The sequence below is a fragment of the Balaenoptera borealis genome (genome assembly GCF_965194805.1).
Source record: "Balaenoptera borealis genome assembly, chromosome: 18".
NCBI classification, from domain to species: Eukaryota; Metazoa; Chordata; class Mammalia; order Artiodactyla; family Balaenopteridae; genus Balaenoptera; species Balaenoptera borealis.
Genome location: NC_138877.1, coordinates 21811237 through 21876760, shown reverse-complemented (window position 1 = coordinate 21876760; position 65524 = coordinate 21811237). Strand labels below are relative to the sequence as shown.

Genomic DNA, 65524 nt, shown 5'->3' with positions numbered 1-65524 from the left:
CATAGATACGTGGTATCTCAGAGGTCTGAGCTTTGCTGAGAGTTTATGGTGGGCTTTGAATTGCTGCGTGTTGCCTTCCCTCATTACAGGTTTGGGGTCCAGCTCTGTCGTGTGTGCTTGGGCACTTTCCACAGTCCACCTATTCAATGGTCTCCAACATTCTGCAGGCGTTGCTCGTCCACGGTTGCCTCATTTGACACTGGTCTCTCCTGAGAGACTGGGAATCCCATGAGGCCAAGGGCTGTGTTTGTTTTGTTAACTTCTAAATACTATACCTGGCATTTTGAAAAGACTTGTTGAATAAATAAATGAAGAGGACTAAGCTGAGACTTGAAGGATGAGATGGAATGGAAAGGCAGAAATGTACTCTGACCACAAGGGACTGGCATGTGCAGAAGATCGTAGGTGACAGAAAGCAAGGAACATCTAGAACCTGATACAGCTGAGCACTCCTGCAGTCAAGAGGGCAAGGCAGCTGGGGGTAGGGGTGGGGTGGGGGAGGATGCAAAGAAAGAGGAAAGGCTGGAGAATGCAGCAGAGACCAGATGGTGGTGGGTCTTCTATCTGTGTTAAGCACTTTGGGCTTTACCCAGCAAGCAATGGGGAGCTCTTTTAGGGTCTGTATTAGTGCTCTAGGGCTGCTGTAACAAAGTGCCAGAGATTGGGTAGTTTAAAATAACAGAAACGTATGGTCTCATGGTTCTGGAGGCTAGAAGTCCGAAATCAAGATGGCAGCAGGGTTGGTTCCTTCTGAGGGCTGTGAGGGACAATCTGTTCCATGCCCTTCTCCCAGCTTCTGGTGGTTGCTGGCAAAATGAAAAAATGGGATTCTTTGTTCAAAAATGATTAAGAATTTTCAGACCCTGACAGCAGAACATTAAGCCAAGTGCAGAGCCCTTCTGAGCACAGGGCCCCGCGTGGCAAATGCCACACGCCCATGGAGGAGCCCCCAGTCAAGAATCCTTCCTTGACCATCAATCTAGTCTTTCTTCTCCTAAAACCTACAGTGTTTGTTTATAAGCTCTTCTTTACATTGACTGCATGCTACCTTTCTTTGTCAATTCATCTCTATGACTAGCTATCTATGTGTTTGCGGCATCTTTGTTCATTCATCAAGCTCTTATTAGGAACATACTATGTTCCAAGCCCTCAGAAAACAAACCCAAAAGATTCAGTCTCATAAACTCGAGGAGTTCACAATCTGGGAGGTTACCAAACACACTAACAATTATCATACCCTGTGACAAACACTGTGATAGATAGATGCCCAGGGTACCAATGACAGGGGAGTGGGGAAGCAGGCAGGAAGGTGTCTTAGAAGATGTGTAGCTGAATCTCCAAAATGCTTAGAAGCTGGTCAGGCAAAGGATGGGAGAGAGAGTGATAAAGGGCATTTCAGATAGAGGGACCAGCATATGCACAGTGTGGGCATCTCCCAACTAAAATGTCAGCTTCTGGAGGACAGGAATTGCACCCTCTCCTAGCACCTAACACAATTCATTGCTCACAGGACAAATTCAATAAATATTTGGTTAGTTGAGAAGGCAAATTGATTCTATGAACAATATGGCATTTAAAGGTTAAATCAAAGAGCAAAAGTAATTAGATGTTTTAAATGTACCTCTAAAATGCACTCTCTAAGCATGATAGTTCTCCCAGAGAATTTATATATGCAGCTGCCATATAAAGACCGACTTTCACACATGTTTAATGCTAATTTTACTTTCCCTTTCTGATAATGGTGCAATGAAAGCTAATTATAGCTATTATTGCCAGGTAGATTATAAAAGGAAGAGGGCTGTTCATAGCTGCAAATTTTATTTTCACAAAATGTCAAGTACATAAAAATGTTATCTCTGCAATATTTCTAAGTATTAAAAAGTTGAATCCAGCACCGTATGTGGTCTATGACCATTTCGGAAGTAGAGCATCTGCACATCTTTGGTTTATAACAACTCCCTAGATATTCACTGACATTTAATAACCCATTTGCACTAACAGAGTCATTAAAACAGATGCAGGCTGAAATGTACGCTACTTACATTCAACTTCACATGTACGCTACTTACATTCAACTTACACTGGAAATACAATATTTTCTCAACTTTTGTAAATAGATATGCTGCTGCTGCAGCTGAGACCATGTCTGAGACACTCCCGACCACCAAGAATACAAATACAAGGCCAAGGATTTTTAAATAAGCATATAAAAAACAATAAAAGAAAAAGAGTGTGAATCAAGTATTAAAATGGAAAGTCATGAGCCTTTTAACAATGCAAACCTAAAAATAATAAAAATTTAAAAACTAATAAGAAAACTCTTTGAGGATGGTACACAGGAAAAGCAAAAGACCTGAAATTAAAAATTTTAGAGACAAATCCTGATTCCAGCATACGCTAACAGATCTTGAGTGAGGCATTTTCCCTTTCCTTAGCTGAACTTACATGTACATTAGAGAAAATACCACCTATATCATAGGGTTACTTTGAAAATTAAACGAGATGATATATGCTAACACACCCAACACCGTGGTCCTAGTTAGTGCCAAATTTTAGTTGAATCTGAATTTGTAAATTGTGATTTATATAAAATACCTAAATATTTCATTATATTGATTCAAATTCATTCCATCAATCAATCTTGTTTTTTAGTAAGATTCAATTGGAATTGATTTTACATCTACTACTGCCCTGAGCTGGGGGCCGTAATGCATCACACTGAATACCTCCAACAAACCCATGATATAAGTGGCATTTACTCTATTCTAAAGTAAAGAAACGAAGGCCCAGATGAAAAGTTTTTGTCTTTTCTGTTTATCTACAGCTGCAATATGAAAATATTTCTGGTCAAGTTCTCCATTCTTTAAATAGAGATATGAATCACCCGTTAATTCTCTGCGTATTAGGCCAAAGGATAGTCAGCAGAGTTTCAGTGAATTCATATGACACAGTTTCCAGATTTCAATCACTCACTTATTAAGCAAGTATTTACTGTGTACAATGAAGTGCCAAGGAAGACACAAAACAGACCCAGGTAAAGAGCATCTTAGGAAACATACACAATAGAAAGTAAAACAATGAAATAGATGATTTTAGATTAGTCTGGTGGCAGAGAAATGGGACGGATGGGAAATGATTGGAAACAGAGAGAAGGGTTAGGAAGCCATGGCTACTGACAAGGTATGAGGCAATAACTGTCAGGTCTAGATGGTGGCAGTGGGCATCGGGGCAAGAGACAAACCTAAGAGATGTTTCTGAGGCTAACTGTCTATAGAAAATAAATGAGAAGATGAGTCAAGGATGACTTTGAGGTCAGTCAGCTGAGGGAAGAGTGATCTCCTGGATGGACATGTGGCATTTAGGGAGGACAAGGATGAACTCTACCTGACCACAATGAGATTAGGGCCACACGGAAAAGGCTCAGGAGAGCTCACCTGTGCAAAATGCAAGCTGTGTAACTGGAGTGTGAGGCTAGATCAAGGCAGAAGATACAGATTTGAGCCTCATCACCATGGAGATAACTAAAGCCATGGGATGGAGTCAACTCTCTAGGAGGGGGAAGCACTTAGAAGCATGTGAGCAGAAGTTCAAGGACTGACATCTAACATTAAGAGAGGGAGAAAGAAGAAGAGCCAATTTGATCAATTTTTGGCATGTACTGGAATATATTTAGATAATATTATTTTAGCATTCATATTATTTTAAATTAGATGAGCTAATAAAGGACTATATTTTACTCCTGTTTTTCTGTGCCCAGTAAAGGTTAAGTATCAACAAAAGAGAAGGCACATACACTTTCAATTCTGTCCATTTTGAGAAGAATCATATTCAGGGAAAGGAAATCATGGCTGAAAATGAAGTCCCTTCAACCAAATAGGAATATTTAGAATCTATTTCCATTTACACCAATGTGTAAGATCTGTTTCCATCAGCAAGACCATGAAAGTGCCCAGCTTCTGCCTTCAGTGATCCCAACATCCAAATTCATTCACTATTTTCCTCATTCATCCTACTTTCTGCAAGGTGCTCAGCCAGACGCTGAGAGGACAGTGGTGGATAAGACGGACACACTCTCTGTTCTTGTGTAGTTCATAGTCTAGCCCACAACAATTCATATCCTGCCTCTTTGCTTCTAATCCAAAGCAATCAGGATTGAACTTCAGTGACTTTTCCCATTGTCCTTTGGCCACATACTTCTTCATTTTTAAAAATTTATTTATTTTACTTATTTATTTTTGGCTGCATTGGGTCTTCGTTGCTGCATGCAGGCTTTCTCCAGTTGGGGTGAGCAGGGGCTACTCTTTGTTGTGGTGCGCGGGCTTCTCATTGCAGTGGCTTCTCTTGTTGCGGAGCACAGGCTCTAGGCCCGTGGGCTTCAGTAGTTGTGGCACGCGGGCCCAGTAGTTGTGGCACACGGGCTCAGTTGCTCCACAGCATGTGGGATCTGCCCGGACCAGGGATCGAACCTGTGTCCCCTGCACTGGCAGGTGGATTCTTAACCACTGCGCCACCAGAGAAGTCCCTGACCACGTACTTTTTACAGATGAAGGCTGAGTGTTTGTTAACCAGCAAGTAGAAGTCTTCTTTTAAATGAATTATAGAGTAGCCAGAAAATGTGACAAATATATGCCCCAGTGGTTACACATTTTAACCTGAGTAGTTTAACAGGAACTTGTGGTTCCTGTTACCACTCCAGAGGGCTGTGTCAGTTGTCAACACAGTGAGGTGTGGGCCTTACAGAGGCCTCCTAGTCCTTTATGACTCCAGTCAGAGGAATGAGAACATGGGAGAGAGAAGAATCCTTTGCCATCTCATCTCCTTTCTCATCTCATTGCTCCTTCCCGTGTAAATCAAAAGAAATGAAGGGTAAATGAAAGATAAACAAAAATATATATATTTTAAAATTAAGAATAAAAAAAGAAACAAGTACCAGAATGCATGAACTTCTCCAAAACTACTTCCAGTGGTAGATTCACTGAAGCTACTGAATTTATAAATTTTCATTTTGTAAGTGTTCAGAGAGAGGAAGCAAAGGTTCAGAGTAAGTATACAACTCTGCCTACTGTAGCAGATGGCAACAGTGAGCACACAGGGTTTTAATCTCTAAGCCATTTCCCTGCCTATGGTTTGATTCCACCTCAAATACCTCCAGGGACCAGGCAGGTAACTAAACTGAGCTAAATGGGCCAAGTGTAGGTGGCAGGAACTGACACACACTGGAAAATGTATGTCTTGTCTAAAGATAGTAGCAGAAGGAAGGCAAATTTGATTGTTCAAGAGAAACCAAAAATCTGATGTTTTTTGGAAATCATCTGATTTTTAAAAATATTGGCAATGAATTTAAAAATATTAAATGTCATATTGGTTACTCTGTAAGTGATTCATCCAGAGGTCATTAATTTACAACCTCTGGTCTATGGCAAGTTTTCTGTGTTTGCACAGAAACATGGAACTCATCACAGGTTTAAAAACATGATTAACCTTAGCACATGCAATCAGTGCAAAAGACTTAAGAATGTTGAAATAACCTAAAGGAAGAAGCATGCAATTATAATTGAAATGAAAGAAGAGAAAAATTTTAAACTTAAGAATAATGAGAAAATAATGACGATTACTAGTGCATATTGGATGAAGATTTGACAGTAAAGATGATACTGAAAGGTTGATAAAGAATCGATGCAAAATGTTGAAACAGGCTTTACCTATGTAATCCTTATCATCATCATCATCATCATTAACATCATCATCTGCAAGAAACTAGGGAAAAATCTTTGGTGTGATAAATGTTGGATGTCTAATGTTAATTTAGAGGAAGAAAGCCAAGAATTTGAGTAATAACATACTGTGGCAAATTACTGCTCAAAGTTGTTGCAAGGCGTGGATAAGTCTATTGGTTCAAAGCCTGTTTCACTAAGGCTTGTGTTGAGGTTCCAGTACAGAGTCATGCATCCATCCATTCATTCAACAAATATTTATTGAGCACTTACTATGTGCCAGGTACCATCAGAGGCACTGGAGATACAATAGTGCATGAATCAGACAAAAGTTCCTGACCTTTTGGAGTTGACATTCCAGTTAAGAGAGACAGACAATATACAATATAAATAAGTATATTCTATATTACATACTGATAAGTCTTAGGGGGAAAAATTAAATCAGGAAAGGGGAATAGAAGTTTGTTTTTGTGTAGTATGTGCGCATCCTTTTGCAGGGAGAAGGGTGAAGAGGATTTGAAATTCTAAATAAGGGGACCAGGAAAGGCCTTACTAAGAAAGAAACATTTGCATAGACACATGAGGGAGGTGAGGGCTGACAGTGAGGGAGTGGAAGTGGAGCAAGCCGTGAGATATCTGGGGTAAGAAAAGTCCAGGCAGAAGGAACAAGTGCAAAGGTCCCGAGGGAAAGGTGCATGTGTCACTTTCAAGAGCAACATGATAAATCCAAGAACTAGGGGCAGAGCAGTAGCAGATGAGGTCAGGGTGGCCTGATCACACAGAGGGCTGGCTTTTACCATCAGTGGTACAGAAAATCATTGCAGGGAAGGTGGTCTAATCAAAGGAGTTACAGGATTTGACTTATGTTTTAAAAGGATCCTCTGACTGCTGTCATGATTGAACCAAAAGAGAGCAAAGCCAGGGTCAGTGAGACCAGTTGGGAGTCAGTTTCAATAATCTAGGTGAGAGACAATGATGGCTTGGACTAAGGTCTTGGCAGTGGAGACAGCAAGAAGGCATCAGATTCTGTGTATATTTTTATTGTAGCGCTGGAAGGATTTGCTGACATTCTTTGCGGCATATGAGAAAATGAAGAGGCAAGGACGACTCCAAGGCCTTTGGCCTGAGCCACCGGCAGGATGAAGCTGGCATTAATTGACGTGGAGAAGACTAGATGAAAGCAGGCTTGGGGGTGGAGAACAGCAAGAGTTCAGTTTTAGACCCATTAAGCCTACTGGGGATCCAATCAGGAGATGCAGAGTAGGCAGTTGGATATAGTGTCTGGAGGTCCACACTGTAGGTTTAAATTTGAAGTCATCAGCATATATTTTGTATTTAAAACTGTGAGATTGGATGAGATCACCTAGAGGGTGAATACAGATAAAGAAGAGAAACGGACCAAGCTCTGAGCTTTGGGGGCACTCCAACATAAAAGGTTAGGAAAATGAAGAGGGACCAGCAAAGCATACTAAGAAGGAACTCTCAGTGAGGTAGGAGATAAGTCAGGTGATGGTAATGACCTGGAGGCCTAGGGAAGATAGATCTCAAGTTGGGGAGAAGGCTCAACCTCTGAAAAGCCGCTGGTGGTCATTTAAGGATGGACAGCTACTGACCACTGGATACAGAAACATGGAGGCCATTAGCAGTCATGTAAGAGCAGTCTGGTGGAGGAGTGGGGCAAAAGTCCCATTGGAAGGCTTCCCTAAAAGAATGGGAGGGAAGAAATTGGAGATAGTAACTATAAACAAATTTCAAAAGATTTATGATAAAGGGAAGAAGAGAAATGTTGTGGAAGCTTGTTCAAGGGGGAAGTGGGCTCAAGAGATTTTTTTTTTTAAGACAGGAGAAATAACAGTATGTTTCTATGATTCCAGGAATTATCCGGCAGAGAGAAAGATAAAAGTAATGCAAGAGACAGGGGGAAGATTAGCTGGGACAATTTTCTCGTATGGATAAGAGAAGATCAGCTCTAGTGAACAGTAGAGGGCTCAGCCTTGGCTAGGAGCAGGGACGGTTCATCCACAAAGACAGGACAGAGAGCTGAGTAAATGGTCACAGGTGCTGGGAGGTGGGGCTGTGGAAATTCTCCTGATTGCCTCTATATTCACAGTGAAGGATTTGGGGGAAGATATGGAAGGGCTAAAGAGAAAGGAGAGTGTATGAAATAACTGTTGAGGAGGTTGGAAGAGTGAATGCTTTAGGGGCAGAGGGTATGATGGTTGAGCAACATCCAAGGCTAGTGATTACAGTTTAAAAATATTTTTCTTTTCATTTCTTAACTTTTCATCTTGAAATCATTTCAGAACTACAAAAAGACGCAAAAATAGTTCAAAGAATTCCCATGTGCACTTCACTCAACTTCCCCAAATGTTAACATCTTATATAATCACAGTATAACTGTCCCTATCAGAAAGTTATCACTGATCCACCACTCTTCACTAAACTAGATCTTTTTCAAATTTAGCCAACTGTCCTATGAATGTTCTTTTTCTGGAGTAGGATCCAATCCATGATCCCATATTCTATTTAGTTGTGTTGTCTTCTTAGTCTCCTGTAATCTGGGACAGTTCTTCAGTCTGTCTTTCATTACCTTGACACCTTAGAAAAGGCTAGTCATAGAATGTCCCTCAGTTTGGGCTTGTCTGTTTCCTCACAATTTAAATCAGGTACATATTTTTGGCAAGAATATCACAAACGTGTTGTTTTTAGTGCATCACATCATGGGGCACATGATCTCTGCCAGGGTCCTCCTCTGTAAAGGTACTATTTCCTTTATAATTAATAATACAGTGATCATGGATTTTAAAATACAAGCATTCCATATGGTTTTTCCCCCACCCCATTCATCTCCACTGGTGCAGGTACTGAGTAAGTGGAGGGTTGATTTAATATTGTGGTTTATCAAGTGAGGACCTCAACCAAGGTATAACTAAAACAGTTGTAGATATCAAAGAGAAGGGTTAACTGCCTCAAAAGATTTTCAAAGTAGACCAAGACAATCAGTTATAGAAAAGATATTTGATAGATTATCAAAGGAGATAAATAGACCTGATTTTAAAGTTTTCCAGGACTGGTTGATTTACACCCAGCTTTACTGGAAATACTTCTGGGGACTTTTGGGAAATACTTCTTCAATCCAGTTTTGTCATTATAGACTTATATACAAGTGTACTTGAAAACAGCCTTCTGAAATCTAACCTGTTCATAAGTAGAAAAGAGGTTCTAGATTTTCATTCATCCATCCAACAAATACTTATTAGACCAATATCTGGTCCAAAACCTGAATACTTGGTTTGTGCTACAGGTGATAGAGAAAACAAAAGATGTGTCAAATATCTGATTAAAACATTCCAGAGGCTCCATGAAAAGTCAAAGATTTTCCCAAATGAAATTAAAAATATGATTAAATATTCTAAACTTCTGACACAGTAGCTATGCCTAATTAAACATTTTTCTTGCAATAGGATCTTGAACTACTTTGTGGCTTCAGCTATATACTGTCAAAGAAATGGAGGCCTGGGGTGAGGTGGAAAATATACCAGACCACAAGTCAAGAGATCCTGGATCGAAATTTGGCTGTTTCAACTTGTGTGGCCAGATGAAGCCGGTATAGCTAGGTGATTAAGAGCACATGCTCTGGAGTTACAAAGGTTTGGGATCCTAACTTGGTTCCTAGGTTTATTGTCTTTGTGCCTTTGGACAAGCTTCTGAATCCCTGTAAGCCTGTTTTTTCATCACAACGGGAAAAGTAAACAGCACTCACAGCCTAGCATAGTTACAAGGTACACAGGAAGTTATGCATGGAGAGCACTTAGCATAATGACCAATATACAAGATATGAACCAAAAGTAAGTCATATTTAATAATTTTTATTATAGTTACTATTATTATTAGTCACCATTCTGTGCTTTGTTTTACATAACTGTGAAATGAGGGGCATCAGCTAGACCAGAATTTCTCGAACATGAATAAATATCTGGAAAAATTATCCCAAACGTCCAAAGTTGTCTTTATGTCTATTACATGAGCAAACATAAAAATTGGCATAAACTGCTAATGCCATCAGAGCCTAAGTATAAATCCAAAATCAGGTTAAATTCAAAACAACAATAACAACAAAACCAAATTAAGTTATTTTAATGAGGATACTGGTGATTTTCTGGAATTAAATCACCTCGTGAACATGGCGCTGATCCCCCGTCGTGCGAGTCCTTCTGTGTCCACTGCCCATGTTGTCTACTGTGTTCTGCTCAGTTCTCCCACTTCACTTTCTTTGAACAACTGCAGGCTTCGGTGACATCATTTGGCCTTCACTTTGCATGAACTCATGAATTACTTGGAGCTGGTTCTTTTTCATTAGCTCTTGAAAATTAAGGGAGGAAGTTGGCCTCAATTCTAGATACATCTCTTAATGCAGATCCCCGAGGATTTCCAGCTCCAAATCTTTCAGTAGCTCTCTGCCTGTCAAAATCCTGACGTTTAAGTCTCTGCCAGACTTACATTTGCAGCCTTACCTACCCATCTTCTCTCTAGTCGAACTAAGATACCTTTTGCCATAGACTGTCTGTGTCCCTTCAAAACTCATATGTTAAAACCTAATCCCCAGGGTGATGGTATCTGGAGGTGAGGCCTTTGGGTGGAGCTCTCATGAATGGGATTAGTGCCCTTTTAAAAGAGATCCCAGAGAGCTCCCTTCCCCCTTCCATCATGTAAGGACACAGCAGAAGACAGCCATCTATGGAACAGGAAACGGGCCTCACCAGACATCGAATCTGCTGGTGCCTTGAACTTAGACTTCTCAGCTCCCAGAACTGTGAGAAATAAATGTTTATTAGGCACCAGTCTATGGTAATTTTGTTATAGCAGCCAGAACAGACAAAGACACTTGCAAAATATTCTTTTAGAATTTGCTGAGATTTTCTTTATGGCCAAGTAAGCATCAATCTTGGTCAATATTTCTTGTGTACTGAAGAGAATGTGTGTTCTCTGGTTATTGGATACAGTTATCTATATACGTCTATCAGATCAAACTTATCAATTGGGTTATTCAACTTTTCTATATCCTTAGTAATATTTTGTTTGCTTGATCTCTTAGTTACTGAGAGACGTGTTTTTAAAAAATCCCCATTTTAGAAATGAATGTATCAATAACATCTCCTTGTAATTTTGTCCATTTTTGTTTCATGTATTCAGAAGTTACGTTGTTAGGTGCAGACAGTCTCATGTTGGCATGTCATCTTGATGAATCATTTCCTTGCATCCTTAAAAAATAAGGCCATGAGAGCCTACTTTGTCCAATATTTGTATATTTCTTGCCCAGCCTTATGGTCAACTTCCTTGACACTTCATTGGCTAAGGTGTAGATTTTCTAGCTCCAGAGGATGGGTCTCAGTTTTGAGGCTCTCAACTTTATTCAGGGTGTTCTGATTCAATTCTCTGCCCACTGCAGACTAGAGAGCTCATCTTTACTTCCTGTGTCAGCGGTACAATCCCAGTGCCTGGCCCCTAAAACTCCACATCGGATACCCCCGTGGAGTACCATGGCTTCACCTCGACCTTACTTCACTGCCATTAAATTTTTTTGTATCAACACCTGGGATCTCCCTTTCTGTTCATCTCATACATATTTTATCTTACATTTCTATGTATTTGAGGTGGGTAGAAGGCTGTCCACATCAGCACTAATAGCCACATAGACTGAAAGTCCTAGCACCGATTTCTAACCAACTAAACAAACTACACATGCTCAAGCATAAAATAACTTTATGAATATATATATATATATATATATATATATATATATATATATATAATTTTTCGGAAGGGCACAAGTTCCATTTCAGTTTAATTTAGCAACAAAGAAAGTCACTGTTACATGTAATTATAATAATAATGGTCAGGAGTGTAGCCTTTTCTTTATACTATTAGATTCTGGAATTATCATTGGGAAAAAATGATAGTTGACATTTATTGAGCATTTTCAATACTCCAAGCACTGTCTTAAAGCACTTTGAGGACATTCTCATTTAATTTTCACAACAATTCTATGTAGCATAAGCACCATTACTGTCCCAATTTTACAGATGTGGACATTAATAGTTAGAGGGTTGAGAAACTTGACCAAAGTCTTACAACTAGTAAATGGTGGAGACAGTACTCAAACCATGCCTGTTTGGTTTTAGGGTCCAAATATGTAACCACTTTATGTCTCATCTTAAATAGCTGAGGTAGACAAACTGGGTACATTAGGTATCTATACTATACAAAGATTCCCTTCAAAATCACCAGGGGGAATAATAAATACTAAAATGTAAAAATAGGCAAGAGACTAGAATAAGTCATTTATAATAGAAAACATTCAGTAATAAACAGAGGAAAAGATGTTTAAGCTCATTAATAATCAAATGCTAATTAAAATAAGATGTTATTTTCCACCTATTAGATTTATAGCAAAGCTTAAAAAATTGACTAATTCCCAGGATCAGTTAGAATGAAGGGAAATAAACACTCTTACACACAGCTGATAGGTGTTTAAATCAGAATTTCTAGAAGAAAAATAGGGGGACTTCCCTGGTGGCACAGTGGTTAAGAATCCACCTGCCAATGCAGGGGACACGGATTCGAGCCCTGGTCCGGGAAGATCCCACATGCCGCGCAGCAACTAAGCCCGTGAGCCACAACTACTGAGCCTGCGCTCTAGAGCCCGCAAGCCACAACTACTGAGCCCATGTGCCACAACTACTGAAGCCCACGTGCCTAGAGCCCGTGCTTCACAACAAGAGAAGCCACCACAATAAGAAGCCCGCGCACCGCAACGAAGAGTAGACCCCACTTGCTGCAACTAGAGAAAGCCCACACGCAGCAACGAAGACCCAATGCAGCCAAAAATAAATAAATAAATAAAAACCTTGAGGATATTTTAAAAAACAAACAAAAAAACCCACTCTGGATCAAGTCTAGTCCTCAGGTGTGGGTCTAAAAATCACAGCTGCTCTAATTCATTACAGCTCGTCTTACACTACAAGATTAGCAAAACCGGCCGTTCTGGTTCCTAACTAAATAATTCCTACTAAGCAAATGGTGACAAGCCGGATTTGTTATACTTGTGGTTCCACTTTCAGTCACTGTGGTCTAACAGTTTAGCTGCTCACTGACCCTGTAAGTCCCTTTTCCATTCACTGGGGACATCAAGTGCCTCACAACCATGTACTGAGAAGGAGCAGAGAGTGAGTGTGAGGGTGAGATGCTTTTTCTCCTCCCAAAAGGGATCACCTGGGCAAAGTGATACGAGAAGGTACAAATCCTCTGGATGCAAATCCTTTTCAATGCCAGGAGTCTGGGTTTGGGAAGTGGGTGTTGGGGAAGAAGGGGATGGTCTGGTTTCCTTAGCTCCTACTGAAAGAAGGGGTGACTAGAGGTATCTCCTTATGGGTCTGATTCGGGTGGGTGGGTAGTGTGGGGTTCGTGGGTGCAAGGAAGGTACCCCACCAGCAATGGCATGCAAAGTCTCCATGATTCAGGACGACGTACCATCTGATGAAAAGCAGGAGCACAGACTTACTCTCATGCTATTTGGTGGTTTGCATGCAAATCTCTTGTAGTTACCAAACCTCTTCTTTAAAGCAAGTCTTAAGCAGAGCCATATTAATATGTCAAACAGATAAAAGGGTAGTTGCTCTGCTTGGAATTGCGGTGGAGGGAAGAGCAAAGCCCCATAGTCTGTCTTCCCCATGGCTCCTGAACAGAGCTGGACACCATTATCTCTTCCATTGGAGGGTACTACTTCACCTGGAATAACTGGCAGAGGAAATGAAGGAACAGGGTGAGAAAAGAAACAGTGTCCTGGGATTGACTAAGTTCAATCCTGATATAATCTCCAACAACAAAACATAAGGGTGGGGGGATTGAGATTGTTGTAACTCTTGAAGAACTGTCAAAAGCATACTAAACTCACTGTGTGACACTGAAACAAAAGTGATGGTTCTGTTAGTCCGGTTGTGGTGTAAGCAATGTGAGTTCTTCACCAACACGGAGAATATAAAGCACCATGACGTGGGTGGGCAACCTGTGCTCTTCCCCACCTGCCATCCTGAGGCACCATTTCGGCCTCATTACACTTAGGACTGTAAGCATAAAGCAGAATAAGTTTGAAAAGCAAATCCACCATATTTACTGTTTAAGATCATAAATTGCTATTTGCCTTAGAATGAAGAGCAAGTCATTACAGAGCATTTCTGCTCACCTATGGTTCTAAATGCTAGAGGTCGTTTTTGAGGACTGAACAGAGGGCATGCAGCCCCTACACCTCATGGGTATGGCACATGCTCCTTGTAAGTTTAGGACTAAATCCTAGCCGGTCCCAAGGACTCACTAGATTATTCTCCCAAAGTCCAGTGAGCACTTTAGAAAAAACCTGAGAAAAATGACATGCTTTCAGAACATCTTTCCCTCTAGCAATTCCGAGGAGGATCACACTGCAGCCTTTCGGCCTTTTCCACTTTTGTTTGGCTCACCAGCTGGCCTGGAGGACACCGAGAACAAGGCAGCTTTCATCCTTGGGACACACGTTGACATTCATCATGGATTCGGTCCAGCTCCATCAACGCTCACAGCAGCTCACGGACTCAACTCACGTGAATGACACAGGTCAAGGTCTCTTTACTCACATCACTGCACTTGGACATTTTCAGGCATGAACTGTCCCATGGCTCCCCTGCGGCCCAGAGGGGTATAAGGACCAGTGACAGAATGTAGGGACCTGCCCTGGAGCACGCGCGACATCTGTTCACAATCTGAGAGGTGCAGACCTCTTTCGCCAACGTACCAGAGACGTTAGCAAACCAAGTGTGATACTTTATGGATAAATGCCCAGGATTCACCCTTCAACTCTCCAAATACCTTGGTTAACATCAACTGTAATCACATAAAGCAGGGACAACGCAGATAGGAAATCGGAGCTATTTGTTTTTAACAGCTAGCATCTAATGAGGACTCATCTGTACCCAGCATGAACCTAAGTCCTTGACCTAGATTCTCTCTCTAAATCCTCACAACATCCTGAGTCAGGTACCATTTTACCCCAGTTTTACAGGTGAAGAAACCACAGGGGCTTTAATAGGTTGAGTAGCTGGTCCAAGGGCACAGAGCTATCAAGTAGCGGCCAGGGATTTGAACCCAGCCAAGCTGAGCTATGCTGCCTTTGATTGACATATGATGCAGGTAATAGAATTTTCAGTTAACATGAGAACTGTGGAGTAAGATAAAACATAAAATCAACACTTAGACCAGTGCCTTCCACATGGTAAGTAACCACCATTGACATTGCATCACTCACAGCATGAAAGGCAATGTTGCTTAGTCAACCTAACATTAAGGAAACAAGTATTATTTACCCTTTTTTGGTGAAGGACACAATCATACAATATACACAGATATCTAGTATCAGCTGGGCGCAGACAGTCTAAAACAATCACTGAAACTAAGGAAATACAGAACTGTTCCTAAGTATTCGGGGTAGTGTGAATAAATAACAGTATTCTACCCGAGCAACATAATAAAATGTTAAAAAATTTAAAAACCTCAAGTAGCCATAATTATAGATAAATAAAGACTTTGAAAAGATTTAAAATTTCATTTTAATGTCTAAAATTATAAAGCCTCAAATGAATCATTACATGTTGTTTTAATAAAGTTTAAAGTTTAGCACCTACCAAAGAGTCTTACACACAGGTTCCAATAAATCATTCTGGAACGAATGGCTGAATTCATGAATATGCTTTTATAACAGATAGACATTGTTCTTTCACTATGTTTGGGAATTTTTCTTAATTCTATGATGCAGGTTGCATGACCTTTCCTTATTAACAATGATTTTTCTGAAAAAAATCCCAGGACTATCATCCTGAAAGACAAAAAGAAAAAACTAAATAACCGGCCCCAAAATAATTAAGAACAGAAACGAAGTTTTTGTCTTTGCAATGAGATAGGAGAGGTAAAAAGAAAAGCAGCTTCTTCAAAATATCTTTATTAACATTTAAGGAAATATAAAATTGTTCTCTATGCAGCAGCATGAAAACACATGAAATAAAAGTATACATTTAAGCTGCTGTGACTGGTGAAGAGTAAAGACATTTCTCAGTATATATATAAGAAAACAGGTAAACTCAAATCAAGAAAATACCTCTTTCTCAAAAGCTTTTTGTGCCTTGGTTTACCCTGGGGACTCAACAGTTTATTCAATGTGCTCTCAAAAATAACTATTTTTTTAAAAGAACTCCTAAAAACTAATATGAGCACAAAAATACAGATCACTGCAGTTATTTCCATAAAGTAAAATGTTAAATTAAATCTACACTGACCAAACTATTTTGTAAACCTCCATCCTGTTTAAAAGGAAAACAAACAGAGCGGTATATAGAAAATAGTGACGATTTCCAGCAACAGTTTCTACACCATTCCAACAGAGCTGTGTCCTTTCACCAATAGCAAATCTGAGATTCCCCAAGTACTCCCCACTCGTTAGGAAAATCAATAGCATTACCTGCAGGGTGGGTAGGGTTGCTTGTGCATAATGCTTTTATCTCATTTTAGCAACATTAAAAAAAAAACAAAAAAAACCGCAGAATGTACACAACCTTGGCGCTCACCATTACTGTGGCATCCTTAATACAGTCTGCTAAAAGTGCTGTGGTTCACTTTGACAAGCTTCATCACACAGCTAATGCGACAAACAAAAAGGCTGACTGTACTGCATATCAGGTGGAGACCCTTAAAATCAGAGGGAGTTGTATTATTTAAAGAGACATGATTATTTTTAAAAAAGAAAAGGAGATTGAGGTAGCAATATCTCCCCCCAAAATTTAAAAATTAATAAATTAAATAAAAATAATAAAAGAATCCAAATTGAATGTGATGTGTACTTTCTAAATCCGGCCTGCACTTGTACATCATTTCCATAGATGAAACACGTAATCTGTGTTAGAAAAACTGATATATGCATATAAAACACACCAAGCCATGAATTTAATTTTCATAATCACGATCTCATTTACCTAAATGTTTGGTGCTAAGTAACAGAAGTAGTAAGTAGTGGAAGACAAAATATTCACACCTAAGGAGGTTACATATTAAACAGCCCTAGTTTCTGCCTGCTATTTGCTAGAAGAAATCTGCAGGGAATGAAGCCTGATGCCTGATTCCATGTGTGACAAAGCATTTAAAAAAAAACTACTGATAAGTGCATCGCTTTGATTTTGACTATGCAATACTAAGCATAAATTTTAAAGGCCAAGCATTGGTCAGTAAAACTGAATCCCAGCAGTTCTCACGGTTCAAACAACTTTTAAGAGGATAGGAACCTGACTCAATTTCTCTATTGGAACATAAATATTTTTATGGTTAAAAATATAAACATTTTTCACACTTACAAAATATGCACAACAAATATTACTTGAGACAAAACCTAGCAAACAGATCTGCCTACTGTCGACTTTCTTAGCTTTCTGAGAAGCTAATTAATCTATGCGGTGGATTGAAAGTGGAATAAATTCATGGTGTTGGGCAGCAGCTTAATTGGGACATAGTTATCTTACAAGGAAAAGAAACCACATACAAAGGAAAACAAGGTGCAGAATATTTCCCAGAGTCTGATGAAATACTTTTTTACTTTTCCACTTTTTTCACTGACTGTTTAAAAATATATGCTTGTTCCTAAGGAGAAAAAGGAAGATTTGGTTAGGGAGTAAATCTTGAAAGATTCCCAAAGTTACAAAGATTTACAAACAAGTCTCATCTTCCAACAACTGTACTAAAGGTCCTACACTTGTACTTACAAAATAAAGCAAAACAAAACAAAACACAAGACTGGAAGATAGCTCCATCTACTTCACTTTCTGAGCTGGGATTTACACACCTACCTAATGAGTTTTCTCTCGCGCACTTTCTCCGTCAAATCTCCAGAGAAACACATGCGCATACATGCAAACACACACGATGTATCGATCACTGTACGTACAGGTTCATCAACAACATGACACAGGACACAAGTCACAACACGATAGTCAGAACAAATAACTAGGACAGTGAGAAATGGGTTTCTTTTAAAGCTCTCTTGGATCCTTAATGCCCCTATGCCTACACATTTCCTATTCATCCAGGAACTTTAAAGGATCAGAAAGACAAAACAGGTTGCATTAAAGGAAGAGAAACAAAACAATGTTCGCTATTCGTGGGCCCTGTAAAATCAGCCCCGGGACCCGGCTGCGCAGAAGTGCAGCATGAAAGAATGCCAGCCCGGACCCTAGACACCCGAGTTAAGCACCTTGCAAGCGAGGAAAGTAAATACATAATAGTGGTCATTGTCATTAAGAATAAAAACAGTAATAACGATTGTCACCACGGGGTTCCGTACAGCAGGTGCACGTGGAGCGGGCTTCTCCTGCAGCCCGGCACAGCGGCTGGGCAAGGCGAGTGGGCTCGGCGCACGCCGCCCGGTGGGGCGGAACCGGCTGCGCAGTGCTCCGCGGGCGGGTGCGCTCCCCGCCCGGCCCCGCCCTCCCCCCTGCGCCTGCGCATCCGGCGGCCGGGACGGGTTTATGGGCTTCCGGTTGCTAGGGCCTGTCTGCTTGGCCTCGGGTCGCACCTGGCGGGTGGGTGAGGGTGGCCTGGGTGTTTTCTTTCCGGACAGCATATACCGCGGGAAGACCTGCGACCTCACTTGACCTTAACCTGCCTAAATTCCCAGGAAGAGGAGATAAAAAAAGGAAAAGCTGATTGTTTTAAGAAGCAGCTGATTGCCCTAAAGGAAAGCGTACGAGTCCAACGTTTCCAAGCATCTCTTCCAATAATAACGGAAAATTACAGGCATCAAGTGGGACGTACTACCAGGAAGCGTACCTTGAGTGCTTCTGTGCAAGTCATCCTGGGGGGATAAAGCGGCCCATTTGTGCAGCTCCAGAGCGTACCCGTCTAGACTGTCAACGGAATAGTGATGTCCCAGGCACTTTGATATTGTCCCGACTAAGCACATATATTTGGTTCTATCTTCTGGCATCATTTCTAAAACAGTACTAATTGGGACCGCGATCCTAGAAAATCTCATTATATTGAAGACCATTTTATTTTTGGGTTAAATAGTTATGGCCCAAGTGTAGTGGTTGAAATTTAAAATAAGTCATTATTACAGAAAGGAAACAACTTATTTGTGAAGAGTTAGGTATTGTGGGTCTTCAGAGGCCATGGAAGGACTTCCTCACCTTTTTGACCAAAAACTCTTTCCAAATTTATAAACTGATAATATTTTGGAGGTAGAAAAAAAATGAGTGTCATTTCTACTGTTCTGGAAAATCAGTATTTACTAGCTGAAATAACACTGACTGAACTTTTTGCTAACATGTGAAATTTTAGAATGATCCTGATTGGTAATGGTATATGTATTTTTAAATTCTGTATTAATTATAAGCCTAAATTTTATTTAGATTCTTTCTAGAAGTTTTAAGAAATTATTTTCTTACCCTCTTTTCCTTTTATAGGAATTCTGCTTGGACCCAGTATAGTATTAGTGCAGAACAAGTTTCATTAGGATGTAATCTGGATTCGAATGAATTATTTTTCAGCAACAATTCAAACATATTCAAAAACTTTTCAATTCTCAATCAACAGCTGTGAAAAACAGTGCTTATTAGTAAAATGCAAAACCACCCACAACTTCTTAGAAGACCCTTACCTCCAAATCTCCCTAAGCTGTCTTTATGTCAGAAGAAAGCCCGTGCAGGTATGTGCATTACTCAGATGTTTATTTTTTACAGAAGTTTCTCAACCTGCACAGCTCAGAATCACAATAGTTAAAGACACTCACCAATAACCAGCAACTTACAAATGTTTGTGGTAAGATGGTAACATCTAATTCATTTCTACAAGTACAGTTGATCATCATTTGTGGATTCTGTAGGAGTGAATTTACCTAACTGCTAGAATCTATTTATAACCCCCCAATCAGTACACTGTACTATATTTTGTCTTTTTAGCCCCAAAATATATCATGAAGAACACTTTGGAGCAGTATATAGAGCTCTTTCTCACTCCTTTTATAATAGTGAAACTGTGCAGGAGGGGGGTATATATGATCATTCTCGGACACATGCAGGGCATTGAAAACACACATATTCCCAGCTGAGGTCAAAGAAAGATACGGCTGTGCCTTCCTGTTTTAGCTCTCGTATTATAAATAACTGCCCTTTTCCTGGTCTAGTTAGTGCCATGTTTTCTGAATTCTGTACCTTTTGTTGGTGATTTAACAGTCTAAAATAGCCCCTAGGTATAGTACAAGAAGGCTGTTATGTGCCTTATGGAGAAAATATATGCCTTAGAGAAGCTTCCTTCAGGCCTGAGTTACAGTGTTGTTGGCTGAGAGTTCAATGTTAATGAATGAACAATCTATATTAAATAAAGTGTCTTTAAATAGAAGCATATATAAAACAAGGTTATGTATTGATTGGCTGCTGATAATGTTGAGACCAGAGGCTTGCAGGAACCTAACCCCGTATTTTCCCAAGAAGTAATGGTTCAGTGTTGGATAACTCAGTGCTCACTGAGACTATAGAACAGAACTGCCACAAATCATGAGAATTGAGTGTATTTATAAGTACAATGCTAAGAACTGGAGATATAATAGTGAGCAAAACCAACTCTGCCAATCCTCTTTTTTAGTTACTCTCTGGTGGGATCCAATAATCATACAACTAAATGTAAAAATACCCTGTGTTAAGTGCTATGAAGTAAAGATGAGCCACTTTTATGATTATAACTTTATATAATACCCTTAATCCTCTATTTCTGTATATGGTATTTATTGACTCCTTACTTATAAGCAATGGTAAAATTAGCATATTTCCTCTTCTTTCCCCTTTTCAGTCTCCTCTACTCCCTGATTTTAGTTGATTATATTAATTATTTTAGTGTCGACGTTTATACTGTTAAAATGTGCCTAGTCTGTAACTGATTTACAATGCTAAATCATTACCTTTTGATCCATGCCTATTAAAGATGTGTGAATCAACATACCTATGTTACATCCAATTTCCTCTCTCACTTTCCCTACCAACTTTTGTTATATCATTTCTACATTTCTATAATGTTCTACATTTCTGAATTTACAATCTTTTCTGTAATAATAATACCCACAGTTATGTAGATATACTGCTCACTACCAGTTCCTTGGTTGTAATTTTTCCGTTTATCTTTTAGTTGAAGTTTATCCTCTAGTAAAAAGTTTTTCACTCTTGCTATTTTGGGCTGGATAATTCTTTTTTGTGGGGGGCTTTCCTGCTTTTGGCAACTTGGAGATTCAATGACCTTAACTATTAGTAATCCTGTGTCTCCAAAGGTTCTTGGCAGAGTGCTTTGCATATAGTAGATGTTCAAAATACTCGTTGAATAAATGAATGAATACTTAAAATGACCAAAATACAATTTATAAAAATGAATATTCAAACACTGAAATAAAAACCTGAAATAAATACCTGCAGTTTGCATACAATGCTAAATGCTGTAGGGAATGAATGACACGATTGATCTGGTCCCTGCCTTTCAGGACCTTTCAAGAACTTTAGTTAAACTCTAAAGATGAGATACACATACAGTAAGAACCTTAAATAACAATACAAAGAGCATAGAATTTATGCCCAATTAATGGTACAGACAGTAGTACTTCATAAATGTGAGTAACCCTGGGGCAGGAATGGGGTGTGAACTAAGACTTGAGGAATTAGTGAAAGTGAAATGAAATATGTTTAATTATAGAGGAGACCCGTGTAGTTTTTGATGGCAGAGGAGTCTATTGGAAAGGTGGAATTTTAACATACTAGAAGAAAAAGAAAAAAAATCATGGGGATGGGGAAATATATCAGAAAATAGGGAAGTCTAAATTGAGAAGACAGATATCATCTTCATTGGGCAGATTTCCCTAAGCACCTCTTCTCTCTACACCCAGTCAGAGTGCTTCCCTTTATGGTCCCAGAGTATCCCCTATCTACCCCCTTACTGAGCTCTTATTCTCTAGTGTAACTGTTTACCTGCCTAGTTTCTATATTAAATCATGAGATCTTTGATGGTAGTAAGGTTTGTGCTGTGTGATTGTACCCTCAGCACTATGTGTACAGCTAGCACATGGGAGGTGTTAAATGTTTGTTGAATTAAGTAATGAGAACAGTAAGTATGGGTTGTGTTAATCAAGAAGGATGGATTGTATAAGGTTTAAGGTAGACTTTGGAAAAGGAAAATGATTTAAATTGGTTAGTAAGAGAAAGTATTCCACACCGTGTGAGAAACAAAAGAAACTCAGGTCTACCTAAAAAAAGAAGAGTGTCAGAGAAGGATAAGTGATCTCACTTGATCTAATAGGTAAGTCTCTGTTCTAAGCAAGAATAGCAACGATGTACTGGGTGATTATAGCACAAGGATAAATGGAATGAATGATGGCGGTGTTATAAGGAATGGAGAGAAGAATTGGGACTACTCTGTTAAAAGATACTTGCCATACCCATTAGGCGGTGTAGTGTTTATTGAAAGTAGTCTTAGATTCGCTGTAAATGTATATTGCAAACTCTAGGGCAACCACTTTAAAAAAATTTTTATAAGTATAATTGATATGCTAAGAAAGGAATGAAACTGAAGGAGAGAAACTGACTCATAAAATTCTCACCTAAAACCAGAAAAGACAGAAAGAGAACAGAAGATTTCAAAAAGACAAAGAAGTAAAACAACTGCAATGAATAGAAAACTTTACAAATGTGGTAGATGTTAAGCCAACAATGTCAGTAATTCGTTAAAACGTGAATGGTCTAAGTGTGCCAGTTAAATGATAGAAACTGTCAGAGTAGATAAAAGACAAGAGCTAATTATGTATTGTCTGCAAGAAACTTCCTTTAAATATAAAAACACAGATAGATTAAATGTAAAGGGATAGAGAAAGATACATCATACTAACACTAATCAAAAGAAAGCTGGAAGTGTATATATGTCGATGCTACTCTCTCACTTCGTCCCAGCTTCCCATCCGCCGCCCTCCATCCCCGCCACCGCGTCCTCAAGTCCATTCTCTACATCTGCGTCTTTATTCCTGTCCTGCCCTTAGGTTCATCAGAACTATTTTTGTTTTTAGATTCCATATACATGTGTTAACATACAGTAATATCTCTTTCTGACTTCTTCACTCTATATGACAGACTCTAGGTCCATCCACCTCACTACAAATAACTCAATTTCGTTTCTTTTTATGGCTGAGTAATATTCCATTGTATATATGTGCCACATCTTCTTTATCCATTCATCTGTCAATGGACACTTAGGTTGCTTCCATGTCCTGGCTATTGTAAATATTGCTGCAATGAACATTGTGGTACATGACTCTTTTTGAATTATGGTTTTCTCAGGGTATATGCCCAGTAGTGGGATTGCTGGGTCACATGGTAGTTCTATTTTAGTTTTTTAAGGAACCTCCATACTGTTCTCCATAGTGGCTGTATCAATTTACATTCCCACCAACAGTGCAAGAGGGCTCCTTTTTCTCCACACCCTCTCCAGCATTTATTGTCTGTAGATTTTTTGATGATGGCCATTCTGACTGGTGTGAGGTGATACCTCATTGTGGTTTTGATTTGCATTTCTCTAATGATTACTGATGTTGAGCATCCTCTCATGTGTTTTGTTGGCAATCTGTAAAATAGCTAGCTAGTGGGAAGCAGCTGCATAGCACAGGGAGATCAGCTCGGTGCTTTGTGACCTAGATGGGTGGGATAGGGAGGGTGGGAGGGAGACGCAAGAGGGAGGGGATATGGCGATATATGTATACGTATAGCTGATTTACTTTGTTATACAGCAGAAACTAACACAACATTGTAAAGCAAGTATACTCCAATAAAGATGTAAAAAAAAAAAAAGCTGGAGTAGCTATGTTCATTGGCTTGTTTTCTTATTGTTGAGTTGAAGAGCTCTTTATTTTGGATGCAAGTCCTTTATCAGATGTGTGTTTTGCAAATATTTTCTCTCAGTGCATGGCTTGTCTTTTTATTCTTTTAAGAACGTCTTTCACAGAGTAGAAGTTTTTAATTTTAATGAAGTCCAACTTAACCATTTATTCTTTCATGGATTGTTGTTTTGGTGTCATATCTAAAAAGTCATTCTGAATAGCACAGGGAACTCTATTCAATACTCTGTAATGACCTATATGGGAAAATAATCTAAAAAAAAAAGAGTGGATAGATGTGTATGTATAACTGACTCACTTTGCTGTACAGCAGAAACTAACACACCATTGTAAATCAACTATACTCCAATAAAAAAATTAAGAAAAAAAGTCATTGCCACACCTAACATCACCTAGATTTTGCTCATGTTATCATGTTTTGTTTTAATATGAGAGAGAGAGAAAGGAAAGTTGAAGATGGTGCTGTAACCATTTTATGGAATGAGCTAGCTTTGATAAGTTCCATATAAGCAGGAAGCAAACATTATCCTTCTCCTACTACTGCCCTTTAAACTCACATGGCACACATCTCTCTACCAAGGCTTTTCTAGTCACTTTCATCTATTAGCCTTGTCTCATTTTTAGATATTAAACAAGTCCAATCTAAATCAACACTTTCATCTAGCATGCAATTAAACCTTGCCCTTTCTCCCAACTCAGCCTAGGTCTGCTAATTTTTAGACAAGCCAAGGGAAACAGGGGCATGATAGATTCTTCCACCTTGTTCTTTTACTTCTCTTCCCCAACTCATAGTTTCTGGTATCTTCATAGGTGTGGCTAGGAGTGGGAAAGAGTTAAGGAGTTAAGAGTGAAGGTGAGAATCAGTCATCAGTCTCTGTACCCCCCTGAAATGCCAGAAGGTAGAGGAAATGTAAAAAAGAAAAGAAATGTAAAATCTTTGCTCAAAGAAGTTTCAAATGAGGAAGCGATAATGATAAATGATAAATAGCCAAACTTCACTGAGTCATTTTTACCTCTCCATATTGCCAGAGTTTTTAGTGGCAACTGCTCAAAAATCTCCCTTTATGTCCTACTCTTCTTCATCCATTCTGTTCTTCCAGGAGTAGCTCCCTACTCTTTCTAAATCTAATACAATTTAGCCTTCCTGATTCTCCAATTGTTCATGCAAACTTTATCCCAGTAAGGTAAGCAAAAGTCCTGATAGCTGAGTGAGTGTATACAGAAACGTTTTTATAAGGTGAGAGAGGGTGAGTGGATAAAGAAAAGCTATGGGGGTCTTCCCTGGTGGTGCAGTGGTTGAGAATCTGCCTGCTAATGCAGGGGACGCGGGTTCGAGCCCTGGTCTGGGAGGATCCCACATGCTGCGGAGCAACTAGGCCCGTGAGCCACAACTACTGAGCCTGCGCGTCTGGAGCCTGTGCTCCGCAACAAGAGAGGCCGCGATAGTGAGAGGCCCGTGCACTGCGATGAAGAGTGGCCCCCGCTTGCCGCAACTAGAGAAAGCCCTCACAGAAACGAAGACCCAACACAGCCATAAATAAATAAATTAATTAATTAATTAATTTTTAAAAAAGCACTAGGCTTCTACTTTCTTTAAAAAAAAAAAGAAAGAAAAAAGAAAAGCTATGAATGCTGAGACATTAATAGTTCTGCCCCTGACACCTTGATAAACAATCTAATTCTGCTTTATTTTTTCTTTTTCTGGTTTAGGAAAGACGGGTGAAACTAAGCTACCACGTGTACGGTTCATTCCAGATAAAACCGCTTCATTTGAAAGAGATAAAACTAGTTTTCCTGATGTTCCAAGAGATCAGTCACAACCCCCTGTCAATATTCAAAATCTCTTTCTTGATCATCGTGTACAAAAAAGAGTGACTACTATTTCAACAACCAAAACATCTTCTAAGCATGTCTATTGGCACATTCCAGAGACTGCTACTGGTTCCATATTTTTTCCCAAGTGTCGTTCAGCTTCAAGTCGAGTTTTTGGGAAAGTAACAAGCAAGATGGAAAGTTCCAGAAAATCAGAAGAGCCATTAAAAATAACAAATATTTATGCTAACATTTTAAAAGAGATTCTGATTCTCTCCTCAGAGTTCTCCAAACTTCCAAGTGTCCCTTCTTCAGTGCCCACTCCCAAACTCAAGGAAGTTCATTCTGACCAGTTTTTACAAAAGAGCAGTACCTATACTTTTAAGCAGCCCCTGTTACATTTAAGTGCAACAGTGCCAATCCCTGTACCGAGGACTATACCTGTTAAAGCTGAAAGTCAGCAGTCTGACCGTTTACAACGTCGTACGGTGACGCTAAATATTAATGATTTTCCAGGTCCCATTTTCATACCGATGCCAGTTTTACCAAGGAAACCTCTAAGACAGTCTGTGATCGGTAAATCCAGTCTGAACATGGTCTGTAATAATGGGGTCAAGTAGAGCAAAAGGGAGAGAAGGCATCCAAGCATATGGTGGTTCCCCCTTGGGTCTGCAGAATGGGATGGTGGGATCCCTTTTCACCTGTACATTTAATATATGGGGCAGAATGCAGTAGCAGAAATCCTGACTTTGCAGGTCTGCCAAGGGCAAACTGGGAACTCCACCCAGATGGTGGTGATGGGAACCAGATAAGGCAGTTCAAAGGATCAGAAAAGCTCATATAAAGGAGCAGTATGAATGAACAGTCATCCGTAAGGTGGTCTAGATGAACTCTAGAAGCAGAATGCCAGTGCTGATGGATGCCTTCATGGGCACTTTTCCATGGATAACCTCAATTCGTTAAAAGATGAACAATTATAATGAAGTCATAATACCCTCAACATGAATTTCCACACGAATTTAAACATTATCCTATTTTTAATTTTTTTCCTAGAAAGTCATGTAACAGAATATGAACATGTAGAAAGTGTCCCAAAGCAAAGCATGCTGAGCGTATGTGAAGGTAAATGCTAGGTTTATATCATTCTTTTAAAAATTGTATATAGGATTATCTCTCCATAAAAGTATTTGTGATTTTGTGTGTTTGTGTATATGTGTGTGATTCACACATATGTCCCACCTCATTTTCCATTCCTTAAGCTATTTACTCAGCAACTATTTTTAGAGTGTTGACTATAAACCCAACTTTGTACTGATGTTGGGAACATAAAAGATGGAGTATTCTTAGTCTGGATGGGGAAGATAGACATGCAATCATGACAGTTAACTGCTTGCCATGTGCCAGCACTGTTTTAAGTGCTTTGACCTTAGTTACCTAGCAGAAACAAATGAAAAATCATCTTTAAAGAAAGATTACATCATCCTACATCTCACACTATATCTATAAACAATGTCACAAATACAGTGTGTAGTAAACAATTTACAATTATCAGGTACACAAAGAAAAACAAAATGAATGAAAACCAGCAGAAATAGTAAGCAGTAGAAACACACCCACAGGAGTTCCAGCTATTAGAATGATCAGATTCATTTTTTTAAATAACCTAATGACTTTGGTTCTAGCCAAGATTGAGTAGCTTGCATTGGACAAACCATCCCACCAAAATCAGTTATTAAAGCTGCCCCCAAATATATAAAATAACCATTGAAGTTACTGGAGAGTAACCCTTGCAAGCATGACTTGAGTGGTTACCATCTTTGAAATAAGCTGAATTAGCTGTACATTTACCTTGGCTTTTGCCTGAGGGGATTTGTGGTGTTGGAGAACAGGGCACAGGTAGAAAGAAGGTGATAGTTTTACTGGATTGAGGAGATAGCAGTCAGACTTCAGAGTTGACAAGATAGCTGGGATAGAGGGGTAATATATCAGAGAGGAGAGAACTGAATTCAAATATCTGCATACAAACTCCCTTAAGAGTGTTGGCTGATTTCTAAGCTGGGCAGGTACAGGACAATACGCTAAGAAACACAGCAGAAAACATCAGCTGAGATGCTAAGGAAGTGAGCCTAGATTTTGACAGTTGCACAGAAGACAATTATTGGAGTTCAAGCTCTGCTGAAATGAAGGGGCCTTGGTAAACACACTGGGCTTTCAGTTGCAGACCCAGAAGACCTATGCCTTGGGAATAAGAATGATGCTCTAGGAGAAAGGACAAAACTAAAATAGGTTATCCCCTACAAAACTCAAAACCAATCCTTGATAAATCAAAGTGGTACTTCCTGCCTAGTTGAAGAAGAAACCTAACACTTATTAGAGACAGATAATATTATCCAGAACCTTTAAAATTTTCATCCACAATGTCCAGCATTAAACTTAAAAATCACAAGGCATCCTAAAAACAGGATAAAAGGTCTGGAAACCAGTAAAAAGAGGCAAAAGAATGAGAACCATAGGATCAGATATTGGACTTTTCAAACAAGGATTTTAAAATAACTATGATTACTATGTTGAAGAAAATAAAAAGTTGGAGAATTTTATCAGAGAACTGGACTTTCTGTTTTTAAAAATTAGAGTCATATAAAATTTTAGAACAGAAAAAGTAATATAACAAATTAATGATTCACAGATGTGTTTAGTAGGAGATTATACACAGAAGAACACTCCAGCCATAAAACTTTCTCTTTTTTTCCCAGTTGTGTTGAGATACAATTCACATGCAACTCTGTATAAAGTTAAGGTATACAACATAATGATTTGATACATGAATATACAGTATGGTGAAATGATTACCACAATAAATTCAGTTAATACCCATCACCTGACAACTTTTTCTTGCGACAAGAAATTTTAAGCTTCACTCTCTCAGAAACTTTCAAATATACACTGTAGTATCATCAACTACAGCAACCATAAGACTTTCTGAGCACACTACCCTTCCAGCAGTTCCCAATCCCTGTCTGTGACATAAATTAACCATGGGTCTCCTCCACATCATAGGCCTAAACAAGTCATGTTATCATTTCTGACTTAGGGAGTTTATTCCACTCTGGTATTTCCCTCTTTGAAAAGTTCCCAGGTGAGTTTAAGCATCCCGAGATCCGTCAGGGAATTTCTAACCACCTCTGCACCTCCATCTCCCTCCTTTTCACTCAAAAATCAACTGCTTGAGCTTAGCCCATAAGTGTGGGTGGGCAGGAAGCAGGCCACAGACTTAATTCTTAACTCATTCTCCATTCCTCTTGCTCCATTCCCTCCCACAAGACAAGGAATCTCCATATCACATCATACATCTTTCTTTATTCTGTGGTAACTTTCACATCGATTGACCTGAAATGGGCACACAGGCCTGTTTTAGAAATTAACAACTGAACATTGTTTTCTTTGGTCTAGGATGCCTCGTTTCTTCTCACTGAAGCAATGGTATAAGAATTACTGAGATGATAAAATATGTTGCAGCAAGTAATACAGCAAGAATGGCTGGGAGTGTAAAATATATTTCAAAATATTTTCCTGCCACACCTGGGTGTGTGCTTGAATAGGCCATTTTTGACAAAAGGTGAAACCCACAAGGGTTGTGATAAAGTAAATGTAGGTGGTCGCTGTTTGGCTACTCCTAAGTTGCCTGCTTCCCCCCCCCCCCCTTCTCGTGTGAGGTCTTTAAACTGAGGGAAGAGCTGAGTCACATAGGGTATTTGAATCATGCATCAATGTGATATTAAGGCAAAAAGCAAGATTGCTCCTTGGGCTGTGATCTCTATCTGAGATATGCTTATATGATGTCCTTTATTCATTTTGTGAAGTGAGAAGTTGTTTATGTAATTCATCATAAAATAAAATGTTTTTACATATATTACAACAAGACTCAGACTGATGGAATCTAAATTATTGAGGTAGAAATCTATGAGCTTATGGTTTTCTTTTGGAAAGAAAAGTTTGCTATCTAATATTAGCCTGCTATCTAATATTAAAAAGTTTGGCCAACAGAACCAACTGAGGTTGAGTGGATGGAGGTTATGGGGAATCTCCAACATGAGGTTGGGTGGGTGAAAGTTATGGGGAATCTCTTCCAAAGGAGGCATCCAGGTAACCTATTTATGATGACTTACTGTTATCATAACATGAATACCTTTTAACTTTCACTCTAAGTGATGACACATTTACGTTTCCTGTCTTGTTTTGTTTATTTAGGTAGCACTAAATCTAGAAAAATCGAAACCTCAGTGGCACATATCGTACACGGTGAAGGTTTTAAGACTGTTGTGGCAACATGCTATGAAACAGTCACAGCCATGACCAACCTGGCCATAGTAAACTGTCAAATTCATGGAAGAAATGCACTTAATCTTAAGGTATACTACATCTTCTCAATGGCAATTTCCTGTTGTATTATCGGTCATTTTTGTTTTAGGTTTCATAACTTAGGTTATTCTCCATGGTATTGAAGGAACAACATAAAATGGTGGTGGTTGAGGGAGTGATGGAGTTGTATAGTAACAAAACTTTTGTGTGCTATTGAAGTTAACTTGGTATCAATCCAAACTAGATGTTTTAAATTTAGGATGCTGATCGTAATCTTCATGGTAACCACTCCTAAGAAACTATCTTAAAAATGTACACAAAAGGGAATGAGAAAGGAATCAACATGACAGATTACAAAAAATTAATTAAACACCAAGGAGGAAGTAATGTAGTAAACGAGGAATAACAACAACAACAAAAATTCCAGAAAAGGCAAAACTATGGTGACAGTAAATATATCAGTGGTTGTAAGGGATTTTGGAGGGAGGGAGGGAAGGATGAATAGGAGGAGCACAGGGGATTTTTAGGGCAGTGAAATTATTCTGTATGATACTGTCATAATGGATACATTTCATTATACATCTGTCAAGACCCATAGAATATACAACACAAAGTCTGAACTCTAACATAAATTACGGATTTATGTTGATAATGATGTGCTAATGTTAGTCCATTGATTGTGACAAATATACTGGTGTGTGAGATGTTGATGTCGGGAGATGTACAGGGTATGTGTGGGGAAGGGGTATGTGGAAAAGAAAGGTCTCAAATCAGTAACCTAACTTTGCACTTTAAGGAACTTGAATAAAAGAGCAAACTACACCCAAAATTAGCAGAAAGAAGGAAATAAAGATTAGAACAGAGATAAATGAAACAGAGGATAGAAAAGCAATAGAGAGAATCAATGAAACCAAAAGTTAGTTCTTTGAAAAGATGGACAAAGTTGACCTTTAGCTAGACTAAGAAAAAAAAGAGAGAAGATACAAATAAATAAAATCAGAAATGAAAATGGAAACATTACTACTGGCTTCACAGAAGCAGAAAGAATTATAAGGGAATACTATGAACAATTGCATGCCTGCAAATTAAATATCCTAGATGAAATGAAACATTTTCTAGAAAAACATAAATTACCAAAACTGACTCAACAACAAATAGAAATTTGAGCAGACCTATAAAAAGTAAAGAGATTGAATAAATAATCAAAACCTCCCAACAAAGAACAGTGCAGGACCAGATAGCTTCATGGGTGAGTTCTGCTAATCGTTTAAAGAAAAAGGAACATATATACTTCTCTAAATCTTCCAGAAAATAAAAGAGGAAGGAACACCACCCAATTCCACTGTTGTGCTGGTGGAGGGGGGGGTGGAATCCCACATCACCCAACAGTTCTTGGACACCAGCTGGGTGTTCTACAATTCAACTCAATTCTGACACTATCTACCCAGAGATAACATCAGATTCCACAGGTAAAGTGCTCAGTCCCATAAGCCTGCTCTACACTTCAGACGCCAATCACAAGCCCAGGTGGTTACCTGTGATTCTGACCAACCAGCTACAGAATGGAGGTACCAAGGACCCCTCCAACTCAGGATGCCAATCACAAGTTGTTACCTATACTTCTGATCGACTGGCTATAAATCAGAAATTCCCACGACCCCCTCCTGATTAATTCGCTAGAGTGACTCACAGCACTCAGGAAAGCTATTTACTTACTTGATTACTGGTTTATTACAAAGGATATTAAGGGATGTGAATCAACAGTTAGATGAAGAAAAACATAGGACATGGTATGAGGAAAGGGTGTAGAGATCCCACACCCTCTCCAGGTGCTACTCTCCCCAAATCTCCACGTGTTCACCAACATGGAAGCTCTCCAAATCCTGTCCTTCTGGTTTTTATGGAGGTTTCATTAATAGAATAATTGATTAAATCATTGGCCACTGCTGACTGAGCTCAGTCTTCAATCCCTTTCCCTCTTCAGAGGTGAGGGGATTGAAAGTTCCAACCTTCTAATCACATGGTTGGTTCTTCTGACATCCGGCCCCCATTCTAAGGAGCTTTTTCAAAAGTCACCTCACCAACACAAATCCAGTTGTGGTGGAAAGGGGTTTGTTATGAATAACAAGACACCCATTTCGCCTTTATGGTTCTGAAGCAATTTCAGGAACTGAAGATAAGAGAATAAGTATTATGACAAAAGATGCTCCCATTGCTCTTATTGTTCTGGAAATTCCAAGGGTTTGGGGAGCTGGTAGTGAGGAACCATGGATAAAGTCCAACTATATATGAGAAATATATTTTGGTCATTCAGATGACCAAATATATTTTTTAACAAGTAAAAATATCAACAACATATAACACATTTTATGCTATCAGTATAACCCAGATATCAAGGGAAAATAAAGACACCACAAGAAAACTACAGATCAATATCCTTTGTTAATTAATTAATAAAATTGCTAAATCCATGATATGATTAAGAAAAAAAGAAACTCTAAATACCAAATTCAAAATTTAAAAAGGGGAAATCACATTTCCTACAGACATTAAAATAGAAAATAATGAAATAATAAGAACAACATTTTCCCAATAAATGCAACAACTGTGATGAAATGGAAAAATTTTTTGAAAAACACAACTTGCTGAAACAGGCACAACAAGGACTAGAACATCAGAATAGTCCTGCACCTGTAAAAACCTAATTGAAATTTTAATTAAGAGCCTTCCCACAGAGAAAGCTCCAGGCACAAACAGCCTCACTGGTGATTCTATCAAACAATGAAGAAGGAAATAATATCAGTTTAGGCTAACTCCTTCAGAAATCAGACGAGGAAGAACACTTGCTAACTCATTTTTTGATGCTTGTGTAACTCTCCTACTGTCTCTTCAGATATTGCTCCTGTCTCATTCCTTTTGTCCTCTTCTTATCAGTCTCCAGCTGCATGTATCTTAGGCCTTTTCATCCTGTCCCATATATCCCTTACTCTCTTCCTGTATCCTCTTTACTCTCTGTGCTTTATTCTGAGCATTTTCTTCTTACCTAAATTCTGGTTCATTCATTCTCTTTTCAGCTTTGTGAAATCTGCTATTAAACCCTTTATCAAGTCCTTAATTTTGGTTGTTTTATTTTATAATCTAATTTCTTTGAACTTTCAATTCTTTATCTTATAATTTGATTTTTCGAGCCTATTAATCACAGTTAACTTTTTTTTTTAAACACATCTGATGTATCCAAAATATGGACCTTCCGTGGGCCTATTTCTATTGTCTATCATTTGTCTTGATTTTTGTCCAAGTATTATCTTTTTGCATGTCTTTTTATTTTTGATTGCATGATAGATGTTGTGTAGAAATAATTTGAGGCCCTAGATAATGTTATCTTCTTCCAAAAATGTTTTATTGTTGCTTCTGACAGGCAAAGAGGCTAGGGGATGTTCATCTTAATCTAATCAAAATCAGCTGGTTTAGTGCTGGACTTCAATTTTTGTAGAGATTTCCTGTTAAACTTCTTTCCTAAGGCTGTAGCCTTTTAGCCACCTCATATCAAGTCTGAAGTCCCTTCTCCTTGGGAAGCCCTGAATTCCAATTTTTGTCTCCCTAGCCCTGTGAGACTGGCTATGGTTCACCACCACAGCTTTGGATTAGGCAAATGACTTTTGGAGAAAAATAGTGTTGAGTCCCAAAGTGAATTACTTTAAATCAGAGGTTGGCAAGGTTTTTCTGTAAAGGGACAGATAAGTAAAATTTTAGACTTTGAGGTCTACATGGTCTCTGTCACAACTACTCAACTCTGTTGTGTAGTACAAGAACAGCCATATTACAACACCCAAACTTAGAGCGTGGCTGTGTTCCAATAAAACTTTATTTAGAGAAACAGGTGGCAGACTGTAGCTCACTGATTCCTGCTTTAAATCGAGGAAGAGTATATCTTCTAAAGAGTTAAATGGAGCTAGTCAAGAGAAACATCTACTTACACAGTCATCAATATTATTTTAAAAGAATATTTGACTCCAGAGTAGAATCCTGAGCTCTGTGGGGGTGATATAAAAGAATTAAAAGTCATAATTTCTAATCTATCTCATGGACTTATTAAGGAAACAGATTTTACATGAATAGAATTTACACAAAACAAATATACTGATTAATTTAATACAGACTCAGTGCATCAATGCTTAAAGGTTGCTAGAGCAATTCAAGAGATTGAGAAAGCCTCCACTTTCTTGGTGTTGTCTAATTCTTCACATCCTTATCATGGTAACTGCAGCAAACAGGTTCTATGATGGGATGGTAAAAGAGAGATCCAGCGTACCTATGCTGGGAAGACCTCATAGTATATCCACAGTGAAGGTCCCTGGGATTCCATGAGGCAATAAGAAGGTCCTGGATAGTCACTCATTCAGCCAATATTTATTAATAACCCACTATGTACCCAGTGGTAAACTATGTATCTCATTATGTATCAGTGTGCAAAACAGGAAAAAAAAACCTATTTCATGCAGCTTATACTTTAGTGGGATGAGATCATACATGCATACATACATACATTTATATATAGTCTGTCCTCTGGTGATAAGAGTTATGAAGAAAAATAAAGCAAGTGGAGGGGACAGAGAGCCATCAATGGGGCATTGGTTTGAGAGGTTGCTATTTGTGATAGGATGTGATGACTTATGAGCAGACAGCTGCCTATAAGCAAGCTGTGAGTGAAGTGAGAAGATACTTCATGGGAATAGATGGGGGAAGAGCTTTCCAGGCAGAAGAAAATGTGAAGGCGCTAGTTATCTGAGCACACTTAGTGGAATGATTACAGACTGTGACAGACACTTTCCTGCTACATAATTTAGTGTACTACTAGTTATGCCGAGAAGAGATGAATGTTTAGTGACAGGAAGAAAGAACACCTACTCTTCTATAGGTGTTTATGTCTACCAACATCTAGACATTTACAAATATTGATACTTTAATAAGAGGTCAGTCTTGAAACCAGTACTGTCAATGCTAAGATTCTTTAGCCATGAACCTTATCTCTCTCATACAGTGCATGCCATAACCTAATGCATTGGTAGCAATGCCTCCCTTCCCTATAAGCTGAGGTTTGATCCTTCAGCATTAGAGTTCCTTGGTTCATTCAGTTGAACACTACTGATTCTATGATCCTTAAGAAACAAATGTACCAACTTTCCTGGAGCATTAAAGATACTGGGGGCACTAAGCATGTCTTGGTCAATTTGGGCTGCTATGACAAAATGCCATAGAGTGGCTTAAACAACGGACATTTATTTGTCACAGTTCTGGTGGCTGGGAAGTCTGAGACTGAGGTGTCAGCCAATTTGGTTCCTGGTGAGCGCTTTTTCACAGCTGACTTTTTGCTGTATCCTCACATGCGGAGAGAAAGAGTCTCTGGTCCACTGTTCTTCTTATAAGGACACCGATTCCATCATGAGGGCTCCATCCTTAAGACTTCATCTAACCCAAATTACTTCCCAAAGACTTCACTTCTAAATGCCATCATGTTGGGGATTAGAGCTTCAACAAATGAATTTTGGAGGAACACGAACATTTAGTCCATAACAAAGGCATATGTTTTCCTCAATCAGAAATTGGCATATTTAAGCAAGAAATTTTAAGAAGATGTTAGATTAATAGAAAGATAACAGAGAAATAGAAGTAGAGACATGAAAAAAAGAGGGGGTATAAATATAAAATATATTTAATTACTTATTTCAGCATGTAGTGGACAGTCAATAAATGTTTGCTTGTTATTAACTGAAATAATGCCTTTCACACATGTAACACTATATTTATTACATATGTAAATACTTAGTTTTTCTATTTTGTTTCTTTACATATTTAAGAAATTATTACCATGAAAGACTAAAATAAATGAATGGAAGATTATTATAGGCTTGTTATTAGGTCAAACATTGTCATTTAGATTATGTGCTCTTTTTTTAAACACTTGTATAAAATATTTTGTGCATGGTAAATAATTAATTCTTATCTCTTGTCACTTTCTTTTAGGGCTTTTTTCTCCTGAATTGTCCAGACCTAACACCTTTGGCTTTCCAATTGATATATCTTAATTTATCATATAATAACATCTGTTACTTTCCCACAGAAGTGAGTCCATTTTTATTATTGTATATATTGTCATAATTTCTTATTATTAATAATAATAATTATAATTTAAAAATAGACACTTATGATACCCTGGAGTTACTATAAATAAATATATTTTGGATTGCATCCTAAAAGGCTTATTTTTAGAAGTACCAAAAGTATAGTACATTTTTCTTAGCAAGTCCCATGACACAATCCTCAAAGACTGTGTTATGATCAGGCTCTCAAATATGTTCTCATAATTGTACAATGTATATAAGATTTTTTATTTTTCTGATTCTGAATAAAACGTAAGATATACTTTATCCACGTTAATTGGAAGCTTTAAAGGCAATGTTTAGTGACAAGGTAATATGATGTTGTAACAAGTTTTAATTACAATAGGCTGAAATAGGATATTCTGCTTAATAAAGCATACCAAGGATAATCAGATATGGGATGAGATGATTCAATGTCATTATATAAACAAGTCATTATAAGTAATTAGGACAGATTATGTTTTCAGTGTCTTTAGTCATTGTTTCATTGGTCACGGGGTGTTTTGTTGTTTTGTGAATTGATTTCCAGAGTATTAACTTTTAGAGAATTGATTTCTAGCAAATTGACTTGCTTTCTATTTCAAACATGTAGTATTAGAAACATATATTTTCCATAATTTCTATAATATTGTGTTTTTATTTTCACTAGAAGAGTTATTTGTTCTTTTCTAGTATATCACACTAGTTTTATTAATTTGACTAAGACAAATTGACAAGAATTCCCAAGGACTATAGGGATCTTAGTTCTTCACATTAATTTTAACCTTTCTTATAAACAGTCATACATGAGACTTGTGCATCTGCCAAAGAATACTCTAACCACTCAAGCAGAATGTATAACCATATGGGAGATTTTCAGGTGTAAAATATAAAGCGCTCATTTTTAAAGTGATAGAAATAAGCAGAACTTGCCATTAAAATGCAGATCAGTGTTGTACAGCTATAGATAAAATGTTCCAATGAAAATGGCAATATCCAGGCTTGGAAGGGCCATACTAGGGGTAGGCAAATGATGCCAAGTTATTAGCATAGTGTAAGTGAAATGAATAGAAGACTAGAGGCTGGCATACATGTGGTGATTGGACAAGTTTCATGGAAAATTCAAGATGGTAGACTCTGGCAGAGACAGAGCCTACTGAAATAGTTTAGGACAGGAAAAGGTAGAAGCAGAAATGGTAAATATAACAAACCATATAAATATATACTTGGTCTCCTTTCTTCTCTTAGCTTCTTTAAAAGACACAAAATCATGTACAACAGTAATTAATTATAATAATGTATTGTTAGGTTTGAAACATATACAGATGTAATATGTATAACAATTATAGTACAAAAAAGGAAGAGGGAATAGAGCTATCTAGGAACAACATCTCCATATCTCACTGGAATTAAGTTAGTGTAAATCTGAAGTAGATTCTGGTAAGTCAAGGTGTATATTACAACCCCTAAAGCAATCACTAAGAAAATAACTGAAGAGAATACAGTGGGAAAAAAATCATTAAAGTAATTAAAATGTTATACTAGAAAATATCCAGTTGATGCAAAAGAAGCCAATAAAGGAGGAACAAAAATGACATAACATTTAGAAAACTATAAGTAAAATTGTGATGTAAATCCAACCATGTCAATAATAACATTAAATGTTAATACATGAAACAATCCAATAAAAAAATACAGTTTGTCAGCCTCAGTGATAGTCTGTCTAAAGGAGATACACTTAAGAGTGAAAGATACAAAGAGGTTAAAAGTAAAAGTATAGGAAAAGATATATCATGCAAATAGCAATCATAAGAAAGCTGGAGTGACTATACCAATATCAGACAAAATAAATTTTAAAACAAAAAATGTCACTAGAGATAAAGAGGGACATTTTGTCAATCTTTCAGGATGCTGTAACAACTGTAAACATTGAGGTACTTAACAACAGAGCCTCAGAGTACATGAAGCAAAAACTGAAAGAACTGAGGGAAGAAATAGAGAATTCAAAAATAATAGTTGGACACTTCAATACCCCACTTTCAATAACACACAGATCAACTAGACAGAAAATGAAAAGTGAAATGGAAGACATGAACAACATTACAAACCAATAAGACCTAACAGACATTTATGGGACACTCCAACCAAAAGTAGCAGAATACATAATTCTCAAATTCATGTGGAACATTTTCCAGAAGAGACCATAGGTTAGTCTACAAAAAATTTAAAATAAATAAATTTTAAAAAATTGAAAGTCACAGAAAGTATATTTTTGGGCCACAATGAAATGTAATTAGAAATCAGTAGCTGAAAGAAATTTGGAAATAAATGGAAATTAAGCAACACACTCTTAAATAACCAATGAGTCAATGAAGAAATCAAAAGGGAAATTAAAAATTACTTTGAAATAAATAAAAAGCAAAACACAACAATCCAAAACTTATGGGATGCATCTACATCAGTATTCAGAGGGAAATTTATAGCTATCATTTACTATATTAAAAAGGAAAAAATCGAAACTTAACATTCCATCTTAAGCCACAAGAGAAAAAGAGCTATATAAATCTAAAGAAAGAATAAGGAAGGACATAATAAAAATTAGTGAAACAGGGAATAGAAAAACAATGAAGAAAAATCAGCAAAACCTAAAACTGTTACTTTGAAAGGATCAACAAAATTGACTAACCTGACATAAACTGACCAAGAAAAAATGAAGATTCAAGTTACTAATATTAGGAGTGAAGGATGGGATATCATACCAACCTTACAGAAATTTTTTTAAAAGATTTTAAGAGAATACTACAAATAACTGTATACCAGCCAACTAGATAATGTAGATGAAGTGGACACATATTTAGGAAGACACAAGAATGGAGTCAAGAATAAATAGAAAACCTGAATGGTTCTATAAAAAAAGAAAGAGTTTCAGTAGTAATTTTAAAACTTTCCTCAAAGGAAAGTCCAGGATCAGATAGCTCCATTGGCGAATTCTGCCAGATGTCTTAAAAAGAATTAACACCAATCCTTTACAAACTCTTACGAAAAATCGGAGAAAACGTTCTCATTCAAACTATTAAACGAGTAATACCCTGATACCAAAACTAGACAAAGATATGGAAAGAAAAGCAAACTACAGAACAATAGCTCATGAATATAGATGCAATAATCCTCAACAAAATGCTAGTAAACCAAATTCAGCAACATACAAAGAGGATTTTCCACCATAACCAAGTGAGATCTGTTCCAGGAATGCAAGGTTGGTTAAACATACAAAAATCAATCAATGTGATTCTACATTAATATAGTGAAGGGTTTAAAAAAACTATACAATTATATCAACAGAGACAGAAAAATCATTTTACAAAATCCAACATCCTTTCATGACAAAAAATTCAACATCTATGAATAGAAGGGGGGCATCCTCAACTTGATAAAGGGCGTCTACAAAAAACCCACAGCCAATACCATACTTAATGGTGAAAAACTGAAAATTTTCTTCCTAAGATCAGGAACAAGATGAAGATGTCTACTCTTGTCACTGTGTATTGTACTGGAGTTTCTAGCCAAGATAATTAGATAAGAAAAAGAAGTAAAAGGCATTCGCATTAAAAAGGAAGGAGTTTAAACTATCTTTTGTTGTAGCTGATATGGTCTTATATATAGAAATCCTAAGGCATTCACTAAAAACTATTAGAACTAATGAGTGAGTTAATCAAGGGTGCAGTGTACAAGATCAATATACAAAAATCTATTGTATTTCTACATACTAGCAACAAACAATGCTGACAATAAAATTAATAAAGCAAATCTACTTACACAAAAAAGAAGAAAATGCTTAGGAGTAAGTTTAACAAAAGCACAAAACTTATACTGTGAAAACTACAGAGCATTGTTAAAAGAAATTAAAGAAGACATAATTATATGACAAGACATCCCATGTTCATGGATCTGAAAATTTAACGTTGTTAAGATGGCAATACTTGCAAATTGATCTACAGATTCACTGCACTCTCTGAAAATTACAACTTGCCTTTTTTTCAGAATTTGACAGGCTGATCCTAAAGTTCATATGGAATTGCAAGGGATTCCAAATAGCCAAAACAATCTTGAAAAGAAAAAACAAACTTGGAGGACTTAACCTTTCTAATGGCAAGAATAAGCATGCTCTACTCCACCAATTTTAAATCTTCATGATATAAAAAGTTTTAATTTAATGTTAAAGAGAGCTAATGTAAAAGCTTGTTAAGATTCATTAGAGAGCGAGAAATATATAAATCAAGCAAAGATTGTGGATTTAAATGGCATACTCTATTTTTAAATTTCATATGAAAAATCAGTATTTACAAATTTCTGTGATATCAGAGTGAATCAAGCTGGCTATGATATCAGACACCCCACTGATTGCTAAGGTTAATTCCACTTATTTTCTTGATTCTGCAGGTATCTCCTACATTCCTCATTCTTGACATGGTTGCCTCTTATGAAACCGTGAGCTTGATCAAACAGGATGATTTTCCCATTTAGAAAAGGAACATTCTTGAGTCAAGGGTATATGAGTACAGTAGTTGCACTATCTTACCATATCATACATATGAATGCTGGTTAGTTACTTTCAAGGCTTACCAAAGGTATTTATTGAGATATATGACACAGCCAATTAGTGTTACCATACTGATTTGACTGCATTAGTTCAAAGGGTTTATAAAATGTAAAAAATAAGGATTCGCATACTTTAGTATTCTACTCATGCTTATTTCTCTTTTCCATTCTTCAGATATTTTGTCTTAAAAATTTACAAATACTGAATCTGAGAAATAATCCTATCAAAAAAATCCCTTCTACAATTCGACAACTTAAGTTCCTTAGAACTTTCAACATCGCCTTTAATTTGATTACTACGCTTCCACCTGGGTAAGGTTGATAGTCTGAGATTATAAACACAGAAAATAAAGAGCATATAATTTAGAAAAGGATCAATTTCCCTTCTGAAAGCAGCTAGCTACTTTTTAGCCATTTGATAATTTTTATTCAGTTCCAATTAGCTGATTTGCTTCTAATTATTGTGTTAAAAAAAAAAAAAGAAAACCTACCAGCTACATAGATGGCACTTAATCTGGGGCTAGTAAATACATATCTAGCATCCATTATCTGAGTATGGATTAAATCATATAAAGAAGCTCAGGTGAGAAACTTACACCTATCCCTTGGTAGCCTTTTTGGATATCGAAAGAACTCTGAACCTGGAATTAAGAATTCTAGCCTTGGGACTTCCCTGATGGCGCAGTGGTTAAGAATCCGCCTGCCAATGCAGGGGACATGGGTTTGGGCCCTGGTCTGGGAAGATCCCACATGCCGTGGAGCAACTAAGCCCGTGCGCCACAACTACTGAGCCTGCGCTCTAGAGCCCGCGAGCCACAACTACTGAAGCACGTGTGCCTAGAGCCCGTGCTCCGCAACAAGAGAAGCCACTGCAATGAGAAGCCCACGCACCACAACAAAGAGTAGCCCCTGCTTAACACAACTAGTGAAAGCCTGCACGCAGCAGCAGTGAAGACCCAATGCAGCCAAAAATAAATAAATAAATAAATAAATAAATAAATAAATAAATAAATAAATAAATTTATTTTTAAAAAAAAGATCGAGAAAAAAAAAAGAATTCTAGACTTTTAACACCAAAGTTGAGAATTATCTATTTGATCTGAAGAAAGACACAACCATTCTAGGCCTCAATTTCCTAATCTATGAACTAATAAATTACCTGTATGATGTCTAAGATCCTTTAAACTCTAATAGGAATGTTGATACCCAGGTATAAAAGAGATAGATTTTTTTCCCCACATATGGACTGGTAATTATTTAAGTCTTAATGAAAGTTTTGAACCAAAACCTTAACCAAATGCCAAAACAAGATATCTCTTCCAGTTAGATTTTAACAAATTCAATGTAGGTTAAGGGCAAAAAGTTAAAAGAGCACAGGGACTCTTAAATAGTTGAATAACATTTTGCAAAAGAAGGTTCTTATATTAATTAAGAAAGTGCATCAAAATTCATTTATAAAACTGTTCATCCAGCATTGTTTGTAATTAACAATCCAAGATCTACATTAATACACTGTAAAACTATTCATTTTGAAAAATTAAAAAGTATGTAAAAATTATATCATTTCTGTGTAAAAACGCTTATATACACATCACACATTACACATAAAATGTATTTAAAAGGAAAGAATAAATACTAAGGAAGTAAAGATATTGCATTATGAGTTTTATTTTTGTTTGACTCATCTATCTTTCCACAGTAACATAAACTGTAGTGTCTTGATTCCCTGCCTTGACACTAGAATCAGCCATTTCTCTTAGGAAACCCTAGTTCCTTTCTATTGGAGGATGGTATTTAAAAAACAAGATCTGGGTGCTGGATATTCCCACTGCTATTGGGATGATATTGCTTCTAGACACTCTCAGTGGACAGAGATAGGTAACTTATGTATGTATACTAATCTGTGTGTACACACATATCTATAATTGTTTCTGTGTATACACACACACACATACATATATGTACACACACCTCACTCCCTGAAGTTATGAAGCCATAACTGTAACAAAAGTTAAAAAAAAAAAGTTCTTATCTTTTTCTCAGTGGATACCAGGAGGAAAATGACATAGAAAATTACTACTTTTAACTAACAGAATCAAAGTTTTGCCTTGTTTTGGTTCAGTTTGATTTAATTAGCCAGCATGTTCTTTGGCAAAGAGAAGCTGTTTGGAATAAAGAACCTAAGAACATACTTGTGAACCCTGAAGTAAGAGCTGATTCTGGAAATGCACAAATTTATTTTCCCATATTGCTATTGATTAAAGATAGGGATTGAATTACTTTGTATCCATATACCTGAAGAACGGGGAGTACTAATTTGATTTCATACTGACTTGGATAAACCACTTAACTTCTTATAGCTTCCATTTTTTCTTTTTTTTTTACAGTTCTTTTTTTAAATATATCTTTATTGGAGTATAATTGCTTTACAATGTTGTGTTAGTTTCTGTTGTACAACAAAGTGAATCAGCTATAAGTATACATATATTCCCATAGCCCTTCCCTCTTGAGCCTCCCTCCCATCCTCCCTATCCCACCCCTCTAGGTCATCACAAAGCATGGAGCTGATCTCCCTGTGCTATGCAGCAGCTTCCCACTAGCCGTCCATTCTACATTTGGTTGTGTATATATGTCAATGCTACTCTCTCACTTTGTCCCAGCTTCCCCTTCCCCCCGCCCCCCCCATTTTCTACGACTGTGTCTTTATCCCTGCCCTGTCACTAGGTTCATCAGTACCGTTTTTTTAGATTCCATACACGTGTGTTAGCATACAGTATTTGTTTCTCTCTTTCTGACTTACTTCACTCTGTATGACAGACTCTAGGTCCATCCACCTCACTACAAATAACTCAATTTCGTTCCTTTTTATGGCTGAGTAATATTCCATTAATATGTGTGCCACATCTTCTTTATCCATTCATCTGTCAATGGACACTTAGGTTGCTTCCATGTCCTGGCTATGGTAAATAGTGCTGCAATGAACATTGTGGCGCATGTCTCTTTTTGAATTATGGTTTTCTCAGGGTATATGCCCAGTAGTGGAACTGCTGGGTCATATGGTAGTTCTATTTTTAGTTTTTTAAGGAACCTCCATACTGTTCTCCATAGTGGCTGCACCAATTTACATTCCCACCAACAGTGCAAGAGGGTTCCCTTTTCTCCACATCCTCTCCAGCATTTATTGTTTCTAGATTTTTTGATGATGGCCATTCTGACTGGTGTGAGGTGATACTTCATTGTGGTTTTGATTTGCATTTCTCTAATAATTAGTGATGTTGAGCATCTTCTCATGTGTTTGTTGGCAATCTGTATGTCTTTGGAGAAATGTCTATTTAGGTCTTCCACCTGTTTTTGGATTGGGTTGTTTGTTTTTTTGTTATTGAGCTGCATGTGCTATTTGTATATTTTGGAGGTTAATCCTTTGTCAGTTGCTTCATTTGCAAATATTTTCTCCCATTCTGAGGGTGTATTTTCATCTTGTTTATGGGTTCCTTTGCTGTGCAAAAGCTTTGAAATTTCATTAGGTCCCATTTGTTTATTTTTTATTTTATTTCCATTACTCTAGGAGGTGGGTCAAAAAAGATCTTGCTGTGATTTATGTCAAAGAGTGTTCTGCCTATGTTTTCCTCTAAGAGTTTTATAGTGTCTGGCCTTATATTTAGGTCTTTAATCCATTTTGAGTTTATTTTTGTGTATGGTGTTAGGAAGTGTTCTAATTTCATTCTCTTACATGTAGCTGTCCAGTTTTCCCAGCTCCACTTATTGAAGAGGCTATCTTTTCCCCATTGTATATTCTTGCCTCCTTTGTCAAAGACAAGGTGACTGTATGTGTGTGGGTTTATCTCTGGGCTTTCTATCCTGTTCCATTGATCTATATTTCTGTTTTTGTGCCAGTACCATACTGTCTTGATTACTGTAGCTTTGTAGTATAGTCTGAAGTCGGGGAGCCTGATTCCTCCAGCTCTGTTTTTCTTTCTCAAGTTTGCTTTGGCTAGTTGGGGTCTTTTGTGTTTCCATACAAACTGTAAAATTCTTTGTTCTAGTTCTGTGAAAAATGCCATTGGCAATTTGACAGGGATTGCACTGAATCTGTAGATTGCTTTGGGTAGTATAGTCATTTTCACAGTGTTGATTCTTCCAATCCAAGGACATGGTATATATCTTTCCATCTGTTTGTATCATCTTTGATTTCTTTCATCAGTGTCTTACAGTTTTCTGCATACAGATCTTTTCCCTCCTTAGGTAGGTTTATTCCTAGGTATTTTATTCTTTTTGAACACTCCCATTTACCATTGCAAGGAATCAAGGTAGCTTCCATTTTTTAAATCTGTAAATAATATTAACAATATTGCTGTGATCCAGTGAAAGACCACTCTAAACTGCCACAAACACATAGTAGGCTCTCAATAAATAATATTTATGTTGCTGTGGTGGTGATTAATGTTATGACATGCAAATATTAATGCTAGCACAATCTTCCAAGCCAACAGCAAGGCTCTAGTTTAAGCATCTCATTGCTCAATGATGTGCTGATAAATAAAACAATGAAATAAATGTAAAACATTCTATACACCCTGAAAATTGTGATAGATTTGTTGCTAGTGGGGTATAGAGTATCAAACCAAACTGAGGCTGTCTAAACAGATTTGCTCTCTAAAATCATATATAGATGAGATAAATTTCAACTCTAGAGCCTATGAAATTTCTTAATTAGCTTTCTCAGTGCTGTCTACAAGCCCAATTAAACATCACAATCAACAGGAATTTATCATCAACAGTGAAAGCCTAGAACCAGACTAGTTTGCTTGTACTGAAGTAATAAGGGAAGACAAAATGACTCTAGAAACTGCCTGAGGCAAGAAAATGAAATAACATAATTTTGAATTAAAAAAATGGAACAGATGGTATTAACATTTTCTTTACAGAGGTGGAAAAAAAGTCTGAGATGAACACTGAAATGAAAAGTTTTTTTTTTTTTTTTGCTTTTCTATTCAATCTCATTAATTTCTCAGAGCAAATGATTTTACATTAACTGGGGTCACCATACCTTTTATTCAATTGTGATTTCGTAAGCACTTTTGATGTGCTAGGCACTGGCCAAAGCACTGGATATACAGAAATGTAAAATAGAATCCTTGGCCTCCAGAATGTCATAGTTTAGAAGACAGACATTTATTACACAGTGTGATAAATTCTATGATAGTGGTAAGCAGAGAAGTACAGAAGAGGCAGCTCAGCCATTCTGAAAGATGAAGGAAGAGTTCCTTGGAAGAGGTGACATCTAAGCCAAGACTTAAAAAATGGAAGACACTGATCAAAGAGTCAAATTTGGGGGAAGTGGAGATATGTGAGAACTGGGCTAATTCAGGGAAATTCAGCAAATAAATTCTGTGCCTGAGGTGAATGCGGGGTAGTGTGAGAGGTGAGTTGGATGAGTAGTCTGGGGACAGATCATGAGGACCATTATAATCCACACTAAAATAGTAGGAAGTTAATGAAATATTGTGCTCATGATGCTTTAGTTAATAATCATGCAAGTAATTTTTCATCCTTTAAGGAAAACAGGAAGGTATTTGAGAAGAGCATTCACAAAGAGGGGAATATTTACTAGGGATTTTGGTAAATGTCATATTTCAATTCCAGTCTCCAAGAAGCAACTCCCACTCCCACCCCCCAGGAGACAGGACTCTCTGCGTTAGCCTTTGTGTTCTTTGGTTCTTACTTTTAAGTACTTTGTTTAATGGAAAGAAAGACCAAAGATATTTCACCAGGAAAATCTTAATGCAACTGCACTGGGTTGAATGGTGCCCTTCAAAAATTGATGTCCATGCAGAACCTTAGAATGTGACCTTATTTGGAAATAGGATCTTTGCAGATGTAACTAGTTAACATGAGGTCATACTGGATTAGGGTGGGATACGGGTGGGTTCCAAAACCAATAAATGGTGTCCTTACAAGAAGGCCATGTGAAGACAAAGGTAGAGATTGGAGTTATGCTGCCACAAACCAAGGAACACCAAGGATGGCTGGCAACCACCAGAAGCTAGGAGAGGGGCAAGGGACAGTCTCTCCCTCAGAGCCTCCAGAGGAACCAACTCTGCCGACCCCTTTGTTTCAGACTTCTGGCCTCCTGTACTGTGAGAGAATAAATTTCTGTTGCTTTAAGCCACCCAGTTTGTGGTAATTGTTATGTCAGCCCTAGGGAACTAATAGAGGTGGTTTTTTTTCTAGATGGGGTTTTACCATCTCTAAACATTTCAAACCAGTCTTAAGGGATAGATGAATCATTTTTAGGAAATTTCATTGTAATTATACCATCTATAATTTTAAAAAGTCTATAAGTTGAAAAATCTTAGAAAAATACAGTTTCTCTATGCTTCTATTTACTGAAGAATTAAATTCTTTATTAATGCCCAGTAATGGTAAACATATAATCATTTTCTCTTTCTATTTAAGGTTATTTTGCTTGTTTAATCTTGAGGAACTTGATATTTCCTACAATAGTATTGCTTTTATTCCAAATGAAATCCAGAAACTCAGGTATTTTGGAAGTAATAAGTACCCATAAGACATATGCCCCTTAAGGATATATTAGGTGATGATTGTGATGGATAAAATTGAGTCCTTTCATTTATTCAATAGCCATAAAACATAATATGTGAAGCATAAGGTTTACCATAATGTAAATTGAATGACTGTTTAGTATTTTTAAGACATAACATTTTCAGTAATTATTTAAAAGCTAATATTGATGACCACCTTAACAGAATGACAAGCTGCTTTTGTCCATTTATCCGTGTGTGCACCTGTAATTCTTATCAGTTGATTTTTTTGTAAGGAAATACATATACACAAAATGCTAGTAATACACAGTGCTTTAATACTAAGCTCTGATTTTTTTCTTGTACTAATGTCTAAAAAGTCTCTGAAGTTGATCTCTGACCTTCTAGGTCAGTACCATACTATTTTGATTATGACTTTAGAATAATTTTAATAACTAGTATGGAGATTTGTTTTTCAATAATAGTCTCAACTAGTCTCTTTAGAGTATGATCTTTAAGATCATTTAGTATCATTATAAGCCCCTCCTCCCCCCAAAAACATACAATTGTGTTGCTACTATGAATGTAATATTTTCTGTAATTCCTATTTCTAGTTGACTATCGCCAGTCAGAATAGAGAAATAAAGAGTACAACAGAATAGAGAAGAACTATTTACTTCTTTACATTTTAAAATCAAACTATGTAAAAAATTACCTTAGTTCTGATTGAGTTTTACTAGATTTTATTTGGTTTCTAGGAGCATTATCTTATCTTCAGTAAAATGAGATCATTTTGTTTCTGCTTTTCTAATATTTATACCAATTATTTAACTTCCTGTGTAATAATCTTTGTATTTTAATAGAATTCAGCCTTTTCACATTTGTTATGATATATTTAATTTTTTACCTTCTGTTTTACTTTGTATTTACTATTTATTCACTTTCTCCTTTTCATATTTCTTTTTTGGTGGGGGGGAAGATTTTTTTTCAGGATTCTATCTGTTCTCTTTTTTTTCTCCCTTGTTAATTTTGGAACTCCATTGAACTTTCTGAGTCTATTACAGGCTATCTTTCCTTCCCCAAAATTCATAAACACATTTTTCTTTAATATTTTATAAAAGCAAGATAAAAGCTTCCCCCAGCATGATGGTCTGTTTCCCCACTGCTGCCTTCCACCAATAGTTGAGACCTTTACCTGAATGAAAAAAAGTACGTGTTAATGTTTAATTTGTCTATGAAAATAAATTTTCTTTATATCACTATACTATATTATATTTTATGTAGTATAACATTCATTCTTCTGTTTGTGATTATTTCTTTTTCCATAGTGATGACTTGTTGCAAAGACCCAAAATATGTGCTTTAACTCTACTATTTACACAAATGCACTTATTTCCATGATAATATATTGGTTTGGTTGCTTTTTAGTTAATTCTCTTGATTTTAAGGAAATACTTAACACATATTTTATTACTACTAAGTTTTATACCATTTTTTGGGAACATTGGGACAGATTTCTTCTTCTATCTTTTAAAATATGGTTTCCTTTATTTGCAGATCACTTGAAAAACTGATCGTTGATGGAAATGAACTGACTAGTTTTCCACATGCAATTTTGAAGCTTAATCTGAAAAAAATCCTATTTGAGAATAATTTCACTCATCCTAGTTTTTGGAAAGAGAATTCTATGAATAGTCCACAACGTCTTACTCAACTTACTTCTTTGTTCTTTTTAAAGAATAATCTACATAAATATTATAATGTGATCCCAGTGGAAATTCAAAAGTTACTAAAATGGTGAGCAAACACTGAAGCTCTTTTTACCAAAACACACTTTTAAGCATTTAAATGAATATTTTAAATATTCTTTATTACAGGGCCAGATGATAGTTTTACTGTACACACACACACACACACACACACACACCCCACCACACACCAAAACATACGCAATCTTTCAGATTGCTCCTTCTGGCTCTTCAGGCATAATTTTGTAGTCTGAATTCAGCCCACCTTCTCAAGTTATTACTTAAATCCAATGTGAGGTACAGATTGCTGAGGTGTAGCTGGCAATATCTATACGGTTGTAGTATAAGTCTTTTCTATGAACCACTAAGGACAAAGGGGATTCTTCCAAAAAAAGATTCTTTAGTGCCAGGCACACTATGAAGGGAAATGCTTTATTCTACTCTAACTTCATAGAGACCAGGAATAGAGCAGACACACACAGGGCAACTTCTCTTCCTCAGGGGTCGACAGCCAGTGTGGGAATTATTGCCTATCTCAGGACTAGGATTCTTAAAGCCCACACACTATGAGTCCACTCAGGCTCACCTCTTATTTCCTTTTAGATGGTGTAAAACTATTTTTTACTGCACTACAGATCATCAGTGCTTGTATTACTGATATAACTTTTTTTTTTTTTTTTTTTTTTTGGCCGTGCTGCATGGCTTGTGGGATCTTAGTTCCCTGACCAGGGATTGAACCCAGGCCACAGCAGTGAGAGTGCTGAGTCCTAACCACTGGACCACCAGGGAATTCCCTGATATAAAAAATATTTGTTGTATGCCTAAGTAAAATGGTTTTCCAGGAGTATATTAATCACCAATATTGATTGAATAAAAGACAGAAAACCTGAACAGACTAGTAACCATTGGAGAAACTGAAAAAGTAATTAAAAATCTATCAATAAAAAAAGGAACCAGGTGCCAAAGTTTTCGATTTTAATGCACTATGTCAATGTTCATGAGATTTGAATGCACATGAGAAAGTAAGAAAATCACCAAGGACAAAAACATTTAAAAAGAAAACCTAACTAGTGACTGTAAACATATATGGGACCAAGAGATTTGAATTCACCACAAAGTAGGGAAGCTGAACATGGTATTCCTGAGTGAAATCTGTACCGCCAAAGTGGCTGGTGGCCCCAGAGCACTGAATACTTCTCTTTCAGCAGAACAAATGTTTTTGAGAGAAACATCTTCAATTTAGACATTAAAGATTCCAGAAAATTAATTTCAAATGAATATTATCTCAAAATTAAAATTTTCAAATACATGAGGAAATAAACCACCAAGAGTAAAAGTTAGCACAATCAACAGATATGAATCTCCAAGGATCTAAGATATTAGAATTGTTGACAGAATATGAATTACCTACTTTAAGAGTTTAAAGTAAGATATAATTTTTAAAATGGTTAAGGAATAAAAGACCATAAATATGACCAGGCAAATATGAGAAAGAAATTTTAAACGCAATTAAATTCTAGAGACTAAAAGTGTAATAGTTGAAATTGGTGTGTGGGTTTAACAGACAATTATCCACATATGAAGAGAAATCTGGAGAAATTATTGTGTATATGTGGACAGGAGGCAAAGAGACATGGACAGTAAAAGGAGAAAATTTAACATATCCTTAGAGTCCCAGAGAATGTTGAGAGTCATTGTTCAATGAGGTAGTGTCTGTAAATTCTCAGAAGTGATGAAAGGAGTGAATTCACAGATATTGAACACTCTACACAAGCCAAGTAAAACACCTTGTGGTGAAAGTGAAGAACACCAAAGACAAAGACTTAGAAATCAGCTGGAAAAAAAGTCACTTACAAAGAACAACAAATAAACTGCTAGCAACAGTGGAACAATAACTGAAGAAATGTTATTTAGCCCAGCAAAACTAACTTTCAAGAACAAGGGAGAAAAATGGATTTTCAGATAATAAAACAGAGAATTTATTCCCCCCAGATTTTCACTTTAGTGAAATGAAACTTGCAAAGAATGTGCATCAGAAAGAAGGAAGATAACTCCAGAAGTATGCCTGAGATATAAGAAGGGATGGAGGGAAAAGAAATTAGAAAATATGAAGTAAACAAATATGATCTCTATGATCTATAAAGTAATAGTAACAACAAAGTCTATGGTGTGGTGTTAAGAAGAAGATGTAACTAAAATCAGACATCAAACAGTTAGAAATGTGATTTTAAAAAGATACCCTTTATGATAGCAATAAAAAACATAATGTACCTAGGAATATATCAAGTGAAGTATGTCCAAGATATTTATGGAGAAAAAGATTAAAACTTTACAAAAAGGTAAAGAAGGCTGAATTAAATGGGAGGGATACACACACTCAGGTATAATAAGATTTAATACCAAAAATATATCAGTTCTCCCCAAATAGAACTATAGATTCAATGCAATTCTGGTCAAAATCTGAACAGAATTTTCTGAGAAACTGGATAAGCTGATTTTAAAATGTGTATGGAAAAGCAGAGACTCCAAAATAGCCAAAGCAAGCCTGAAAAAGGAGCCTAATATTAGGGACTTGCCTATCAGATATAAAGACTTATAAAAGTACAGAAATACAGTTGATATTACACGCAAGGAAAGACAATCTAACCAATGAAGAATACATAGCCCAGTTTTGTTCTCATGTACATGTGAGACTTGACGTTGGACAAAAATAGCACTGTGGATCAGTAGGGAAAGGATAGACTTTTCAATAAATGACACTGAAACATCTGATCATCTATAAGTAAGAAGTATATAATTATGTTTCTGCTGTGTATATGTTACCATCATTTACAAAATCATTTCCAATTGGATTAATGACTTAAATATGAAAAGCAAAATTTTTAAGCCTTAACAAGCAAGTATAGGAGACTATCTGTATGACTTCAAGGTAGAGAAAGATACCTTAAACAAACCTGAAAAATATAAACAGTAAAGCAAAGTTTCATAAATTTGACAAAAGATGTTTCTTCATAATATTATAACCATCAATAATATTAAGAGGCAAGCTATTAACTGAAAGAAGATATTGCAATGCTTATAACTGTTTAAACATATATCTCCCACATATCAATAAGATATAACCCATAGGAAAGTGGTTAAATGATAGGAATATGCAATTCATGGAAGACGATATATAGATAGATGATAAACATAAAGAATGTTAAATCTCTCTAGTAACCAAGGAACGGCAATGTAAAATAGCAACAATAGGGTTTTTTACCTACCTGTTTTATCAAAATTAAAAAGATTGATATTAAGTGTTGCCCTTGCATGCCCAGAAACAGGATTAGCATGCACCATTGGTGGCACTGTCAAGTTGGTGAAAGTTTTGTGGAAGGTAATTTGACAGTATCTTACATATTCCTTAAAACAGAAATTTAAATTTTAGTAATATGTCTTATAGAAATAGTTATATGTGAACACACAGTTAGGCAGAGGGATGAAAACTGCAGACTAAGTGTGCATCAATAAAAAAGTGGTAAGATAAAATGGTGTATCCATATTTTGGAACATTATGGTGCTGTTAATAAGAATGAAGTAAAACAAAATGTATTGACATAGAAAGCTGTCCAAAGCATTTTGTTAAATTAGAAAAGCAAGCTGTATGTACAGACACATACATACTGAGGGAACACATACACAGTAGAGATTCCATTTATGTAGAAAATAGTCATGTGTCTGGGAGCTAGAGGGAACACCACCAAACATGAGCTTTAGTTATTCTGCAAAGGGGAGTTAGAGTGATTTAAGGGAGGAATAAAGGGGAAATTCTGTGCTTTTTTTCCTGTATGCTTCTATATTTTTTGGAAATTTTACAAGGATGGGTTTTCATGTAAATAAAAAGTGACAAGTGGATTACAAACAAAAGGGGCTACAGAAGGAAAGATTACAACTACAGCTGGGAAAATAGGGAAAAGATTTAGGAATGAAATGGTGTTTGAAAAGAGTCTTCGAAGAACAGGTAAAATTTATATATTTGGAAATATGTGTTGTATTGAAGAGACATTCCAGGAAGAGGGAACTGAATGGGGAAATGAACCAAAGTTGAGTAAAGATAGGAAAGTGGGCAAAGAGAAAAGTGAATGTCCAGCCAGAACAAAACATCTACGAAGAGTAGCAAAAAGTCAGTTTAAAAAGGAAGGCTGGAGCTAGCTTATGAAGACCACTGATGGGGTTTCTTCTTTAGGCCATGGGAGCCATTGCAGGTGACAGCAGCAGACCTGGCAGTAGTGTCAAAGATGGACTAGAGTAGCGGAAGGCTGGGTGGAGCTCACTCAAAGCGCTCTTGTAACTGGTAAGGGGGGATTAAACCAAAGTAATAGGCATAGGAGTAAGTGGGTAGGAAATGACACAAGACAAATTATGAAGGTAAAATGAACTCAACTGCTGCCTGAGTATGTGAGGCAAGTAAGAGAGGGAGGAGTAAAAACGATGAGGGGTTCAATCTCATCAAGGACAACTGTCATGATATTAATAAAGATAGAAACAACGAAGGAGGCGTTTGTCACCCAACCCCACCCTCATCCTCTAATGTCTACTCTTGGCTTTGATTCTTAATTTCCAACCTCCGTCCCAAGTACTACGTTTGCTGAGTCTGGATGGTGACTCAGCTCTGGGCTCTGTACAACGCCTGCACCTAGGCTGCCCCAAGCCCAGCTTCTGCCGCCACCCCAGCGACTTGGGCCCTACCCATTAGCAGCTGTGAGCTTCTTTTTTGACCCCTACAACTTCTCTTTGCATTCTGCCTCCCTGTGTCTCTACCTGCATTCTATCACCTCAATCAGACAGAGAATCTGCCTTTGTTGAGAGTTGGGTCAGAAGACTCACGTTCCATAGGATTTTACCTTAACTTCCTTGCGCACGAGAATGATAGAAATGTTTACTTAGAGATATAGACTAAAGTTTCAGAAGTAGTATTCAGTTCCACTAAACTGTAAAGCCTTGATCATACTTAATACTTGGAAGTCATCTTTACTAGAGATAACTCAGTATTTTTTTAACATCTTTATAGCCTTCCATTTTTCATTATTGTGCAAAAGTCTTTGAATTTTTTGATAAAATCATTATATTAAGTATTGCAATTTTAATTTTCCATGTGATTTTATTAGTACCAGCGTATTTTCTCAAGTATATATCACTTACTTGGGGACAGTAATAGAACTATTTAGTTAGAGGAAATAAGGAAATAACAACTCAGGCCACTAAACTCCCTTATTCTGAAGATGACATTCCTCAAGAGTTTAGGTGACTTGCTCAACCAAATTTTCTTCTCTTTAAAATAATTTTATCTTTTATCAACACAAGTATTTAGTTTAAAAGATCAAATGTTTACTACGGGGCTTATCATGAAAATCACCCCTGCCCGCATCTCTATCCCCCTTCACTCTTTACCTCCAGAGTCACCTATTGCCAAACTCTTTTTGCAGTTCTCCTCTGGGTGTTTGCTCTCATATTTTTTAAATTTTATTTTCAATTGTGGTAAAATACACATAACACAGAATTTACCATCTTGATCACTTTCAAGTGTACTGTTTAGCAATCAGCACATTTTTATTTCTGCGGATCCAATCTCCAGAAGTCTTTTCAACTTGCAAAACTGGAATCGGTCTTTATACCCATAAGAGAACAACTCCCCACTTCCCCCTCTCCCTAGCCCGTGGAAAACAGCCTTCTACTTTCTGTCTCTATGAGTTTGACGACTCCAGAAACCCCCCATAGAAGTGGAATCATGCGATATTAGTCTGTTTTTGTGATGAGCTTATTTCACTTAACATGATGTCCTCAAGGTTCATCCACGCTGTAGCATGTGTCAGAATTTCCTTCCTTTTAAAAGTTGAATAATATTCCATTGTATGGATACACCACATTTTGTTTATCCATTCATCTGCTGAAGGACATTTGCATTGCTGCCACCTTTCGGCTGTTGTGAATACTGCTATGAACATGGTTGTACAAATACCTGCTTTCCATTTTTCTTCTATTTCCAGAAGAGAAATTGCTGCATTAAATGGGAATTGAATTTTTAGTTTTCTGAGGAACAGCAACACTGCTTTTTATAGAGGCTGCACCATTCTACATTCCCAGCAGCAGTGCACAGGGTTCCAATTTCTTCACATCCTCTCCAACACTTATGTTCTGTTTTGCTTCTGTTTTTGTTTATATTGGCCATCCTAATGGGTGAGAGGTGGTATCTCACTGTGGTTCTCATTGCACTTCTCTAATTATTAGTGATGTTGAGTATCCTTTCATGTGCTTTTTGGCCATCTGTGTATCTTCTTTGAAGAAATGTCTATTCAGGTCCTTTGCCTATTTTTAAATTGGATTTTTTGTGTTTTCTCTTGTCAAGTTGTAGTTGCTTATATATTTTGGATATTAACCCCTTTTAAAATACAATTTACAAATATTTTCCCCCATTCAGTCAGTTGCCTTTTCACACTGTTGATGGTGTCCTTTAATGAACAGAAGTTTTTAATTTTGCTGAAGTACAACTTAATCTATTTTTTCTTTTGTTTCCTGTGCTTTTGGTGTCATTTACAAGAAATTATTACCAAATCTAATGTCATGAAGCTTTTCCCCATATATATATATATTTTTTTTTTTTAAATTAATTTATTTTTGGCTGCTTTGGTTCTTTGTTGCAGTGCGCAGGCTTCTCATTACGGTGGCTTCTCTTGTTGCAGAGCACGGGGCTCTAGACGTGTGGGCTTCAGTAGTTGTGGCTGGTGGGCTCTAGAGTGCAGGCTCAGTAGTTGTGGCGCATGGGCTTAGCTGCTCCACGGCATGTGGGATCCTCCCGGACCAGGGCTCAAACCTGTGTCCCCTGCATTGGCAGGCAGATTCTTAACCACTGCCCCACCTGGAAGTCCCTCCCCTATATTGTTTTCTAAGAGTTTCATAGTTTTAGCTCTTACAGTTAGGTTTTTGATCCAGTTTGAGAAAATTTTTGGATATGGTGTGAGGGTCCAACTTCATTTTTTTTATGTGTGGATATTCAGTTTTCCCAGGACCATTTGTTGAAAAGACTGTCCTTTCCCCACTGAATTGTCTTGGCACCCTTACTGAAAATCATTTGACCATATATATGAGGATTTATTTTGGAGTTGCCTCTATATTTTTAAATAGCATCCTTGAGTCATTCTTCTTGTGTTTTCAATTTTAGCTATTATCTCTAAATTTCCTACTAAGCAAGATAGGTATTAGGACTCTTATCAGCCCTTATATATACCTGTCTTCTTCCTCCAACCTCACAGTATAGTTATTTACAAAATGTTTAAAATTTCAAGCATCCTATGCCTCACATTACTGGCATTCCTTATTCCTCCCCCTTCCTTGCTTTAATTTTTCTCTGTAGCACTTACCATCACCTCATTTTATATTTTATCTAATTATTTTATTTAATATCAGGCTGGTCCTCTAGTATGTAAACTCCATGAAAAGAAGAATACATGATAGTTTTGTTCATTAATGTTATCTCCAGTACCTAGGATAGTTCTGGCGACATAATAAATGATTAATACTTCTCGAGTAAAATAATGATTTTAAGTTAAATCAATAATTATTATTTAATTATAAAATCTAAGTAATGCATAGTTAGGCTACACAGTGTACTATGGATATATTTCTTTTACTGTACAACTTTTTGTTTTTCCTAGAAAGAGTAATTGACTTTTATTCATTTACTTTGCTTTATGTGTTTATCATTAATTCTGCCATGAAAATTCTAATAGAGTTATTTAAATCTTTATCAGTATGAATGTATCAGATATGGCTATCAGTCCTATTAATTTTTTTTAATACATCATCCTGGAGCCCTGTGTCTTTCTGCCCTAATCTAGAAATGTTGCTGTCTAGATCTGGTGCACAACTGTTATTCCAAGACTTCCCTTCACTGTTATCTTGGAATTTCCTTTACTATAGTCACATTGGATACCTTGTTCTTTGTTTACCTCCACATTTTGGTGAAGCCAGCCCTCCAGTGTCCCCCTGCAAAAGAATGCATGGAAGTAAAAATTTAAGACCATGCATATTTGAGTATGCCTTTATTCTGCACTCAGACTTGATTGATAATTTGGCTGGGTATAAAACTCTGGGTTCAATCATTTTCTTCAGGATTTTGGAGACATTGCTTCATCATCTTCTACTTTTCTATTTTTTATTTGAGATCTACAGCTTTCTTATTCCTTATCTTTTATATATAACCAATACCATTTTTTTGGAAGGGGAAGCTTTTTGAATCTTCTCTTTTTTTTGCTAGTTGTTTAAAATTTTCATGATGATGTGCCTTTGTGAGATTTTTTTTTTTTTAATTCAATGTGTTCAGCACTCGATGTATCCTTTCAATCTGGAAAGTCATGTATTTTAATTCTGGGAAATTTTCTTATACTATTACTTTGAAAATTCTATCTTCTATTTTTCTGTGCTCTTTCTGGGACTATAGCAAATATTGGACTTTCTGAATTCTTCCACTTTCTTACGGCTACCAGAATATGCCACCCCAAAATATGCTTCTTTTTTTTTTTTTTTCCTGCACAAAATATGCTTCTTTGACATAGGTATTATTTTGAGCTTAAGGCAACTGAGATCTAGCAGATGCAGGAAAAGCTCTTTACCTCCCAGTAACTACCTTAAAATAGAATATAAATTTCCCCTTTTGGAAATTTCCATTTGTAAAATGTTTTCACACCAGGAAGAGAACTACTTCAGGAGACGAATCTTATCACCTGAGAGATTCTTAGCTGTATAACAAGACAATCCTTATTTACCATATATTTCCACCCTTTACCTTCCCATAACTAGGCTTCTCAGCCCAGAAGCCCAAATCCCCTTTTCCTTTGTTTAGCCTAAGATGGTATATAGGCCTCAATCATTTGGCTGCTTCTTTGAGTCTCATTTCTTTGAGAAAGTCCCATGTACGTGTACATAATTAAACTGTTTTTTTCTCTTGCTAATCTGTTTGACAAGTTTAAACTGACAAATTTTATTTCCAGAGCCCCAGCCAATGAACCTAAGATGTGTAGAGGAAAAGATATTTTTCCTCCCTTACAATTCCCAGCCAGAGGAGGCTTGTTTCTTGTCTTTGTCTTTTTTTTTTTTTTTTTTTACAAAACTGTATATATTTAAATTGTACAGTAGGATTATTTGATATACATACACATCCTGAAATGATTACAAAGATAATGTTAATTAACACATCCATTGCCTCATATAGTTAACTCTTGTTTTATGAGGTGAGAATATTCAAGGTTTACTTTTAACAAATTTCAAGTATATAGTACATTAACTATAGTCACCATGTTGTACATTAGATCCTTAGAATGTATTCATCTTATAACTGAAAGTTTGTACCCTTTGACCTACACGTCTCCATTTCCCTCTTCCCCCAGCCCCTGGCAACCATCACTCTACTCTTTCTATGAGTATGTTCATCTTCAACCTAAGTAGAAATTGCCAAATTGTTCCAAAGTGATTACACCAATTTATACTCCACCAATTTATATGTATCCTCACCAAACTTTGCACTATCAGACTTTTACATTTTGCCTGATGATTTATGAAATGGTATTCTTTTGTTATTTTGTTTTGTATTCCCTGATTACTAATGAAATTAAGAAGCTTTACTTTTCAATGTTCTCTGGATGTTCAAGTTTCTTCTTCTGTGAATAGTCCACTCATGTGCTACTCTTAATATACTAATGGGCTGATGTCTTTTTTTAACTGATTTGTGAGCATTTAAAAATATACATGGACACTAATCCTACACTAGGTTACAACAGTCCCTTTATTTTTAAAATGATATATTTATTTTGAGTTATAAAAATAATATGTATTTATTATAGAAAATTTGGGAAATACAGAAAAACATTATGAAGAAATTTAAAATTCCCTGTGATCACACAGGAGAATAGGTCCAAAGATAATTACTGTCTTCCATTTGGGATTTGTCCTTAGGGTGTTTTCCTACTATGAATCTATACTTTTTTTGTTTTAGAGAACTAGGATTATTTTATACACATATATTTATTTTTTAGCATTTAGTTTTTCACTTGCGTATGTCTTAGCTCCTCAATGAGATGGTAAGATTGATAATGAGAAAGGCCATATTTTATACTACTTTGAGTCTTACATAGCATCAAACAAAATGTCTTTCCTTTAGTAGATTTGATGTTTCCTTCATTGCAGCACATCCCAATGTGAATGGTGTCGTGGTCCAATGTTCGGTGAAGGTTTTCGCATCATCCGATCCTGCAATATTTTTGGAGTAACACAGTTTCCTGTTATATTTTATGTCTGTTCCTTTTCCTGCTACAGAAAAGTAAAGGAAAGCAATTTTGTTTTCGATAATGTTCCTGGTAAAAGAATATCTCTAAATTCCGAGTTGATGAATCATACAGTGATTTATGAGTCCCACTTTAAAAGCCATTAAAGTTTACGTATATAATCATTCATGTCTCTGAGAGCACAGGTTCTGTGGGGAAGATAAGCGTCTTCTCATGTGAATCCTCTTTGTAATCCTAGCTCCTAATGAAAGTCTGCGATTGTTAGGGAATCTTTGCAGAATATTTACTTAAGAATGATTAGTAAAAAGTCTTCGGGGATTTCAAAGAAGATCTAGAAATTTTCTTTCAGAGCATGTTTACTATAAAAAGAAAAATGTTAGAATCCTTTGCAAAAAGTATTTATCTTACACTTGGCCTTTTTATGCATCCATTCTCAGGGATAAGATAGTAATCAAAGTCATCAGTGGCGTTTGGGCCTCATATGGATTCAAAGTCATGTACCCAAGTACTCAATATTTGTGCATTTCTGTGGAAATTTGTCCAGTGCCAACCATCTCAACTGTGGATTGCTTTGGGGAATAAAAGATTAATTCCAGTACTATATTTAGTTCTTTGAATTCATTACCCAGGCTCTAAGAAAACTGGTACAATCTTTCAGTTATCTTCACCACCATCTCATAAAGCTAGTGCCATAGGCTAGTGCCAGCGTTCAGTAGGCTTTCAGTGATAGCTTGGCAAGAAAATAAAGTAAAACGTACAAAATTACATTGCAAAGCAACATATGGATACAGTAGAACTTGAGGCTTTAAGAATTAGTATTTGGTAAGAGGAAGGTAAAAGAGCATTTTGAGATAACAAACAATTTTAGAAAGGCATAGAATTGTTTCACTTATGGCATATCTTTTATGTGCAGTTAACTTAAATCTAAAATGTCATTGCTAATGAAACCTGATGAAATGAAACGACTTAAATTTATACAGCTATCGTATCATTAGAGAATGTCAGAAAATACATTCTATGTCAGTTTGTGCATATCATGTAGTAATATCATTTAAATAAAAAAAATAAGCCAGGCGAAATAATTTTTCTGACTAATGAATTCAATAAATTGGGATGCCTGTATTCTTCTCCTTGAGAATTAATTCACTTTTAAGCAGAAATAGGAAAACCTTGCCTGAGAAGTATACAGGGTATTCTCCAGCAAAAGAATAAAATTATTAATGTAGGAGAAGTAACTATCATATCACATATGTAATCCAGAAGGGGATATTTATAGCACGATAATAAATTCATTAAAAATGTAATATGCCCATAATTATGAAACAAGATTTAAAAAAACAAATCCTAATTCACTAAATCCTAGTGGTATATAGCCTACTCATGTTTACACTTGTCCCTGAAATATTTCTTGGAGGAAAAGTATATTTATTTTTTATTTAAAAAAATGTTGTTTCTTGGTTGGGTGGTGTCATACTGGAATAAGAATAAACAGGAAAGAATAGGGTTCATGGGAAATTACAATATCTTAGAGACACTGCAGAGACACAAATATACCTAGACACTTGGACAAACATGAAACATACTTAGAGCTCAATCTCGCTATTTCTTCATGGTTAGTACAAACCTAGAATCTAAGTGATCTCTTATAGATCTTTAAAAAAATAACTTACAGTGTGTTTTTTAAATATGAAAGTAAGACATACATTATAGAGGGGCTTCCCTGGTGGCACAGTGGTTAAGAATCCACCTGCCAATGCAGGGGGCATGGGTTCGAGCCCTGGTCCGGGAAGATCCCACATGCTGCGGAGCAACTAAGCCCATGCGCCACAACTACTGAGCCTGCGTTCTAGAGCCTGCAAGCCACAACTACTGAGCCCGCGCGCCAGAACTACTGAAGCCCGTGCGCCCTGGAGCACGTGCTCCGCAACAAGAGTAGCCCCCGCTCGCTGCAACTAGAGGAAGCTCGCGTGCAGCAACGAAGATCCAATGCAGCCAAAAATAAATAAAATTTTTAAAAAGGCATACATTATAGAAATATTTGAAAATAAAACTAAACCTAAGAGGAAAATAAAATCTCTGTTGTAATGTCAACACCCAATGAAAAAGAGATAATCATTTTGACAGGTTTACGTGTATATGTACACACTGAAATAATGCATTACTCTACTTAAAAAAACGGGATTATGTATCTGCCTCACACCACACACAACAATTAATTTCCAGATTCCTAAAGGTCAAAATTGAAAATATAAAGAGATAAATAGGGTCTTAATAAAAAATCAGAATGAGAAGGATCTTTTTAAGTAGGAAATGAAACCCAAGAGAAAAGATGAACAGATTCACTGTGTAAAATTTTTAAAAATTCCTGTATAGCCAAAACCACCACAAATAAAGTCAAAAGACAAGGCAGCATACTGGAGAAAACATCTGTAATACATACGACCGACAGAGAACTAGACTATTCACCCAGGAATCTTGATTGTAAATGACAGAAACCCACTAGAACCAGTGGAAGCAACAAAAGGAAATGTATTAGTAGTCATTTGTGCATGAGTCTTCAGGCACAGCAAATTCAGTTCAAACTGTGTCATCAAGGCATTACCTATTTTTCTATCTATCTATCTATCTATCTATCTATCTATCTATCTATCTATCTATCATCTACCTCTTAGCAACACCTTTCTGTAAGTCTGTCTCATTTCTAGGCAGCAAGGATGACCACTGATGATTCCAGGTTCGTGTACTGGAATGTCAGGAACCTCAGAGAAAAGGGTACTATCTATCTCCACTGTTACTGTAAAACATATTAGGGATGATTTTCACTGGTTCAACATGGTTCTCACATGTCCATATGTGAACAAATCATTCTAGGTGCATGAATGGAATACTCTGATTGGCTGAGTCACATGCCCATTTTTGTAACTGGGAAAAGGGAAATTAGCCCCTCCCCAAACACATGAAATAGATTCTTTACAAGGAAGAAGAGTTCTGGAACTGAAAATTGGGGAAAGGAAAAATGTTTTGGGCAGCTAAAATCTAGAGAGCTATCAGAGACTTTTTACAAATAACAACAAAAAGATGAACTAAATATTTAAATAGCTATAACAATCAAAATTTAATATGTGTATTTTTTATCCTAATAACTGTAAGAAGTTATTGCTCAAAAATACTTGCACAGGACTCCCCTAGTGACGCAGTGGTTAAGAATCCACCTGCCAATGCAGGAGACACGGGTTCGAGCTCCGGTCCGGGAAGATCCCACATGCCGTGGAGCAACTAAGCCCGTGCGTGTGCCACAACTACTGAGCCTGCGCTCTAGAGTCCGTGCTCCGCAACAGGAGAAGCCACCACAATGAGAAGCCCGCGCACCGCAATGAAGAGTAGGCCCTGCTCATCGCGACTAGAGAAAGCCCATGCCCAGCAACGAAGACCCAACACAGCCAAAAATTAAAAAATAATTAAAAAAAGAAAACTTGTACATGTGTACAAAAATATATCAAAAGACATTCACTGCAATGATATTTACAATAGTGAAAAATTAGAAACATTCTAAGTTTTCATCAGTGGAGAATTGGTTAAATATGGTAAATCCAACAAGGTAATATCATTCAGCCACTTAAAAAATTAGATAGCTTTGTTTTGCCTGACATGGAAAGATATCTACCAAGTATTGTTAGAGAAATATTTACCAGGTATTAAAATCACGTAACTCAAAACTTAAAAGATACAAAAGAGTATATCTTAAAAATTCTTTAACCCCAGTGCCCTGTCCTTCATTTCCCTTCTCAGAGACAACCAACGGTATCAAGCCTTTTATATTCTTCCAGGATATTTTATGTACATGTAAGCTAATAAATATATATATTTCCTACTATTTATAAAATATTAAAATAATACATGCTCCTTTCTGCTCCCTTCCATTTAATATTATGTCACAGAGATAGTTTCACATCAGCATATTATTAGCTTATATTATTTTTAATGATTGCATATTATTCTGCTGAGCACTGTATATAGTTTACCAGTTCACTTTAGTAGTGAACTTTCAAATTTTTGTAAACTCTTGCTATGAAAAAAAAATGTTGCAGTGAATAACCTTGTCATTTGCACGTTTAGCTATAGCTGTGGGATATATCCCTAGAAGTGAAAGTGCTGGTTCAAAAGGTATGTGCATTTATATTTAATAGGGAATTGGGGGGAATATATATTTGTTTTACTTACTTTTGAATGAATAATAGTAGCATATAATACCCAGTTCAAAAAAGATTTAGGTGAGAGTGAAAAGTAAGTGTGCCTCATATGAATTTTTTTCAGAAGCCAGTTTTCAGAGGCAAACAATGCTACCAGCTCCAGAGAAATTATAAGCACATATAAGCATGCATTTGTATATAGGAGAACCTCCCTTATTCCAGTAGGCTTAAAAAACATTTTTTTGCATTATATTCTATATTAGCATCATTTGTAAGCTTCTTGGAAATGTAGATTCTCAGATCCACCCCAAACCTACTAGATCAGAATCTCTGGGGATGGTATCCAGGAATCTTCATAACTACTATCTCTCCAGGTTGTTCGAAGGCTCACTGAAGCGGGTAATCACTGGTCTCCAGAGGCCAGAAGGCTCACAGACAGATGCTGATTAAATAAGAGATGCAGATTTTGGTGTAGAATACTTTATTGTCTTCTCATTCCATCTCAGCCATACACTGTCATCCTTGAGATCCCATCTATAAAAATCATCCCAGGAATGCAGGACTGATTTAATCTTCAAAAATCCATCAGTATAGGGGCTTCCCTAGTGGCACAGTGGTTAAGAATCTGCCTGCCACTGCAGGGGACACGGGTTCGAGCCCTGGGCTGGGAATATCCCTCATGCCTCGGAGCAACTAAGCCCGTGCACCACAACTACTGAGCCTGTGCTCTAGAGCTTGCGAGCCACAACTACTGAAGACCACGCACCTACAGCCAGCGCTCTGAAACAAGAGAAGCCACCGCAGTGAGAAGCCCGTGCACCGCAACGAAGAGTAGCCCCGTTCATGGGATCTACTAATAGTGACATTTTGTGGGTCTTTCTCCCCTCAATCATATATACATATCATATATATATCATATATATATAAACATATACATAAACATTTTTCTGTTAGTATATCCAATATTGATAAATCATGGAAGTGCCCTAACTTGTCTAATATTCTCTTGTTAAATAAATAGTCTTCAGTTTTTATCAATTATAAGCAACAATAAACATTTATAAAGCTAAATATTTTCCATAAGTTTTATATGGTTTTAATATAATTTTCTGACTTAAAAACTGCAGACATCTGCATAAGTTTAAGTCTTTATTCTTAGAATGAAAGTGTGCTCCTTCATACCAGTTTACCTTTTCACCAGTTTATGAAATGCCCTTTTCCTCAAACCCACAACATCACTGATTTTAGTGAATTAATTAACTAGTATATTCATTTGCCAATTAGACAAAAAGTATACATGATTCGTTTACTTTCTTTTACTACTCATAAAGTTGATTTTGGGTCCATGTTAAATAGTCATGATTTTATCATCTTTTCTGACTTTCCATTTACATCTTTTTCTGATGTTTCTATTGGTATGTCTAGTTTACTGATTTATAAAGGTTTATATGTATTGAGAACATTAACCCTCTGTCCTGTATGATGAAAATATTTTTTTAGCTTACTGCCTGCCTTTTATTTTTATATGAAGTGTTTTTTTTTTTTTTTTGATGTGAAGATTTTTATATTTTAGGTTGTAAAACCATGGATGAACCTGGAGGACATTATGTTAAGTGAAATGAGCTGGTCACAGAAAGAAAAACACTGTATGATCTCACATATATGTGGAATCTAAAAAAATTGAATTCATAGAAGCAGAGTAGAATGGTATTTACCAGGGATGGCGGGGGTGTGGGAGGAAAGGGTTGGGAAAACAGGGAGATGTTGGTCCAAATCAATCTATTCTTTTATGTTTTTATTTTTTATTGCTAAACTTAACAAGTCCTTCCTTATTCCCAAATTTACATAAATATTGATCTATATTTTACATATTTTACATTTTAATCTTTGATCCATCTCGAAATTACTTTAGAATCATTAACTGGGGTATGGTTCCAAAATTCAAGTCTTTCTAGAATGCTGCAAAGTTGTGTTCTCTTTCATTACCTACTGAATCTTTACCCAATCAATATGAAATGCTGTCTTTGTGATATATTAAATTCTTACATAGTTAGGCCCACTTTTTTTGTACCTTCTATTCTGTTCCATTCATTTGCTTCTGTGATGCCAGCACCATAC

The 65524-nt window shown here is 36.8% G+C and overlaps 1 protein-coding gene across 1 annotated transcript; it reads left to right on the top strand.

The window, feature by feature from the left end:
• The first annotated feature begins 11499 nt into the window (after positions 1–11499).
• On the top strand, positions 11500–61837 carry LRRC63 (leucine rich repeat containing 63). Its single transcript, XM_082365777.1, has 8 exons — positions 11500–19554; positions 25378–26109; positions 29716–29918; positions 35893–35991; positions 40783–40919; positions 47064–47147; positions 48707–48946; positions 59119–61837. Exons 1-8 carry the CDS (start codon positions 19401–19403, stop codon positions 59360–59362), a joined length of 1893 nt encoding a protein of 630 aa, XP_082221903.1. The 5' UTR covers positions 11500–19400; the 3' UTR covers positions 59363–61837.
• The last annotated feature ends 3687 nt before the right edge of the window (positions 61838–65524 follow it).

Coding starts and splice junctions, on each gene's coding strand:
- LRRC63 (XM_082365777.1), top strand. CDS start 19,401: ATGCAAAACCACCCACAACTTCTTAGAAGACCCTTACCTCCAAATCTC. Junction 40,920..47,063: donor ATTACTACGCTTCCACCTGG/GTAAGGTTGATA, acceptor TTTCTATTTAAG/GTTATTTTGCTTGTTTAATC. Junction 48,947..59,118: donor ATTCAAAAGTTACTAAAATG/GTGAGCAAACAC, acceptor CCTTCATTGCAG/CACATCCCAATGTGAATGGT.